Below are 72089 nucleotides of genomic sequence, written 5' to 3' on the forward strand. Positions count from 1 at the left end.
TTTAATGGATGTTTATTGCATGTTTAAATGTATAAGTAACTTAACTAAGTCTAAGTCTTTGTTTTAGTAGACCGGTTGTGGGCGTCGTCCACTTTAAGGTAACACGGTCAGTTCTAAACAAAGAAAAATAAGAATTTCACAACTTAGATAGGCCTAGACTACCTATCATGAAAGGTTGCAATGTCAGTCCGCATATTTCTAAGCCTTACTGAAATAAGATGACATTGGTGTGGTAGAGCACTGAATTGGATCTAACAGCGAGACAAGTCTTTATGCTATCTATTGAAAGACGAGGTCTTGATAATTATTTCTTAATCAATGTACGTTGGCATTGAGCATACGGTATTGATTATGCACTACTTTGACTTACAAAATGGTGCGGATTTTTCACAACCCAATAATCCTGGTATATTGGGTAATAGTGATTAATATCTAGCGGTGCTAGGATTGCTATTATATTGAATCGTACGCGAGGAGAGTCTAGTTTGATAACGTCCTCAAGAGGAGCTTGAAACAAGGCTTTATTATTCGGAACCTAGCTAGTTGGAGTTTGATTACTCTATGAATAATAAATAAACGTTTCTTGCTATGTCCACTTTTGAAATTAATAATATGTTAATTAATTAAGTTCATAGCAGACATTAATTAATTAATGCACGGGAAATGACCTACAAACAAATGGAAACCTGGATTACTTATAATTTCGGATTTGGATGGGCAGTGCAATATTACTTCTGTAGTAGCTGCTCGTAATATTCCAATATAAGCTTGTATTAAATTGTGAGTTCAATTTAATTAGTAAAAAGCTAATTGGGGGAGGCCATATCCAAAACCTTCCATAGATCCCTGACAAGGCTCAATATGTGACTTAATATAAATAGGAGAATAAAGGAGACAGAAAAGAATACATATTTTTTTTCTCTAAATTTTCATCCCCCTCTCCTTCTCTGTGAGGGACGATTTTCAGCTCTCCTCCGTGAGGGATTTCCATCTTCTTTATTTAAGTCCTAGTATTCTGGTGAGATCAGCCCACACTGATATCAACATACAGTCCGGGAACCAGTCAGAAGATCCGTGGTTTAGTACTCAAGATCTTCACGTAGAGAAGACGCTAGCTATCTTCGATTCTTTGGAGAATCTTCAAGGTAAATTGGCTAATCCGTTGTAAGCATGTTTTAAGTTTCAATTACTCTAAAGCATGAATTAATTCAAGTTGTGAACATGATACATGTGATAATTGCGCGAATAGAATTTGTCTAAATAATCTGCTAAATATATCAGAATTATTATGTGATCAATTTGATGCATGCTTCCACTGCCAACCCCTTCAATTGGTATCAGAGCCAGTGTTTGGCTCTGATTATTTGGATTTAAATTTCGTGAAATTCATGTATGCATGTGTCATTTGATTGCAAAGTATGTTCTTGTATTTAGTTGTTATATTTTATGCATGATGAACTCAAGAACTATCGAATCGATGAACTTGAATTTTTCGACCGCGCGAGGCGTGCGATCGAGAAGTGGGTCGTCAATGGAGTGGGAGCCGAGGGTTCATGATCACGGGGCGATGCACAGATGTCACGACCGCCCATACTAGGGGTACTACAAATGTGGCGATCATGACCAACAATAACGACAACATACAAGGATGACAGTTTATGAAAACTCAATTAGCTTAAAGGAAGAAAATATTTTAGTTTAAAGAAGTTTAATGTTATAAGTTTACTATTATTTAGAAACGACTTATGACAGCTATTTTTAAAAGAAGAAGCAGAGAAAACAAATTTTAAAATTCAATTAACTTCTAAAAGAAAACATTTGGTTTAATCCATGGAAAAACCATTTTAGAGTAACAAGGTAAACACAAGGTTAAAGTCTAACACAACTAAACATGCTCAAACACAGTACGAAAAAGAATAAAGTCTTGAGGCATAGTTCAAAAATATAGCAGCGAAAATAAGGTTCAAAGAGAGTCAAGGATGACGCCTATGTATGAAGACACAACGCATCCTAAGTTCTTAGGCCAACTTAACATCCTCCACAACATCTCGCTCAACCTGCACATAAAGAAAACATATGCAGGGTTGAGTACTTGTTGTACTCAATGGGCTCATGCCGAAAACATTTTATAATAGTTATGTCATCCATACCAGTGATCTCGAGTTAAGAAGATATCACGAGAACACAAAAATATTTCAAAGTCGGGCCAGACAATTTATCTCCCCACTTCACATCAATCCATCAATCACAATCATCATATCACAGTGCGATAGTGTGGCCACACTATTCGCCCACGAGACCGGCCGACTAGCAAGGACTGCTCACGATCCCACCAGTGTACATAGCCTGATAGGGTTTGCGGCCCTACTCAGACCCGAATTCGTTTTCACAACACAACCATGTAGCCTAACGGAGCAAGCTCAGACGAACTAGGCATCAGGCAACAATCTCACAAACAAAAACAACATGGCATGACATAACAAGTTAAACCACCCTTATAACACCACCTCGTATTTTCGGAAAAATAAAGAGATTTGAAAAAGAAAGCCCACCTCGATTGCTTAACAACACAAAATCCAACTTATGGCAACTCTCGTTCCTCGAGCTCACGTATACACAATCACCCTTGCCAACGACAACACAATCAGCCTTCCATCAATTTATATTATCATGCATGTCCTATCGTTCTTTTTTTTAAATCCCTTAAATTACCCGTCACAACATTCATCAACATAAGGAAAAACATGCCATAATATTTCTCAACGTGTCACACATAATCACGTCATAGGATACCTTCTCAAATCATACATGCATAATATAATTCATTAAAACTTGGCAACAAGTGATATTTCCACATAACAACAAATCTGGCAGAACTGCGCGGTTGGTTTGTAGAAATCACTAAAAATCCAACCGATCTCATATGAAGCTAAACTTTGGTCACAACACGGTAGACACATTCAAGCTCATCCAGTTAAAATTTCACACTCAAATCATGTCATTTGGTCAGTCAAAACATTAATGCAACTCTCTGGTCGGAACATAAAAATTCTGGCAGCACTGCGCAGTTCATATAAACAATTCACCAAATATTCATCCGATGCCCAATGAGGCTGAAATTTTCACACAACTCAGAAGGCCTTCAAATTTTCATCTAGTTCAAAATTCACATCAAAAGGAGGTCATTTGGTTGGTCAAATAGAAAACGGAACTTTCTGGGCGAGAACACAAGTTTCTGGTAGATTGCGCAGTCAACTTCAAACATTTATTAAAAATTCATTTTTCGACAAAAAAGGCTGAAATTCACACAGAACACAGAAAACACCTTGACGTATACTCAATAAAAATTTCTTGCCAAAATTCGGTCGTTTGTTGGGTCAAAAACACGTCGTAACCCACTGTCCGAACACCACAGTTTTCAGGCTTCACAATTTCGAAATTAGGGTTTCTTCCTCATTTATCCAAATACAATTTTTCATGCTTACAACGCACAATCGTGCTTAAAAGGTTCTCACAATCATGTTCACATATAATCTCACATCATTCACCAATGATTCAATCAAACTTCACACATATTCATTCAAAATCGCATATTCACCAATGTTCTCATACAAACACAAATTCCCACCGATTAATTATGTGATCTAAGATTCTTACACTCACTATATGCATGACTCACACTTATGAAAAGGTTCCTCCTCTAGACCTTTGATAAGATCTTATTGAACAAGAGAATGGATCCTCCTTTCATTGGCATGACCAAGTCTAAGGTGCCACAAGTACGTTTCGTTCATTGAACTTAAAGGTTCCTTTCGTTTCTTTGAAATTTTCGATGTTATATTGAGTTCTGATTTGTGATTATTAAATTGTGTAGAAGTGATTGTGTACAGATTGTTTTCCATGATACCACGACAGATATAAGAACCATCTTTCTTAATAACGCAGTTGTCATTAAAAGAAATCGAATATCCATCATAAACCAATTTAGAAACTGAAATTAAATTTCTTCTAAAAGAAGGTATCAAAAAACATTCTTCAAAATCAAAAATCTATCACTACTAAAACGCAAATAAATGTCTCCCACTGCAACGGCCGCCACTTTGGTAGCGTCGCCCAGCTGGACTTCGATTTCACGATCATGTAGCCATCTTGTCACCTGCATTAAGTCAGGATCAAAACAAATATGATCAGTGGCTCCTGTGTCAATAACCCAAGTGCAAATTGATGTCGAAGTCAAACAAGACTCGACAACTAGAGCCTGGTGCATACCTGTAGCCTTGCCCCGTTTAGGACAGTCTGGCTTCCAATGCCCCTTCTCTCCACACTTGAAACACTTCCCCGTAGGCCTCTTGTTAGCCCTCTTCTTTTTCTTTCCCTTAGCTATCTTGGCCAGTCCTGAGTTCGGTGCCTGCCTTTTTCCTTTGCTAGGCTTTAAGCCAGAGGAACGAGGCGCCGAAATCATCATGGCCGCCTTAGCTTGGACCATAAGGTCCTCTGCCGATTGAAGTTCAGTCAACAGCTCTGCCAAGGTGTAATTCCTTTTGTTCATCTCGAAGTTGACTTTGAATTGTTGGAAGCTAGGGGGAAGACTTTGAAGGATGATAGTCACCTGGGACTCGGGATCGATGGTCCCTCCCAAGACCTCAATTTGGTTGAGGTGGCCCATCATCTCGAGGACGTGATCCCTCACAGATGAGCCTTCCTTCATTGTCTTCGACATGATACTCCGAAAGGCTTGAGATTTAGCCGTTCGATTCTGAGTACCAAAAAGATTTTTGAGATTCTGCATAATCTCGGCGGCTGTTTCCATGGCTGAATGCTGATGCTTGAGTACCGAAGACATAAAAGCCAACATGTAGCACTTAGCCATCTCATTCGCCTTATGCCACCGTCTGTGTGCATCTCTGACTCCTGCCGCAGCGTTAGCTGGCGGCACTGGAGGTCGCGGGGTGGTGAGCACAAAGATGTACTCATATGCTGTGAGAACGAAGTCCAAATTTTGTTTCCATTCTATGTAATTTTGGCCCTCGAGTTATTTTCTTTGAGAATTGCGGAAAGAGGATTAAACGACATATTGACGATTTGATTTGCACTGCAAAACAGAATATTTTACTATTGTCATAAACTTATGTAAGAAGTTTGATTAGATTAACCATAAAACTTTTCAAAATCTTACAACTGTAAAATTAAAATTTTGTACCCTCCAGAGGAAGTCAATACGCATTAAAATCTTACAATTTTACTGGTCACAACACCGACGAATAGTCCAGAGACCACAGAGTGGCATGGCCGCCTAATGTTGCCTAAGCAAGACCATCTCTTTAGCATTACAAAGTCTCATTTCTACAACACACTCCCATAACAATGCTCATGTGCTGCTAACAAGATCAAGCTATCTTATAAATCCTGTGTGAACATCTGAATCTCGCAGTTTCTTAAGATTATTGTCTCCACAGTGCAGGTGGCGATAATATTGGAAACTACATTCTAGTTGATACAATTTATATTTGAGAAGTCCGCCTCATGAACTTGCTATTTCCTTAGGATTATTGTCCCCACAGAGCAGGTGGCGATAATATTAGAAAAAGGTTTCATAAATTGCAGACCAATTGATGGAGACCATATACAAACGTTGAGTTCGTAATTATAGCTTAGATATTTTGGGTTATGGTTTTACTTTAATTATCCTTAGCCTGAGGCAGTTTAAGGCTTAATTAAATTCCGTTGGTATTTAATCTACTAGATAATTAAATCTTTAGATTAATGTTGTTATCTTGTTGTAGGAAATTGTTGATCTAGAATTTTATTCTCATTCATGTCTACTATAGGGTATATCTAAAATAAACAAATTATTTAATCCTTAATAAGACATGAAAAATAAATTTAAATTATTTCCTTGTTCAAGATTAGGAAGAGATATTTTATTATTTAATGTGTTCATACATATCTATCCTTATTAGGATCTTAGATATATAAAATTTTAGGAAACTATTAAATCATTCTCATCCATATCATCTAGGAATAAAATAATCATTATTTATTTCCATAGATATAGATAATAATAAAAATATTCCTTAAATATAGATAAATATTAGGAAACTATAAAATTATTCTCATCTATATCATCTAGGAATAAAATAATATTATTTATTTCCATAGATATAGATAATAATAAAAATATTCCTAAAATCTAGACAAATCTTCCAAAAAGATTTTATTTCCATTAAATAATAATATTTTAATGATATCTTTTAATAAAATAATCAAATAATCATTAAAATAATCATTCATCGTTATCTCATCGCACGAGGTTCGCACGAACGATGAACGACGAAAATCCAATGAGTTCGTCGTCGGAACACGACGCACGTAGCGTCTCGGCCACCGGTGCACAGGTGGCGCGCCAGCGTCTCGGCCCGTCGAGCCTTCGGGTGTTGTCGCGTCTCGGCCAGCTGCGAGCGCCCGACTCGGTCGTGTCGACCGTCGGGTGCCGACGCTCCTCGGCCGTCTCGGCACGTCGGGTGACGCGGTCCTCGGCCAGGAGCTTGCGCGGTGGCGCGGCTCCTCTCGGCCAGTGGCTCGTCGCCCGTCGCGGCCTGTCCAAGCCACGATGCTCCCACTGCCTCGGCACACGGTGCGCGATACCGCGCGTCCGTCTCGGCCAGCGGCTCGGAGCCCGTCTTGGTCCTTCCACATAGGGATTAGCCTGGTGTCACGCGGTGTCTCGGTGGTTCTCGGACAAACCACCACTCCCCGTGTGGAACTACCTCGTTGATCTCGACCTGGATTGCGCCTGGGGCGTGTGGTCTCGGCCGGCGGCGCGCACGAGCCCCACTCGTCTGCGCGTCGCCCCGTGATCACGGCTCCCAGCTCCCACTGTCTCGACATTCCTACCTCGATCGCATGTGGTGTGTTCGAGCAATTCAAGTTCTTTGATTCGATAGTTCTTGAGTTCATCATGCATAAAATTAAACAAAAACACCAAGAACATGCTTCGCAATCAAATAACACATGCATACATGAATTTCGCGAAATTTAAATCCAAATAATCAGAGCCAAAGGCTGGCTCTGATACCAATTGAAGGGGTGGGCAGCGGAAGCGTGCGTTCAATATCCGATCACATGAATTTGATCTATTTAGCAGATTATTTAGACAAATTCTATTCGCGCAATTTTCACATGTATCATGCTCATAACTTGAATTAAAACATGCTTTAGCATATTAAATCCCTAAAACATGCTTACTACGGAATTAGCCAGTTTACCCTGTAGATTCAATCAAGAATCGATGATGGCTTGCTCCGTCTCCACGTGAAGATCTTCAATACAAGACCTCGGATCTTCTGACTGGTGTCCCGGACTATACGCTGATATTTGTGTGGGCAAATCTCACCAACGTACTAGGACTCGAATAATGGAAGACAAAAACTGCTCACGGAGGAAGCTCAAATTTCGAGCTCTCTCTTTCTAGAGGGGGACAAAAATTTTGTGTATTCAAAAGTGTATTTTCTGTCTCCTTTATTCTCCTATTTATATAAGTCACATATTGGGCCCAGTCAGGGATCTAAGGAAGAATTTGGATCAGGCCTCACCCAATTAGCTTTTCACTAATTAAATTGAACCCACAATTTAATATAAGCTTATATTGGAATATTACAAGCAGCCACTACAGAAGTAATATTGCACTGCCTTTCCAAATCTGAAATTACAAGTATTCCAGGTTTCCTTTATTCGCGTTCAATTTATTTCCCATGCTTAAGATAGAAACATCCATTAATTAATTATTGTCTGCTATGGACTTAATTAATTAACATATTTTATTCTCCAAGAGTGGACTCAGCAAGAAACTCTTATTTATTATTCATAGAGTAATCAAACTCCAACTAGCTAGGTTCCGAATAATAAAACTTCGTTTCGAGCTCCTCTTGTGGATGTTATCAAACGAGACTCTCCTCGCGCACGTTTCAACATAATAGCAATCCTAGCACCTCTAGATAATGATCACCACTACCCAATATACCTGGATCACTGGATTACGAAAAACCCGAACCTTTGGTAAGTCAAAGTAGTGGATACTCAATATCGTATGCTCAATGCTAACGTACATTGATTAAGAAATTAATTATCAAGACCTCGTCTTTCAGTAGATAGCATAAAGACTCGTCTTGCTGTTACATCCATTCAGTGCTATACCACAACAACGCCATCTTATTTCAATAAGGTTTAGAAATAATCGGACTGACATTGCAACCTTTCGCGATAGGTAGTCTAGGCCTATCTAGGTTGTGAAATTCTTATTTTTCTTTGTTCAGAACTGACCGTGTTACCTTAAATTGGACGACGCCCACAACCGGTCTACTAAAACAAAGACTTAGACTTTGTTACGTTTGCTCATACATTTAAATATGCAATAAACAACCATTAAATGTAAAACATAACAACATTATGACAAAAATAATCTGTTGCATTTATTGGAAAATAACCATTAGAGTTTTACAGTATACAATCACTCGAAAGGTGATTTCTAGTATACAAAACCCTAACACTAAAAACATCAGGCTTTGGCTTAACCAGGGGCTCAATTATTGCTAAAACTGAAATTCTGTTATCTCTTACCATTTTCTTGATGAAGCTCTGAGTGTTTGCGTTAGCCACACCCCGGGTATTCCAAATCAGTATATTAAATGACATAGGCAACCTCACCATATGAAGCCCCATCAAGAAGTCTTCCCTTCTTCGAGCCTTTTCCCTCCAGCAAATTTGCCAAGTCTAAGGGGGCCCCCTTTTTTTCTATCATTTGATCCTGTTGCAATCTGGAGTCATCCGCCATATCCTCTTCATCTTCCCATTCTTTCTCATCCTCATACACCTCAGCATCAAAATCTCCATTCGGAAGCATCTTTAAGTGTTGTATCTTAGACTTAGCTTCCCTTGCACGATGACCAAAAGAGATGTCCTCTGATTCTAAGGATAAAGTATTCAACACGGAGAATCTGTTCTCAGAAGCAAGGGGGCATTCCCCAGGTCCTCCTCGTTCTGTCCTAACCATCACTCCTCCAACCTGATCCCTTACATTGTCTCGCCCCCCTTCATAACTACCAGGCCAATGAGAAAAAGCCGAATTTCCAGACACAACAGCCCCACTCCTACTACCTCCCCCTCCATCCCCGAGACCACCCCGATGAACCCCTTCCCCAGGGTTCCCCCCCTTCAAGCCCGAGACTCCCCACCCTCCCTTCCCCTTCCCCTGCTTCCCACGCCTCCTCCCTTGCTGAAGAAAACCCTCATTATCCAGATCCTCCACCCCACCTTCCTCCACCTCAACCCCTTCCCCAGCACTAGAACTCACCTCCTGCCTCACAGAAGCAGCCAAGGACCCATTATCAGGAGCAGCACCTTCCTCCCCAACCTCCTGCCGAGCTTCCCTTTCAAACGCCCTCTTGTAAACCCTCCTCACCGGCTTTTCCCTCTGACCATTTGCATAACATACCTCACTAGAATGCCCAACATGCTTACATTCGTGGCAATAAAGTGGAATGCGATCCCATTTTACTGTCTGCCTAATTTCCCAGCCTTGAAAGTTTATCATGATCTCTTGTGCCGGAGTTTTAGAAACATCTATCTCGATGCATAGTCTAGCGAAAGACAGTCTAGAACGAGAAATTGTTGCATGGTCCACCTGTAATGGTTCACCCAGAAGACCCCCAATGGCAAATAAGGCAGATTTCTCAAAGAGATGTATGGGAAGGCCTATCAAGTTGCACCACACGGCCGCAATAGGGGACTCAAAAAAGGATCAATATCTGTAGACCACTTGAATACTCTCATGGGATGACGATCAACGAACCAAACCGGCATACCATTAGGTCCGCTTAGCAACTTGGCATAATCTTCAATCAGAGCAAATTGGACTAAAACATGCTTAGCATTTATATATTTCCAAGAAAACTCTCCCCTGAATTTCATACCAATGAGAGCTTTTTGGATGTGCAAAGAAGAGGGAATTGAATGAGAAAATTTACCCACTATCGCGTGTCCCAGTTTCTCAGCCAAAAAAACAGTTTCTGCACTCGAAAAATGGATCGAAGGGAGCCCACAACTCTCACTCAACATACCCATCTTCATTATCTTATCAGGCTCAAAACTCACCGGCTTATTTCTTTCTTCCATCACCCCCTCTGCCAAAGAGGCTTTATAGTTCCTTCCCCCAGCCCAGTGGTTGTTCTTAAAATTCCCATCTGCCTTGCCTTTCTTATCTCTGTTAGGTTGTTCAACCACTTTGGGCACTTCCATCCCTTCACCTCCCCTAAAATTTTCTTTTTCCTTCTTATCTTTGTTAACCACTTGCTCCCCAATAAAGACCATGTCCTGCAGAGGCTGAGATTCAATGAGATCCAATGCTAAATCAGCCGAGGACCCCGCTGGGATCAGTTCCTTCCCAATGTTGGATCCCTCACCGAGATAACAAACTGGGCTACTCAACACCTGCAAAACCCCCTGAGCCAAGCCAGAATCCCTCTCCATCTCATCCCCACCCCCCTCCAAAATCCCAACCCAAGCCATCCCCTCCCCACACCCAGCAACCTCCATCAACCCCTCTTTCCCTTCAAAGATCGATTCCATCACCTGCAACTTCCTCCCCCCTGCCTTCTTTTTTCCAGAGAACAAAACCATATCAGAATCATTGAAACCCTTCGATCCCGAATGTCGTAGCGCCTTACCCTTCAATCCCCTTCTCCTCATCTCCGCCATTCTCATCAAAGGCGATTTCGGTCTTGGACAATCGGTGCGTCCGCGAGTCGAGATAACCTGGGGTAGCTTCGTTCTCTCCGATCTCCTGACCTCAATCGACTTCACGTCACCCGGATTTCCTTTCTCCATCCTCTCCGACCGCTTGACCTCAGGCAAAACAGCTTGCCCCTCAATCTCCGGGAGAGGGTCCCCAGACACCACCCCCTCCTGCGAATCCCCCACCTGCTGATTCTCCATACCTCGCAATCACAAGCCCACCCTCAAACCGCCAACACCAGAAAAATCAGAGCTTAAACGAATCAGAAAAAAAAAACCAGCACCAAATCAGAGCTCAAACGAAATCAAAGGAACAGAAATCGCGTGAACAGTAAACGCTTGAACAATGAAATCGGAATGAACAGTGAATCAGAATTGAAAACAGACGCAGATTCAATCAGTGTGTGAAAATTGCACACACTGAAGGTGAAATCACCTCATTGCCCAAATCTAGATTGAAACGATTCAAAAAGTTTGCTTGATTGAAATGGTTTGAGTGAATTGGTTTCCTTGTTGGCCAAGTAAACCTAAATATACAGAGTTATGCTATAAATGAATCACCACGACACAACAATGATAATTATTCTATAAAATTATCTAGTCTTCAAGGCTAGTACATTAATAAATATCACACGATGCATGTTGTGGGCAATTGGATTCAAAAGGTTTACTTGTTGAGCAAGTAAACGCATATATAAAAGTTACGTTATGAAATGAGCTTATACGATATGATAATTAGTATGATGTTATAGAGGCCAAAATGATCGTATCTTAATGTTATTATCTTACAAAGATCATACAATGAATGTTTGAAGGTCATTTGGAGTGAATTGGTTTCCTGTTGGCCAAGTAAACCCAAGTATAATAGTAAGAGAAGCTCTCCCTTCTTTCTAGAATTCACCCTCTCTCCCTCCCTCCCCTTTGAGCGAGGTGAAATGTGATTGTTGCATCCGACACATGGTGAAGTCCAGTAGTGTGTTGTCGGAGGGGGATGCCACGGCCATGAAACACACGACACAGCCCCTCTCCTCGCCGGAATGGAAGTTTCTTTCGATTGCACGGTCTAAAACAAAAAGGGTTGGCACGCCTCACCCGGAGAAAGCTCGACAAGCCCTCAAACGAGCCAGTCTTGAATCTAGTTCGGAGATTAGTAGAGCTAAGAAGAAGATGATCTTTGAAATGGCTGATACATTCATCGCCGAACTCCATGGTGAAGGGTAGCGGTGGTCGAAAAACGAACAAGTCCCTATTGGGGAGATGTTGAGTTCTCTTGCTCAAATGTCCAAAGAAGGGAGCGTTCCAATGAAAATGGGGACGGCCGGATCGTCGCCGGTGCCGGCCGGTCGGAGGCTTGATGGTCCACGCTTGGAATATGAATTGGTCAACAAGATGGAAGGTGCAAGTACATCCTCCCACGAGAAGCATAGGTTTGAGGATGAGTTGGCATGTGATGGTGTGGTTGCATGTGACTCACAAAAGGAGGAAAAGACAAAGGATACTTTACATGGGAAAGAAAATGTTGCTCGATTTGGGGAAAATGTCGTTTGGAATTCAAATTTAGCACCTTGTGCTATCCATCTCCCTCTCGACAGTGATGGAGGCAAGGATGACCGTGGCCCCGGCGCCCGGCCGCCGGAGTCCCAGTCGGAAAACTTGGCGCCGCCGGCGAATGCTTGGAAGGAGGTTAAAGATCTCTTCTCACATGGGGGGACGGGGTCCATGGTGGGAGCTTCAAACCCACATAAGACCCATAAGGCCGAGCCAATCCCACTTGATGCTGGCAAGGCCACACCTATGGGGTCAGCCGGAAGCTTCGAAGGTACCCGATATCTTTCTTTTATTGATCTAGAAACGGAACATCTCTCGAAGAAACTAGGACTAGCCATTGTGGGGAAGTTCTCCCACTCGCTCCCATCTTCATTCCAAATTCAAAAAAGTTTAGGGTACATGGGGCTAGTTGGCTTTTACACTTGGAAATACTTGAATGCTAAGCACATATTACTCCAATTCCAAGAAGTGGTTGATTATGCCAGGGTGTTAAACGGTCCTAATGGAAGTCCGATTTGGTATATGGATATTCATACGATGAGGGTGTTCAAGTGGGCGCTGGACTTTGATACATTCTTCGAGTCACCGATTGTCGCCGTGTGGTGTAATATCATGGGAATCCCGGCCCACCTTTTTGAGGAATCGGCCCTCATGGCGATCGGCAAGCTCCTAGGCAAGCCACTGCAAGCGGATCATGCCACAATCAATCAAACCCGACTCTCCTTTGCTAGGATATGCGTAGAGATTGATATCTCCAATCCCCGGCGGAGGAGATCATCCTAAACATCCTAGGCAAAGAATCAAGATACAAAGTGGCATGGGATCGTATCCCATTGTTTTGCGAGAATTGTAAGTATGTTGGGCACGTCATTGATGAATGCCAAGCTTTTGGAAGGAAGGGACGAGTTGGAGGCAAGGACCACCTAGCATCAACAAAGGTGTATCATCCTAGCCATGTCCCCAAGACCACCCGCCGAGAGTGGCGCCCAAAGGCGTCGACTAGGGTTGGCACATCTCCGAACATTGATCACATGAACAAGGAGAAAGAAAGAGACAACCAAGAGGAGAACAAGGAGGGCACAATGGATGCCGATCCGTTGGGCTCAAGAGCGTCCCTTGGGAGTCATCCAAGTGTGGATGAGGATGGGTTCCAATTGGTGTCACGGAAAAGGAAAGTCAAGGCTCGTAAGGGAGAAACGCACTCCAAAGCTCAACACATCGATCATTGGCGCTCAAAAGACAATGTGGCTATGGTATCATTTGTTATAGATGATCCTAGCGTGAACGAGTCGAGCACTTGCTCAATGAGTGTCTCATGTGGGCTCCCCGACCGGGAGAAGGAAGGTTTCATCAAGGAACTTGATCCGGGAGGGACTATCCTTCGCGGGGGTATCCCTATTGCGGGTCTCAATTGAGGGACGGAGTTATGTTTTGTGATGGGAAGGCTCCGTCATTTCAATTGTAATAGGTTGCTAAGAGTACATTGATGACCACTCTAGTTGATAGAGCAGCCATCGTTGTACTCTAATTTTTTGTTGCGAGTCGTCACTTTTGGGCGATTCGGTGTTTTGGTTGTTCGTTGCAATTGGCTTTGGTAATGCACAGGTGTGGGTCCGCCTTAACCCTCCACCCTCGTGGTGTTTTGAAAAAAAAAAAAAGTAAACCCAAGTATACAGAGTTATGCTATAAATGAATTACCACCCGACAACAATGATAAGTATTCTTTAAAATGATCTAGTCTTCGAGGCCATTGCATTAATAGATAGAACACGATGCATATTTGTGGGCAATTGGATTCAAAAGGTTTACTTTTACTTTTCTTTTTATTTTTTTTTTATTTTTTTATCGAACACCTTCACGGTGGAGGGTTGAGTAGGTCCCTCATCCCCTATATATCATCAAAACGAAAAGCTTATACACCAACTATCCCAAAAGTGGACAGTCATACAAATGCAACAAACTACTTTCAACAAAAACAAAGGAAAACAGAAAATAAACTATCAAAACTGAAGCAAAAAACCATCTGGTCCAGTTGTCTGAGCCTGTGCCTGAACCAGTTGGTAAACTCCTATGCATCATCCCTCGGGCCATCGTTGCACTCCATTCCAGATCTGGAAATCATCAGCCCAAGGCAACAAAAGTAAACACGATCAGAACCTAAAATTAGGAAGACCAAGCTGGTCCAATCTGCACAAGGCCCTAACACGAGGGGGGGGGGGCAAACTTCTTGTATATTATCTCTTCTCCTCCGATAGAACTCCAATACCTACAAGGAAATCTGCAGCTTTGTTACCCTCCCTGTAAATGTGAGACATTCTCCATTCCAGCCCTTGCAACTCCTTCCTAATCCTCCTCAGCTCAGAGCAAACTTCTGTCGGGCCGAGCTGATCCTTTGACACCCATCACACAACTCTATCTGCATCAGATTCAATTCAGAGTCTGCTGGTGTGCCGCTTAGCCAGGTCACCCCTATCAGCACAGCACCAACCTCAGCTTCCAAGCCCGAGTTTCCCTCCAAGCCTGTAGAAAATGCTTCTACAATTTCCCCCTAATGATCCCTTACCACACCTCCCCCACCTGCCATCTTTGATTCTAAATAAAACACACCATCCACATTAAGTTACATTCATCTTGAGTCAGGGGGCCTCCACTTTACCCTTCCTACTTTTCCCCTCCGAACCACCTGCTCCACGCCACACATCACATCCAACCGAGGATAGCAGCCCCTCCACTGATCTGGAGAAATCACTTTAGCCAACACAAAATTTCGCAGACCAACGACAATTTCAATCCGGCGATCCCGATGAAAGTAGAGTGAGAAGCTCCTCCTTCTCTCTAAAAACCCCACCTTATTGTCTCACCGGATTTCGCCCTGCCACCCACCATCTTCTCCCTCCACCCACTCTCCCCCGCCACCCTCCTCCTCCCCCCTTCGCCTCTCACTTCCCTTCACAACCTCCGCCGGTCCAAGGAGCACCATCTTGAGTGAGAAGGTGGAGGTTGCGCCCTCGCTCGGGGATGTCGGATCCGCCGCCGAGGAGACCACCCGACCCCGAGGAGGCTCGAACGCTCTCGGATCACCAAATGGTTTTTAATTCCTCAGGGAAGAGCTCGCCAACAAAACCAGCCATGCTAATGAAGGTAAAAGCCTTGAAAGTCAAGCTCAGGCTTCGGAAGAGTACTCTGGCTCCTCCTTTGAAAGGTCATGGACGTAAACGCCTTGATATCTCCCCTCTCCCGGAGGACAAGCCTCTTCGCAAAAAGCTCTCGTTCGGAGGGAAAGATAGCCCCACCGCCAGAAGCCCCACGTGCAAATCGGCCATACTCTCGGCAAGCTTCACTCATGTTGAAGAGGAGAATACGGCGTTGGAAGCTTCCGGCTCACTACACATCTTGAAGGACGACGAAATGAGCCATAATGTACCTGCCGGTGCCAACTCCGTCGCCGTAATCCCGATCGCCGGCCATGTGACCGGCGACGATGCCAGATCCCTTGGTGAAGAAAAGGACACCACCCTACACAAGGATCGAGCGTTGGTTGTTGGCCCTAACATGGGACAAGTGTCCTTGGAGAGTGTGGGAGTCAACTTTCCTAAAATGGTAGAAACAACAAATCCACTTTTTGAACCATTCCACCCCGGACCCTGACGTGATGCCCTAGCCGTTACACCCCCAATGCATCCAAAATTGAACCCCATTTTGCAGCTAGCATCCCTAGAGTCGTCCGAGATGCTCGATACTATGGCGGCGCAACCTTTACTCGCCGGCAAACATCCGATGGACTAACAACCAAAGGACAACCACCTCCTTCGACTCCCTTGGACGACCGATGCACCAACAGGACCTCCTATGGTTGACAATGGCCCATCCTTAGCCGACTTCCCCCCTCTTGAGTGTGGTCGTACTCGGAAAATTCGGGAATCCTTCGAGAATGGTCCGGTGCGCACTAACCTGAGAGCAAGGCCCCAAGCCAGCCGTAACGAGCAAGGTGCTGTGCCTACGAACCCGCCTTTGTTGATCACTTCTAACCATGCTAAGGACGGTGAGGGTGGGCCGCGAGACGTTGATGTGCTGATGGCCGAGGCAAGCTCGGACCCGAGGGACAAAGGGTGCTGGAGGGCCGAGTCATCTGGCACGATAACCGGGGATAAACAAGATGACTCGCCTAGCAACGTTAGGCCCGGCGGGACCGGAGCCGCTGAGGGGCACACGACCAACCCAAGGTCCATGGCGGATATGGTTCGGGAAGGTCCGAGCTCCGAGGGTCACCAAGCCTTTGTCCCGGAAAATATTCTAAATATTGGCTATGCTACCACATCAAATGGGCTCCCGGCGATTTATTTCTCATCATCGCAGACACAAAAATTAGCAACGAGTCTCGGCCATGCTATCGTCGGTAAGTTCTCCCATTCTATTCTGGCTTCGCACCAAATACAAAAAGCACTTCATAACATCAAATTTAGTCGAGTCTTTACATGGACGTATATTAATGCAAAACATGTTCTTGTTCAATTTGAGGATATTGCGGACTATGCTAGGCTGCTTGGTGGCCCCAAGGGGACCCCGGTGTGGTATGTTGATCGACATCCTATGCGAGTCTTCAAATGGGCACCGGACTTTGATGCATATTGTGAATCCCTGATAGCGGCAATTTGGTGTAACCTAATTGGCCTCCCCATCCACCTGTTTGACCAATCGGCCCTTTTTGCCATCGGAAAACTCCTTGGGACCCCTATCTAAGTGGATCGAGCTACAGCCAACAAGACACGACAATCCTTTGCCCGAATTTGCATCGAGATCGACATAACGAAGCCACCGCCCGAGGAGATCGACATTTGTGGGTGTGAAACCGTGCAACAAGTGAGGTGGGATAAGATCCCGACATATTGTAGTGAGTGTAGGCACGTGGGGCATAAAAGTGAGGCTTGTTATGCGGCGGGTAAAGCGGTCCGACCCCCGAAGAGGAACTATAATATTACCACGCCGAGACAGCCACACCAAGGTGCCCAAGGTTCGAAGGGAGGATATGACCAACCGAAGGAAAACTTGAACAACAAGGAGGGGAAACAACATTGGAGACCCAAAGAAACGGAAGCTCAACCGATCATAACAACAAGCAATAGAGATACGAATTATGGAGTTTGGCAAGGACCGGATGTCATGGGCGCTTTGCATGAGGATGGCCACGTGGATTTGGCCCTCCGAGCCGACGAGGGTGACAAGGGCTGGAGTGCAACCCGTTCGCATTATAGGGGCTCGGCTTTCACACCCTTTCATCATGGGAAAGGCCGAGGGAACAAGGCCAAAGGAGATACACGTAACCACCGGGTCACACCCTCGTCTAGGGTTGGAGGACGGCGCAACGAAGACTCAGCCTTGGGTGATCTAGTGAGGCCGAAAGGCTCGTTCAAACCTTTCGATCTAAAAGGGTCCGAAGCACAAGAGGTGAAGAACCACATGAGCACCAATCGATATTTCTCCCTAATGACGCGGGAGAATTTCGTGGATAATGACTAGGAAGACACGGATGAAGGGGAGGAGAACATTCCTCTCAAGGATGACGAAGGTGGAGACACTCGCATGCTTATGGAGGTGAAGACATGCCAAGAGAGAAATGACCTTCAAATCATCGAATTTCAAGGGGGGCCTTCACACCCGCCGGGTACGGACTCCTTTTGTTAATCATGTCAATACATCTTCTGTTTTGGAACATTAGGGGGATCGCGAACGCGTCAATCCAAAACGTCCTAAAAAGACTAATTAAATCTCATAATATTTGCTTTCTTGCAATAATGGAGCCGCTTACAACCCCTAACCCGGACAAATTCTCAAAGAAATTGGGGCTGATCTACAAGGGGTCAAATATCAACGGGAAGATTTGGATTTTTGTAGAGGAAGGAGCTAACTTCGAAGTTGGGGATGACTCGGAACAGTTGCTCCATGGGCGGCTCACTTGCCCGCGGCTACCAACACCTATTGAGATCTCGGCTGTATATGCTAAGTTTACGTGAGGGGAACGGCTTGCACTGTGGGACAAGATTAGAGACATCACCCAAATGTCGGAAGGGAGGCCTTGGTTCATTAGAGAGGACTTCAACACCATCCTCTCCACTCGCGATAGGACGGGAAGCGACACCAATCGGCAAGTGGAGATGGTTAACTTCGCCGAGGCAATAGAGGATTGCCGATTCTTGGATCCAGGCTTTGATGGCTCGGACTACACCTGGGCAAAGAATGTCCTCATGAAAAGATTGGATAGAGTGCTAGTCAGCGAAATGTCAACCCATCTTTTTGACGCAATTAGAGTCACTAATCTTCCCCGGGTAGCCTCGGATCATGGGCCAATACTCGTCCGGTGCAGAATGCCGAACAACCTGGGGGTGGAAGAGCGTTCCGGTTCCAAAACATGTGGGTGCGGCATGAGGGGTTTGCTGATATGGTGCGAGGAGATTGGATGGCTCCCTCGGAGGCTACAGGCCTACTCAACTTGAAGATCAAATTAGCAAGGATTAAACAGACATTCAAATGGTGGAACAGAGAGGTTTTCGGGAATATCCATGCCAACCTCAAAGCCTGTGAAAAGAATATTGTCGTGGCTCAATCTGAGTTCGAGGGAGACCCTTCGGCCCAGAACAGAATGGAGATCAACAAACAAATAGCTGAGTACGTCCTTCTTCTCAAGATGGAAGAAGACTTCTGGCGCCAGAAAGCGGCTCTCCGTTGGTTGGAAGAGGGTGATAAAAACACTAGGTTCTACCAAAGTTGGGTGAAGCAAAAGAGAATTCGGTTGCGAATCCACAAGATTAATGCTAATGGGAAGGAGCTCACGGATGACCTTGAAATCAGAGACTCGGCGGTCGAGTTCTATCAAAACCTCCTTGCGCCAACTTACCCGGAGTAGGCTGCCCCGGACCTAGACCTCCTGCAACAACTTCCCCCCTCGGAGCAATTGGAGGATCTCCCCAAGCCACCAGATGCGGATGAAGTGAAAAGGGCGGTTTTTGACATCTCAGGAAATAGTGCCCCTGGGCCGGATGGGTTCTCGGCCTTGTTCTACCAAGCTTGTTGGGGAATCGTGGGGCCAGATGTAGTGGATGTGGTTAGGCAATTTTTCTGTGGGGCCTTCCTCCCCTGAAGTTTCACGACAACAAGTATTGTTCTCATCCCTAAGAAGTCGTCCCCCGACACTTGGGGAGACTACCGGCCCATCAGCTTGTGCAACGTCATCAATAAGGTGATTACAAAAGTCCTCACGAAGAGACTCACACCCTTTCTACCACGTGTCGTCTCACCAAACCAGAGCGGGTTCGTAAAGGGGAGGCTGCTAAATGACAATGTGCTCCTCGCACAGGAAATGTTCCATGAACTTGGCCGATCCACCCGGCCCCGAACGTTGCAATCAAGATTGACATGGCTAAGACCTATGATCGGGTGCAATGGCCCTTTTTGCTCAAGGTCCTTAAGAAAATGGGATTCACGGGCCCTTGGATTGCGCTTATTGAAAGATGCATTGGAACTTGCTGGTTCTCAATCCTCATTAATGGCTCCCCAGCAGGTTTCTTCAAATCCACCCGCGGGCTCAGGCAAGGTGATCCCATCTCCCCTGCCCTCTTTGTTTTAGCAGCAGATTATCTCTCACGCACCCTCGACTGGCTTATTCTTGGGCACAAAGAGATGACTTTCGAAGCCAGTCGTGGAAGCTTAGAGATCAGCCACCTTGCATATGCCGACGGCATCCCTCAGGAGGCTTAGAGCGTACCTTGACCACTATGGAGAGGTGTCGGGCCAACAAATCAATCTGGCCAAGAGCAACTTCTACATTGCGGAAGCGCATGAAGGATGGTCGAACTCTATCCAAATGGAAGGGGGCTTCTCTAGAGGTATTTTCCCGTACCTTTATTTAGGGGTTCCAATTTATCGAGGTGTGAAGCGCTCGGATATGTTTATGTTCCTACGGGAAAAGATAGCGGCTAGGATCTCAGGGTGGGCCCATCGACATCTTTTTTTCGGGGGGAGACTCACACTGATCAAGAGCACGCTTGAGGCTGTCCCACTGCATATCTTTCAAGCAATCGAGCCTACGAGTGGAGCCCTCAAGCAGCTGGACCAGCAAATGGCTCGCTTCTTCTGGGGATCGACTAGTGATAAGAAAAGGACACACTGGATTGGCTGGGACAAAATCTGCCTCCCCACGGTCGAAGGGGGCCTTGGTATCCGTAACCTTAAAGAGGTACTTCATGCTTTCAATATTAAACTTTGGTGGAGGTTTCGTGAATAGAATTCCTTGTGGGCACAATACCTGATGGCCAAATATTGCCACAAAGCATCCCCTCTAAAATCTAGAGCGTCCGGAAGGCATAGCCCGACGTGGAAAAGGTTGCTAAAGGTGCGACATCAAGCTCATCCCCACGTTAGATGGGTGGTGGGACAGGGGAAGATTTATTTCTGGGATGACATTTGGATTGAGGATGTTGCGCTAAGGGAGCTATGCATTGAAGTCCGGGGCTCCCCCTTGACTATGGTTTCGGATTTCATCCGGGATGGGACATGTGACGAGGCCAAGTTACACATGCTCCAGGACCAAGCCGGCCTCCCTCAACAAGCTATAGCACACATATCCTTGATACTATAATTGTCCCGAGGGAGCCGGACACCCCGGGATGGGTCCTCTCCCGGATGGGCGAATTCTCTTTGGCCACGACATGGGAAACCATTCGCTCACAAAGGCCAATCATCCCGGGGCTTGATGATATTTGGAAAGCCGGACTCACCAAGTCAATTGCAATTTTCAATTGGCGCCTCTTGTTGAATCGGATCCCGGTTGACACAAAACTCCAATGGAGAGGGATTGAGATGGCATCCAAATGCCAATGCTGCCCTATTGGACCGAACGTTGAATCCTTGCAACACCTTTTTATTCAAGGCCGTGGAGCAACTAGCATATGGAGGTAATTTGATGGGTGGTTCGTGGGATCTTCTCCGCCGATCAGAATCAATGATACTATCCCGGAGAGAGTCGACGTGTGGTCACGAAGGACACAACAACAAGATAAGAAACACTTGTGCCATGCCTTGCCATTCCTCATCATGTGGTTCATTTGGGCGGAACGAAATAGGAGCCGACATGACCAAGTCCCCTTCAAACCTTACAATGTGATATGGCAAGTGAAAACCTTCATCCGGAATAGTATGACTATTGGTACCATCAAGCCGAAGCATTGGAGAGGCATGCTCTTGAAGATGAATGTCCCAAGCCAAGTCGAGTCGCGAAGGCCTAGACCGCTTGCCATGCAAGTCAAGTGGCACCCCCCGGACCAGCCCTGGATAAAGATAAACACGGATGGTGCAAGTTCGTTGGTGACGGGCAAGGCCGGAGGAGGAGGGGTAGTCCGAGACGATACCGGGAAAGTCCTTGCCGCATTCGCTACCCCACTCGACGATCAATCAGCCCTTGAGGCTGAACTTATGGCCATCCACCACGGCCTCGTCATAGCCAAGGAGTTCAATCGGCCTATTTGGATAGAATTAGACTCCGAACAAGCCATCAAGTTCTTCAATGGTACAACCTGGGGGCCAGTGCATATCTGCCGGACCATGGCGCGCCTCACCATCCTCAAACAAAAACACCACATCCGAGCCACCTTCATCCACCGGGAGGGAAACAAAGCGGTTGATTGGTTAGCCAAGATGGGACTGGACCTTTCAAGCTTCCGTCACATGTCCGAACAAACGATCCCTAGAATGCTCAAAGCCATCATCCGTATGGACGAGATGGGCCTCCCCAACATTCGAGTCCGGAATGAAGATCACGAGTAAACAAGGGGCCGAGGAGGGACGGTTTGATCATGAGCTCAACGGACGCTGGAGAGTATGGTGGTGTCGCGCTACCCATGGCATGTCCCCCTCTTACTCTTATAGCATAATTGTTCTAGTGGTTCTTTGTAATTATTTTTGGTTTCCCTAGACTTAGATGGTTCGTCCTTCATGTATCCCCTCGAATGTAACATCTTTCGCTTTGCAATATAGGGATGAGGGACCCATGAACCCTCATGTGAAGGTGTTTAATTGAAAAAAAAACACCAAATTTCGCAGCTGGGAATTTACTTTCTTGATCACACTCTCTGTCTCGAACTTCTTCTCCCAATGCACGCAATCATTTCTTTCCGTACATATATACCAGAGAATTAGGCAAGGTATGATGGTACAAAGATGATGACCAGAGCGAGCACCCAGCTGCCTCTGCCACCACCTAAACCTCTCTTCCAAATTCTCCCCCACCTCCCCAAACTCCGAAGCATGAGGAAACCATCGTGCAAAGTGAAGCCATATTCTCCTTGCCGCCTTCCCATTAACAAATAAGTGCAGCCTAGATTCCACTTGGGGGTTTTTACAGCATCTACACATGGAAGCAAGGGCAATTCCCGTCCATTGCATTTTTGTATCCATTGCATTTTTGTATCCACAGGGATTCTATTGGCTAGTAATCGCCAAAGAAAAAAGGAGATAGACAAACCAATACATTTTCCCAAGATTAATTCAAAAATCAGTCGTTTACCTGCTCTGTTCCTCACAAGCTCCCAAGCCGAGGCTGTTGAGAACTCACCATTCCCTGACAACTTCCATCTACCCCTATCTCTAACTCCAGTGTCAATGGGAATCTGTAAGATCCTCTCAACTACCTCCTCAGGCAGCCCCTCTTCCTCTGACATCATCCAGAGCTTCACTTCATTCCACTGCTCCCCCATCCATATATCCTTGACCTTCAAAGAAGTACGAACAGGTCTGGCATTAGAAATGCTAGCCAAAGGAAAATTTGTCACACAAGAATCAAACCAAAAACTGATGCCCTCTCCCACCACCCATCTGACATGTTCCTTGCAAAGATCCCTAACCTTAAACAATCTTCTCCACATCGGGCTGAATCGATTTGATCTATAGGTCACCAAGGGAATAGACATCGAGCAATATTTATGCATCATATACCTTGCCCACAGGGAGTCTTATTCCCTAAACCTCCACCATATTTTGAGACTAAAGGCCTCCACCGAATCTGCCAAGCTACGTATGCCCAAGCCCCCCTCATCTGTAGGAAGACACACTCTTTGCAAATTAATCCAATGAGTCTTTTTTGAAGTATTGCAAGATCCCCATAAAAATCGAGCCATCACTTGCTCAATCTGTTTAAGTGCCCCCTTTGTTGGTTCAAACACCTGAAAAATATGGATTGGTAGGGCTCCCAGGACATTTCTTATCAGGGTTAGCCGACCTCCAAACGACAGATGCCTGTGACCCCAACTATGAATGCTTGAGGAAATTTTATCTCTGATAAAAAGGAACATACTTGTTTTTTTTCAGCCCTTAAAAACTGGGGATCCTAGATAAGTAAAAGGAAGGCTCCCCTGTTAAAACCCACTAACTTCCCTCACATCCCTTACCCATGCAACATGTTTTTTATCCAAGTAGAAGCAGCTCTTTCCTACATTGACTTTTTGACCAGAAACCTTCATATAATGACTGAAACATTCAGTAAGCAGCCGGAGTGAAGAAGTTTTGGCCTGCGAGAAAACCGTAATATCATCTGCATACACCAAATGAGATATTCCCATAGTATATCTTGTCGTGCGATACATCATCTCCTTACGGCCAATGATGAGACGATCAAGCAGCCTTGACAAATAATCCGCTGCTAAGATAAATAATGAGGGTGAAATCGGATCCCCTTGTCTGAGCCACACTCCCATTTATTAAAATAGAGAACCAACAAGAAGATATACAGTTTCCAATCAGCCTTAACCATTTATCCGAGAACCCCATCTTCCCAAGGACTTTGATCAAGAACGGCCACTGAACGCGATCATAGGCTTTTTCCATATCAAGCTTAAGCACCATGTTCGGGGACGACACACTTTTCCAAATTTCATGGAATAACTCCTTCGCCAAGAGCACATTGTCACTAAGCAATCGCCCCTTAATAAATCCGCTTTGGTTTGGAACAGTAAGCAAAGGAAGGAGAAGAGCCAATCTTAAAGTAAGAATCTTAGAGATAATCTTGTTCATTACATTACATAAACTGATAGGCCTAAACTCAGCCCATCTCGTCGGATCCTTCTTCTTTGGAACCAAAACAATTAGGGTTGCCGCAATACCACGCGGTATATGGGCTCCAGCAAAGAAATTAAGAACAGCCTCAACCACGTCACCCCCAATGATATCCCAGCAACTTTGAAAAAATAAGGCTGAATAACCATCTGGTCCTGTAGCACTCTCTACATTGATGCTAAAAACCGTCTGCTTTATTTCTTCAACCGAAGGTGCCTTCTCCAGCAGTTCCATGTTCACCTGAGGAGGTAGGGCTGAGAGAATTTCCGGGCTAGGGTTCTGCTCATATCTTTCAGAGGCTTCCTTAGCCTCCATTTCAGCTTTTTTTAATCTTTCAAAGATATTGCCAAAGACCACCCGATTCCAGATTTTCAAACTACGCTTTAGCCGGCTCAGTTTGAGCTGCACATTAATCATGCCCTTAGTCCCCGTGTCATCCTTCCAGCACATTTCCGACTCTTTAAGAAACAAGTGGTGCCGAACCCACATATTTTAAAATCAAAAGGAAGGTTTGATCTGAGGCCCCAGAACTCTACAAGTTACCAAAAGTTGGCATTGGTCAGAAAGGATCCTAGGAAGATTAGTTACTCTAGTTGACTCAAAGATATTCGCCCAGCCTTCCCCAAGGAGCACCCTATCCAACCTTTCAAAGGTATTTCCCCTTGCCCAAGTGAATTTCAGGCCATCCGCACCCACATCCAACAATTGACAATCACTAATCGCCTTAGCAAACTCCATCATTTCTCTGGTCTTCCTACCCTGCCTCTTCATACTGCCCTGCCTTTCCTCCTCAGAAACATAAATATTAAAGTCACCTCCTACTAACCAAGGGCAACCATCCAACCTTGCTGCAAGCTCGCGAAGTTTATTCCACATATCTACCCTTCCCTCCCTAGAACATTTAGCATAGGTCACTGAGATAAACAAAGGAGCTGGTATTGTTGGAGTCTTATACCTGCCATGCAACACCTGATCAGAATCATCCCACCCATCCACTTCAATACCCTCCGCAACAAAAATCCAAATCTGTCTATTCCTTTTTTTCCTTTAAACCGCAATCCAAAGATTCTACTAAAACAATCTGGTCTCGGTTGGATAAGTGGTTCAATAATCGCCAATATGCAAAATCCTATCATCTTTTACTAATCTTTTTATCATATTCTGGGTGTTCGCATTTGCCACACCCCGAGCATTCCAAATCAGAATATTAAGCGACATTAGGAACTATTTCAGACAAGACCTCCATGCTCAATCTCCCTTTCCTCTGTGCATTTTCCTCCACCAAACTCTCTGACCCCAGGATCGCCCCCCTCTTCTCCACCAAGTGCTCCTGCTGAGGCATGCTTTCATTCTCCCCATCCTCCTCATCATCCCAATCTTTCTCGTCCTCATACACCTCAGTATCAAAATCTCCATTAGGAAGCATCTTTTGTTAATGTATCTTGGGCTTAGCCTCCTTAGCTCGCTTTCCAAAGGAGATGCCCTTTGACTCTAAAGATAGAGAACTCAACACCGAGAATCTGTTCCCAGAAGCATGGCCAGATCCTCCTATATCTGCCATATCCATTTCCCCTCCTGCATGGTCCCTTACACAGCCTTGACTCCCTTCCTGACGACCAGGCCAAGGGGAGAAGGCCGAGGGTCCAGAAACAATGGCCAGACCTGCAGCCCCGATCCTACTTCCACCCCCTCCGTCCCCGAAACCACCACCCCCCTGACCACCTTCCCCAGAAGAACCCCCTTTCAGACCCCTAAACCCCTTTCCCTGTTTACCACGTCTCCTTCCTTGTTGTTGGAAACCCCCACTTTCCTGCACCAAACCCTCCCCTCCCTCCACCCCAGGAGTCGACTCCCCAGCAACCTCCTTACTGACATTAAAAACTGAACCTCCCAACCCGAACCACCATCCTCCCCTTATTCTGGTCAACTGGCCTCTTGTACTCACTTCGCCTCGGTCGTTCTCCTTTACCATTCGCATAGCAAACTTCACTAGAATGCCCAACATGCTTACATTCCTGACAATACATCGGAATTAGATCCCATTTCACAGACTGTCTGATCTCCCTCCCCTGAAAATCAATCATTATTTCTTGTACCGGGGCCTTAGAGATGTCTATTTCTATACAAAGTCTGGCGAAGGACAGCCTAGACCTTGTCACAGTAGCATGATCCATCTGCAAAGGCTCACCAAGAAGTCCCCCAATTGCAAACAACGCAGATTTCTCAAACAAATGAATGGGAAGACCTATTAAATTGTACCAAACCGCCGCAATAGGGGACTCAAAAAAATGATCAAAGTCAGTCGACCACTTAAAAACTCGCATTGGATGATTCAAAAGGTTTACTTGTTGGCCAAGTAAGCACATATATAAAAGTTACGTTATGAAATGAGCTTATAGATACGACAATTACTATGATGTTGTATTGACCAAAATGATCTTATCTTAATGCCATTTATTACGTACCAAAGATCATATAAGAGTTAGACTTCAAATTAGCTTTTAAAATATGACAATTTATATGATGTTATATCGACTAAAATGATCATATCTTTATGCCATTACCTTACAGAGATCATACAATTAGTGTTTGAAGGTCCATTTGGAGTAAAGTGGTTTCCTATATGAAGGAGGAAATTACAAATAAACTCCTATACTATAGAAAGGAGGAAATTACAACTGATGTCAAGAGGGCTCGAACTCGGCACCTGATACAATAATGTCTAAGCTCCTTGCCGCTAGGATAAAGGCTCTAGACGGATGAAGTGGTTTCCTCTTTTTTTAATTAAACACCTTCACGGTGGAGGGTTGAGTAGGACCCTCATCCCCTATATATCATCAAAACCGAAAAGTTTACATAAAGACTATTCCAAAAGAGAATCGTCTTGAAAAGAACAGCAAGCTAAACTCAAAACTATTACATAAACAAAAAGAACCCCTATCATCGGAGCCACAGGTCTATCCATCTCCTCTAAACCGGACCTCAAACTAGCCTTGCTCTCACTGCACACCTGCCTCCAGATTCTCTAGCTCCATCAGAAGCGAAAATTTGGCAACCCCAACTGATCCAGCCTGAAGAGAGCCTTCACTCGAGCAGGCGCTGACTCTCTTGTGTACTTGATCTCTGTTCCCGTTTGCAGTCCAACTTCGCCAAGAAATCCACAGCTTTGTTACCTTCTCTAAAGATATGAGAGATTTTCCAGCTAACTCCCTCTAGCTCCCTCCTAATCCTCCCTACTTCCACACACGTCTCGGCTGATCCCAGATGGTCCGAGGTCAGCCATCATACAACCACCTCAGCATCAGATTCGATCCATATCCGACAACCATGCTGCTTGGCCAGGGAGATTCCTACCAGAACTGCTGCCACCTCAGCTTCTAGCCCAGACTCACTCTTTAGGCATGTTGAAAACGCAGAAAGGATTTCGCCACGGCTATCCCTCACCACTCCCCCTCCTCCAGCATCATGCGTAGAAGATTGGAAAGCACCATCCACATTGAGCTTAATCCAACCAGAGTCAGGCGGTCTTCATTCTACCCTGCCAACTTTCCTCTTATTTCTCGCTTGTGCCGGGCCACTCATCTCCTCCAATCTCGGCTGGCAATCCCTCCAATGTCCTGGACCTATCATTTTAGCCAGCACCAGGTTCCTCAAGCGCGTCACTACTCTCTTAATCACATTTTTAGCTTCTAAGGGCTTCTCCCTATGGACATTTTCATTTCTCTCTGTCCATATAACCACATAATAAGACACAGGATGATTACACAAAGGTGCATGCTAGATCCGGTTCCTAGGTGCCGTTGCCACCACCTGAACCTAAGGTCATGATTTGTCCCTAATCCCTCATATAGCGGAACCTGGGGAAACCATCTCTCAAAATGATTCCAAACCTTCCTTGCCACCTCCCCATTCACAAACAGATGAAGCCGAGATTCCACATTGGGTTTCTCACAGCACCTACACTTAGAAGCCAAGTGAATTCCTCTCCATTGCAACTTCAAGTCTACCGGAAGTCTATTAGCTAAGAGGCGCCAGAGGAACATGGAAATTGAGGGGCTGATGCATTTCCCCCAAATCAGTTCATATATGATTCGTTTCTCAGATTTCTCTCTCACCAAGTCCCAGGCTGACCTACTTGTAAAATTTCCATTGCCAGTTAGCTTCCACGTTTCTCTATCCTTACTTCTTCTATCAAACGGGACTAAGAGAATTTCCTCAATAATCTCGTCCTCAAGACCTACTTCTTCCCCTAACAGCCATAATTCCATTTCATTCCATTGGTTCCCCTCCCACAGATTAGACACTTTCAGATTGCGAAGAGATACACCTGGACTGCATAAGTTTGCCAGTGGGCCAGGTCTAACCCACGAATCATGCCAAAAAGTAATATTCCCTTCCCCCAACACCCATCTGGTTTGAGCCCTACACTGATCCCCTACCTTAAACATCCTCCTCCATACGGGCTAAATCGCTGAGATCTGTATGCCACCATGGGAAAGGAAACAGAACAATATTTCAGGAACATATACTGAGCCCATAAAGACTCTTGTTCCAGGAATCTCCACCACATTTTGATGCTAAAAGACTCCACCAATTCAGATAGGTTTCGGATCCCCAGACCTCCCTCATCCATCATCCTACAAACCCGCTGCCATTTTATCCACTGAGTCTTTTTCGTGGAGTTACAAGATCCCCACAGGAAACAAGCCATCACCTGCTCAATCTGTCTCAAAGCTCCTTTTGTAGGATCAAGGACCTGAAAAATATGAATAGGAATAGCCCCAGCACGCTTTTCAGGAGAGTTAGACGGCCCCCAAAGGATAGATGTCTGTGGCTCCAGGAGTGTATCCTCGCAGAAATTTTATCGAGTAGAAACATAAAAAGGTTCGTATTCTTTCGGCCACGAAAAATAGGGACACCAAGATAGGTAACCGGGAAACTTCCTTGCTGAAATCCACTGACTTCAGATATCTCCTGAGCCCATGCAGAGTGCTTTTTATCAATGAAAAAACAACTTTTCCCGATATTGACTTTCTGCCCCGAAACCCCCATATAATGATCAAGGCATTCAATGATATTAAGAACAGCCGCCCTCTGAGCCTGCGAGAAGACAATAATGTCATCTGCATAAGCCAAATGAGACACCCCCATAGTATATCTCCCAGTTCTGTACATCATCTCCGTCCGGCCTAAAATAAACCGGTCAAGCAGCCTTGACAAATAATCCGCTGCAAGAATGAAAAGCGAGGGAGATATTGGATCCCCTTGTCTAAGTCCTCGGGATGATTTAAAAAACCTGCAGGGCTCCCATTAACTAGCACCGAAAACCAACAAGGAGAGATGCAATTCTCAATCAATTTCACCCATTTATCAGAAAAACCTATGTGTTGCAACACCTTGAGTAAGAACGGCCATTGTACCCGATCGTAGGCTTTCTCCATGTCCAGCTTAAGTACCATGTTCGGAGAGGCCACTCCCTTCCATAATTCATGAAATAATTCCTTAGCAAGTAGTACATTATCACTAATCAATCGCCCTTTAATGAAGCCACTCTGATTAGGAGCTGCTAGCAATGGTAGAAGGGGAGCAAGTCTCGATGTAATGATCTTAGATATGATCTTATTTATCACATTACATAAGCTAATAGGCCTCAATTCTGCCCACTTTGTAGGATTTCTCTTCTTCGGGACAAGAACATATAAAGTGGCTGCGATACCCCTTGGAATTTGTAAGCCCGTGAAGAAGTGCAACACAGCTTCCACCACATCTTTCCCAATAATATCCCAACATACTTGGAAGAAGAGTGCAGAGTACCCATCAGCACCCGCTGCACTTTCTGAGTTAATGTCAAAAACTACTTGTCTTACTTCCTCAGCTGATGGGGCTTCCACTAACTGCTCCATATTTTTATGTGAAGGTAAGGTGGGGATAATTTTCAGAATAGGCTCTCCCAGGAGACCCACATCATCAGAGAGTAAGTTTTTAAAGAAAGTTTTCGCTGAGTTCCTGATTTCCATGTCATCAGTTAAAATCCGATCCCCATCCTCAATCATATGAATTATGGACTTGATTCTTTTTTGTTTAACCCAACCATGAAAAAACCTCGTGTTCCTCTCTCCCTCTGCTACCCAATTTAGAGCCGCCTTTTGTCGCTAGAAATCTTCTTCCATTTTCAGCCTTAACAAGTATTCAGCCGTGGTTCTATTCATATCAGATCGCAAATCAGGGGATGGTTCCTGCTCATATTTTTCCTGTGCCTCCCTAGCCTCTGCTTCAGCTTTCCTCAACTTCTCAAAGATATTTCCAAAAACAACACGATTCCATATTTTCAGACTTCGTTTAAGTCGGCTCAATTTAAGCTGCACATTGATCATCCCCCTCGTGCCGGTTTCCTCCCTCTAGGATCAATCAACCTCTTGTAAGAATAAATGATGACGACCCACATGTGTTGGAAACGGGAGGAAGGTCTCACTCTTGGTCCCGCACCCCTGCATACTATCAGAAGTGGGCAGTGATCAGATAAGACTCTGGGGAGATTTGTAACTCTCGTGGATTCAAAGATGTTTGCCCAGCCTTCCCCCAAGAGTACTCTATCCAACCTTTCAAAAGTATCCCCTCTTGCCCAAGTAAACTTAGGGCCATCAGCCCCTACATCTAGGAATTGGCAATCACTAATTGTCTCTGCAAACTCCATCATTTCCCTTGTTCTCTTCTTCTTACCTCCCTGCCTTTCCTCCTCAGAAACAAAGGTGTTAAAATCACCTCCCACAAGCCAAGGCAATCCATCTAACTTACCAGCCAACTCTCTAAGCTTGCTCCACATCCCAGCCCTTCCTTTTCTGGTACATTTTCCATAAGCTACCGAGATAAAGACAGGAGCCGACAGCATTAGAGTAGTAAATCTAGCATGTAGAATCTGTTCAGAATCATCCCAATCATCCACCTCTATTCCATCTGCAGCAAACATCCAAATTTGACCATTACAATTACACCCCTTAAATTGCAGTCCAAAAATCCTACTAAAGAAATCCGGCCTAGGCTTAATCAATGGTTCAATAACAGCCAAAACCATAATCTTATTTTCCTTCACCAAACGTTTGATAATGCTCTGAGTGTTCACGTTTGCCACACCCCTAGCATTCCAGATCAAAATATTAAGTGACATATCAACCAAGTGCAGGTGTACCCGAAGCAATAAGCTTCCCCTTCTTCCCCTTATTCTCTTCTTCCCCCTCCTTCAGTAGGACCTGAGAGGATCCTCTTTTTTCTGCTCCACAACTAGGCTGAGGCATATTTTCATCCTCAAGGTCCTCTTCATAGTCCCAATCCTTTTCATCTTCATACTTTTCATCCTCATTGTCACCATTTGGTAAGAGCTTTAAAAATGGAGTGAAGGCAGAAGGCCCAGTACACATCCCACCAGATGATTCCACAGAAAAGGGAATCTAGCATCGAGAACCTGTTAGAGAGTCATCTGGGTGATTCTCCATCCTCTGAGGTTCCCATTTTCAATCCCTCAAACTTCCTAAAGCCACCCCCCTTTTTCCCTTTTCTCCTACCTTGGATCTGGAAATCTCTCCCCTGATCCTAGGCATTTAAATCAGCTGCCTGCAAATCTTCCCCCAGATCAGTGAACTCCACTTCTCCATGACCATCCCCCACCCCCTGCACCACACCCATCCCAAAAAGATCCCCATTAACCCCCTTAACCTGTCTCCCCTCCCCAAGAGCTCCCTCAGGTTCCTTCTCTCCTCCATTTCCTTCAACCTCCATCCTCTGATCAAGCTCCCTCTCTCCCTGCCCTCCTGTTCCCATAGTACCATTCGTCTCTTGCATATGCTTGTAGTTTCTTCTAGCTGGCCTCTCCCTCTGTCCATTAGCATAACAGATGTCCCTTGAATGACCACATGTTTACAATCAAGGCAGTACGTAGGTATGCGATCCCATTTCACCACCTGTCTGATCTCCCTCCCCTGCATATTTAGGACAATCTCCTGCACAGGAGTCTTAGATATATATCTCAATACATAATCTAGCAAATGATAATCTGGACCGAGATATTGTATCATGATCTGCTTGGAGGGGCTCACCAAGTAGACCACCAATGGCAAATAAAGCCGATTTTTCAAAAAATGAATTGGTAGCCCAATCAGATTACACTAGACCGCCGCAATAGGAGACTCAAAAAAAGGATCAAACTCCGGAGTCCATTTAAATACTCTCATTGGGTGTCTATCTACAAACCAAACCGGCATACCATTTGGGCCACTCAACAGTTTTGCATAATCCTCAATAAGATGAAACTGGACTAAAACGTGTTTAGCATTAATATATTTCCACGAAAATTCCCCCACAAATTTCATGCCAATGAAAGCCTTTTGTAAATGGAGAGACGGAGGATTGGAGTGTGAGAATTTACCCACCACAGCATAGCCCATTTTCTCTGCAAGAAACGAGGTTTCTGCCCCCGAGAAGTGGATTGAAGGAAGCCCTGCAGTTTCTCCTGGTACCCCCATCTGCTTGACCTTCCCTGACTCAAAGCTAAAGTGAGAATTGGCCCTCTGATTACTCCCCCCTGCCAAGGAATTTTTGTAGTTTTTACCCCAGACCATCTGTTGCCAATACCCTGTACAGATGGTCCTCCTTTCAAACCCTCTTTGCTCAAATTCCCTCTCTCCTTAGGCAACTGCTCTGCTACTCTCACAACTACCTTTTCTCCCCCTCCTCTATTCTTCTCATTCTCCCTCGCATTTCTCAATCATTCCTTACTCAGAGGAGGAAAATCCTCATCTGCACCTAACTTGAAATCATTCATAAGCCTTCTTTTATCATCCCCTACTTCCTGAGCCATCTCCTCCATTGGACTATCCTTTCCACTAGTAGCCATTTCTAGCATCAGTGGAGCCTGCTCACCAACAAATGCCATATCCTGCAATGGCTGTGCCACTATCATGATGAATTGTGGCATGATCGGCTTGTAGTGGCTTGCCTAGGAGTTTACCGATTGCAATGACGGCTGATTCCTCAAAAAGATGTGCCGAGATTCCCATGATGTTACACAAAACAGCAACAAGCTGTGACTCGAAGAATGTATCAAAGTCCGGGGCCCATTTGAACACCCTCATCGAGTGGATATCAACATACCAATTCGGGCTCCCATTGGGACCATTTAAAACCTTAGCATAGTCGGCCATCTCTTGGAATTGGATTAGGATGTCCTTAGCATTCAAGTATTTCCAAGAGAATGAGCCTACTAACCCCAAACCTCTTAGGCTTTTTTGAATTTAGAAGGTAGATGGGAGTGAATGGGAGAACTTTCCAACGACGGCCAGCCCAAGCTTCTCCGAGAGGTATTCCGTTTCTAAATCGGAGAAGGAAAGGGATGGGGTACCTTCAAAATAACAGGCTTTCCCCAAAGCTTTGATCTTGGTAGCATCCAACGAGATTGGCTCGGGCTTTTGGAGTTTGTGCGCGGCTGATGCTTCTTCCACGGGCCCCATCCCCCCACGGGAGAGGAATTCTTTCACCGCCTTCCAGGCTCCCGCCGGCGCCACCGGCTTTTCCGACGAGGTTTCTGGTGGCTGTGCATCGGGAGGTCGGTCCCCCTTGCGTTCACCATATCCGAGAGATAGGAGAGGAGGGTGTGTAGCACATGGTACTGAATTTGAATTCAAATTATCTCTTTCCAAAAATGGACCAACATTTCCTTCCCCATGCAAAGTAGACTTTGGCATTTCCTTCATTTGTGAGTCACATGCATCCACGTCCTCACATGTCACCCTCACACCTAGCCTAGGATTCACGTGAATCCTTGTACCATCACCATTCGGTTGGTTGACCAGCTCCATCTCCTTACCTGGTACAGCATGATTCCGGTGATATAGATTGGTGTACGACGAAGGACCCGTTGGATATATTGATCTAAGAACCCCACGTATAAGGTTTGGCATCGGACTCCCTTGACTGATAATCTGGTTTGATCCACTTCCAGAGCTTGGAAAGCCTTGACCCGTTGGCTATATGATCAGCCAAGAACCTCGGTATGGTTGAACACCACAAGAACTTGCTCAAAGTATCTTGATAAGTCACAATTCCTCAAAACGCTCTCCCTTCTCTCTAACTTCTCTCTCTAGATTCTCCAACTTCTCTCTCTAGATTCTCCAATGCCGACGGTAACCTAGGAGGCTTCCCCGCCGACGGGTCAGCCGAGGGAACGTGCGCGGTCTCTCGGCCAAGGCTTACTTTGCTTGGTCGGTGGTGATATGCGCTCACACCCACCTACATGGTGAAGGCCGGTGGTGAGTTGCCGGGGGGAGGGGGCCACGGTCGTAAGCCATGAGTCGCAATCCCTCTCTATGCCGGAATGGACCTTCTCAACGATGGATCGGCCAAAAACGAAGAGGATAGGAACCCCATACCCGGTTAAATCACGGCGAGCCCTCAAGCGCACCAGCTTTGAAATGGGTTCGGAGGTGAGTAGGGCTAAGAAGATGATGATGTTTGAAATGGCGGACAACCTTGTCGCCGAACGCCATGGTGAAGGGAGGAGGTCGCCGATGGTTGAACAAGCTTGTGTTGGGGATATGTTGAACGCATTAGCTCAAATAGCTAAGGAGGGGAGCATGCCAACATGTGATTTGGAGGAACTCGATTGTGAGGAGGTGGCCGGAACTTCGCCGTCGCCGGTCAGCCGGAACGATGATGTACCATCCAAGGAGATGGTGCTGGTCAACCATCAACAAGTGGAAGGTACAAGGGACCATGTGAATCCTTGTCTTGATGTGGGGGTGACATGTGAGAAGTTGGATGGATGTGACTCACCAATGAGGGAAAGGACAAAGCTTACTTTGCATGGGGAAGGAAGTGTTGGCTCTTTTTTGGTAAGTGGCAATTTGAATTCAAATTCTACTCCATGTGCCACACACCCTCCTCCCCTACCAATCGGTCATGGTGAACACAAGGGGGACCGGCCTCCCGATGCTCGGCTACCGGAAAACTCACCGGAAAACCTGGTGCCGCCGGCGGGAGCTTGGAAGGTAGCGAAAGTACTCCACCCCCAAAAGGGGTCGGGGAGCGTGGGAGGAGAATCAGCCACGCACAAGCCCTTTAAGGCCGAGCCAATACCTTTGGATGACACCAAGATTAAAGTCGTGGGGAAGGCCAGATGCTTTGAAGGCACACCATCCCTTACCTTCTCCGATTCTGAAATGGACGACCTCTCGGAGAAGCTAGGGCTAACCATCATTGGAAAGTTCTCACACTCGCTCCCATCTCCCTCCCAAATCCAAAAAAGCCTTGGAGGTTTGGGATTAGTGGGTTCTTTCACTTGGAAATACTTGAATGCGAAGCACATCTTAATTCAATTCCAAGCGATGGCCGACTACGCTAAGGTCTTAAATGGCCCCATTGGGAACCCCAATTGGTATGTTGATATCCACCCGATGAGGGTGTTCAAGTGGGCGTCGGACTTTGATACATTGTTTGAGTCGCCGGTTGTCGCCGTTTGGTGCAACATCATGGGAATCCCGGCGCATCTCTTTGAGGAATCGGCTCTCATGGCAATCGGTAAACTACTAGGCAAGCCACAACAAGCTGATCATGCCACAATCGGTAAACTACTCCCCCGACGGAAGAGATCATCCTTAATATCCGAGGCAAAGATTCAAGGTACAAAGTGGCATGGGACCGTATCCCATTGTTTTGTGCTAATTGTAAACATGTTGGGCATGAGAAAGAGGATTGCCATGCAGCGTTAAGAAAGGCTCGGGGCAGAGACAAGGATCGCCGAGCATCATTCAAGGAGAACCACTCGAGCCATGCCGCCGTGAGTGGCGCCCAAAGGCTGATGCTTGGGTCGGCACTCCATCGTCCATTGGACACTTGGAGAAGGCCAAAGATAGTAACAACCACGCGGAGAACATTGAGGGTACATCGGGTGCGGGATCATCGAAGTCAAGAGTGGCTATTAGGAGTCACCCAAGTGTGGATGAGAATGGCTTCCAATTGGTGTCGAGGAAGAGGAAGGGAAAGGTGCATGAGGGCGATATGTACACCAAGGCTCCACACATTGAGGATTGGCATTTGAAGGGGAATGTTGCTACGGTGACATTCAGGAGTGTTCCATCGGGTGCGAATGACTTGAGATTTAGCTCCATGAGTGTCGCATGTGGGCCCCCAACCGGGAGATAGAGGGCCTCATCGAGGACCTTGATCCAGGAGGGCATGTCCCTAGCGGATGTATCCCGATTGCGGGCCTTAGCTAGGTGATGGACAAGATTTTAGGGGATGCAAAGGCTGCATCAAATGGTAATTGGATTTTGAGAGTATATAGATGACCATCCTAGTTGTTAGGGAGGCCCTCGTTGTACTCTAATTGTCATGTCTTGGCGAGTCGTCACTTTTGGGCGACTCGGTGTATGTTTGGCTGTAGCAAATGGTCCGGGTAATGCACAGGTGTGGGTCCGCCTCAACCCTCCGCCCCTTAGGGTGTTTAAAAAAAAATTATCTTGATAAGTTCCAAACAAGTGAAAAACTCTACAAAGAGAATTCAACTCACAAGACAAAGTCTATTTTCGTATTTGATCAATGGTGTCTTCAAATGACATGCTTACAAGCCTATTTATAGGCTAAAATGGACTCTTGAAAGTCTCACATCATTAGTACAACTTAAGACACTTAAAATGACTCATAATAAAAGAAAAGTAACTCCTAAACCTTTGGTTTAACTCTAGGACATCTAAAGTCACTTATTTAACATAAAATGTAACTAAAAAAATACCCTTCATTTTGACTACTCCAACTTGGATGAAAATGCATCATGTATCATCAATTTGGGCCTCCAAAATGTGATATGTAGTGCCTCCAAACTTCATGCCTTGGGCTGCCCACTAACTTGAATAATATTCACCACTTGGCCCAACGTAGAATGGTCTTGGAATTGGGTTTTTATTTCAGCAACTAAAAGCAACATGGACTCCTTTATCTTCTTAGCTCTAGCTCTTGTAATTGGCCCATTTTGAATGATCAATGGATCCATCTTCTTGTCCTTGTAGATCAGCTTGGGTGTGTCTCCATCATTCCTTTCTTCTTCAAGAGGATTCGTCCTCGAATCTAATTCACCAACATAAGGAGATAAATCAGAAACATTGAAAGTAGCAGTTACATTAAACTCACCAGGTAAGTCTAGTTTGTAAGCATTATCATTAACTTTTGCAATCACTTGGAATGGTCCATCTCCTCTTGGCTGCAACTTGGACTTTCTTTTCGAAGGAAATCTCTCCTTTCTCATATGCAACCAAACCCAATCTCCCGGCTCAAAGATGACTTGTTTCCGACCCTTGTTGGCTTGCTTTGCATATTGTTCTGTCCTCTTTTCAATGTTGAGTCTTACCCTTTCATGCAAATTCTTCACCATTTCAGCCATAGCTTTTCCATCAAGACTTGCACGTTCTTCAATAGATATTGGAATCAAATCTAGTGGACTCAATGGATTAAAACCATACACAACTTCAAATGGAGAAAAGTTAGTAGCAGAATGAACACTTCGATTATAAGCAAATTCAGCAAAAGGTAAGCATTCCTCCCAACTTTTCAAGTTCTTTTTAACTAAAGTTCGTAGTAATTGAGACTAAGTCCTATTAACTACTTCAGTTTGTCCATCAGTTTGTGGATGACAAGTAGTAGAAAACAAGAGTTTAGTTCCCAACTTATTCCACAACACACACCAAAAATGACTCACAAATTTAGCATCTAGATGACTCACAATTGATCTAGGAACACCATGCAGACGGACAATTTCTTTAAAGAACAAATCAGCAATATGAGATGCATCATCAGTTTTGTGACATGGAATAAAATGTGCCATTTTTGAAAACCTATCAACAACTACAAAAACTGAATCTCTACCTCTTTTTGTTCTTGGCAAACCAATGACAAAGTCCATTAAAATATCCTCCCAAGGTGCACTAGGAATTGGTAACGGTTTGTACAAACCATGTGGGTGTGATTTAGACTTGGCTTGCATGCAAGTTATGCATCTTTTACAAATTCTTTCAATATCCACACGCATTTTAGGCCAAAAGAAATGTTCATGCAAAACATCCATTGTCTTATGGACTCCAAAATTCCCCATTAAACCACCTCCATGAGCTTCACGCACAAGCAATTCACGCATAGAACCTTTAGGAATGCACAGTTTATTTTCTCTAAACAAATAGCCATCATGCCTATAGAACTTGTCAAATGCAGCATGCTCACAAGCTAAATAGATAGAAGAAAAGTCTGGGTCATTATCATACATTTCCTTAATCAACTCAAAACCAAGCAACTTAAAACTCAAAGTAGTGATCAAAATGTACCTCCGAGACAATGCATCAGCCACAAGTACTTGAGAGATTCATGATCCGTATGAATTACAAACTCTCTAGGCCACAAGTAATGCTGCCATGTTTCCAAAGCTCTAACCAAAGCATATAACTCCTTGTCATACGTTAGATAGTTCAATTGAGCTCATTTCAACTTTTCGCTAAAGTAAGCGATTGGCTTTCCATCCTGCAACAAAACAGCTCCTATGCCTACTCCAGATGCATCACATTCAAGCTCAAACATGTTACCAAAGTTAGGCAAAGAAAGAATTGGTGCAGTTGTAAGTTTTTCTTTAAGGAGATTAAAAGCATGCTCTTGTTTTTCTCACCAATAAAAACAAACATCCTTTTTCACAATTTCATTCAAAGGTGCAACAATTGTACTAAATCCTTGACAAACCTCCTATAAAAACTTGCAAGACAATGAAAACTTCTAACTTGTGCTACATTTTGAGGAATTGGCCATTCTAAAATAGTTTCACCTTCTCCTTTTCCATTTCAATCCCATTACCACTTATAACAAAACCCAGAAAAACAACTTTATCCGTGCAAAAAGAACACTTTTTGAGATTTGCATACAATGATTCTTTTCGTAAGGTATCCAAAACTGCACGCACATGGTTAAGATGTTCATCCACATTTTTGCTATAGACAAGAATATCATAAAAATAAACAACCACAAATTTTCCAATGAATTTTCTCAAAACATGGTGCATCAATCTCATGAAAGTACTTGGTGCATTAGTTAAACCAAAAGGCATTACTAACCACTCATATAGACCAAATTTTGTTTTAAAGGCTGTTTTCCATTCGTCTCCTTCTCTAATTCGAATTTGATGATAACCACTTTTCAAATCGATCTTACTAAACACAACAGATCCTTGCAATTCATCAAGCATATCATCTAGCCTAGGAATAGGATAGCGATACTTTACCGTGATTTTGTTGATTGCTCGGCAGTCGATGCACATCCTCCATGATCCATCTTTCTTAGAAACAACAATTACCGGAACAGCACATGGACTCATGCTCTCACGGATTTTTCCTTTGTCCAACAACTCTTGCACTTGCCTTTGAATTTCCTTGGTCTCTTCGGGATTGGCTCTATAGGCTGGTCGGTTTGGTAGAACTGCCCCGGGAACAAGGTCAATTTGGTGTTCAATACCTCTTAATGGAGGTAATCCACTTGATTCTTCCACGGGAAAAACATCTTCAAATTCCTGTTAAAGAGACACAAAAGTACTTGGCAAAGAAGTGGTTAATTCGTTAGTGGTAAACAAGGACTGTTTGTACACTAAGATGAAAACACTCTCTTTTTCAACTATTGCACTCTTTATTTCTTTTGCTCCCACATAAAAATTCTTTTTTTCATTCAGACTCTTTTCACTTGACTCTTTTTCAATGCCCTCACTTTTTTTTCTCTCAACGTCACGAGCTCTCCTTGATTGTGACAATTTCTGTTGGTCCTCTTGATCTTGTTGAGGTGTCAATGAGACAAGCATAATAGACTTGTTGTTGTGCTTGAAGGTGTAGTGGCTATGAAATCCATCATAAGTCACCCTACGATCAAACTGCCATGGCCTCCCCAAAAGAATGTGACTTGCATGCATTGGCACAACATCACAAAGAACATCATCTTTATAATTGCCAATTGAAAACGAAATTAGAACTCTCTTAGTCACTTGAATTTCTCCACATTCATTAAGCCATTGTAGCTTGTACGGATTAGGATGTTTTTCCGTTGTTAAGCTCAACTTTTCCACCATTTCAGAACTTGCAACATTTGCACAACTACCACCATCAATAATCATTATGCAAAGTTTACCTTGGACCAAACACCTTGTGTGGAAGATGTTCTCCCTTTTTTAATCATCGTTTCTGTTTTGCATATTTAGAACCCTTCGAACCACCAAAAGTTCTCCATGTTCTGGTCCAATCTCCTCCAATTGTTTATCTTTCTCTTCATCATCATCTTCATGTTCACTTTCAGATTCTATCTCTCTATTTGGCTTCACTATATGATCAGCCAAGAACCTCGGTATGGTTGAACGCCACAAGAACTTGCTCAAAGTATCTTGATAAGTTCCAAACAAGTGAAAAACTCTACAAAGAGAATTCAACTCACAAGACAAAGTCTATTTTCGTATTTGATCAATGGTGTCTTCAAATGACATGCTTACAAGCCTATTTATAGGCTAGAATGGACTCTTGAAAGTCTCACATCATTAGTACAACTTAAGACATTTAAAATGACTCATAATAAAAGAAAAGTAACTCCTAAACCTTTGGTGTAACTCTAGGACATCTAAAGACACTTATTTGACATAAAATGTAACTAAAAAAAAGACCCTTCATTTTGACTACTCCAACTTGGAAAAAAATGCATCATGTATCATCGATTTGGGCCTCCAAAATGTGATATGTTGTCACGACCGCCCCTAGGGTTAATAAAAGCGGGCGATCGCGACTTAAAGGGGCTTAATGGACAGGCATAGAAGACTAGGGTTTTCAACAAGAGTTTGACCAAGAATTTAAGTTTAATAAATAAAACAACCAAAAGTATTTATGTTCAACAAGTAAATGACTAAGGGTTTAGCATTTATTCAAAATAAGTAACGAGTTTGCAAATATCCCAAATGAAACAGTTTTTGAATTTAAATAAAAAGTATGTAAAGCAAACTTCACAGCAGAAGCATCCAAGAGAAGAGTGACGTCATGTGTGAAGACACGACGAAACTCGGAGTTTCAAAATGACCATAGTTTATTATTAATTCCTGCTCAACACCACCAACCGCTCGTCGCAGCTCAACCTGCACATAGAGAAAACATATGCAGGGCTGAGTACTTTTGAAAATACTCAGTGGCTCATGCCGAAAACATTTTAAATAAGAGTACATATTATCATGTCATTCGTAGGTAACCATCGGGGTTTGAGCTTTATAAAGGCCCGAGGCACCAAAATATTTTCCATTGTTCAAAATAGCGACTGCGCAGTCATTTTTCCCCATCGTCATCAACCATATCTGCCAATACATGACAAGAAATGCGGCCGCAAACCAGGTCACTAGACCGGCCAGCCCATACGCTAGCACACAGTCTACCATAGGTGTACACTAATCCAAGTAGGGTTTGCGGCCCTACGAGGACCCGAATTCGATTTATATAACAGTGGCAACAGCCACATCAGATAGGCACGTTAAAACAAATCACGGCATGATAATCGCTTTAAACCACCCTTATAGCTCCACAGTCATACGTAAAAGATTTTAGTAAAAGAAAACCCACAAAAATGTAGGGTAGAAAAGAAGCCCACCTCGACCGTTTAGATTTCGACTACTGCTTTCCCTTTGTTATCACGCTTCGTGCACGAGTTATTACCTTTAGATAATATATATATCTTATCAGTCACAACCGTCGACTTAATATTATGCATGTCTCTATCGTTTTCCCTTTTCCCCCCCTTTGAACAGCGCATCATGTCATCACATATATCAATCATGTAATTCACTTATAACAACATAGTGTTTTTGTCAAGATAGAGATCTGGCAGCACTGCGCAACCATTTTATAAAAATTATTAAAATTTCACCCGACTTCCGTTGGGGCTAAAACTTTACCACAATGCAGTAGACTCATCAACTAACTTCCAGTTTAAATTTCATATCAAAATACCCCTCTTTGGTCGGTCAAAAAGGACAACATAACCTACTGGTCGAGAAAACATTTTCTGCCAGAAATGCGCAGTCAACTTTAAAAATTCACCAAAAATCCATCTTTTATCTAAATGAGTTGAAATTAACATACAACATAGAAGACATCAAGAAATTTACTAAGGAAAAATAATCGATCAAATCGGAGTTCATTTGGTTGGTAAAATACGTGTCGGAACATACTGTCCGAACTTACAGCTTTTCATGCCTTTAAAAATTCGAATTAGGGTTTATCCCTATTTATTCAAAATCAAACTTTTCATGGGTTTAACACACAAACATGCTCAAAAGGGTCCTTATACTCATGCTCTCATAACATCATACATCATTCACCATAGATTCATTAATTCATCAAACAAATTCATTCAAAGCGCAATCAAACATACGCACACAAATTCCCACCGATTGAATCCCTTAGATTTGAAATCCCTACACTCTCTACATGCATGAGGGAGTCAAAGAATGTTTAGATGGGGAGGAATGAAGAATAGGGTCTGATTTTTACCTCTCTTGGACGAAACAAACGGTAGGAACGAATAAAAATCTTGCTTCTTCAACAATCTCTTGGAAACTTCGAAAGGATCTTGAGTAGAGTAGAAGAACAAGTGTGGGAGAGTGGAGAAGAGGGAGGGGGCGTGTGATTGAGGTGGGAGGCGTGTGATTTGAGGTAGGGTTTAGGAGTCTTTTATTTATAAAGTTTAGGGAATAGAATATCTCCCAATTAATTAGAGAATAATTGGAGAATAATCACAATAAAGATGGGAGAGATTTGGGGAGATTTGATGGAGGTAATTGGCGTGTAATTGATGGAGAAATAAGGAGGATATTTCGAAAATCATGGCTATTTAATTAGCCTTTGATTTAAATTTGATGTTTTCACGGAGCAGAATAAAATAATACGGAGCAGGAAAATTAATAAAAATCCTCCCAAATAATATGATAGTAGGCGTGTGAAATATTCCTCCCACAAGGAATAATTTCCAAATCTTTAATAAAATAGAGTAGGGAAAGATTTGCTAGGACATTCCAATTAAAACATGGAAAGAAATAATTAAGGGATCAAAATAAATAATGAATAATTTCCTTCTCCTACAAATTAGGAGATTTCGAATCCCCCTAAGAAAATAATAGGGGCCGATTTTTATCAAGAAGGAAGTAAGGTAATTAGGCTTTAGGATTTAATTTGGATAATTATCCCAAAACAAATAATTAAATCCAAGAAATATAATTTCTCTCCAATAATTTGGTAGTGGCCAATATTTCCACAATAAAAAGACAAGGTAATTATTTATGATTCTATCGTAAATCTCACTCCCCTTAAAAATATAATTCACCGCAATATATTTCATTCCACATCAATTAATTTAAGCCACGCCATAAAATCAACGAAATTGACTAGGTCAAATCAAAATTAGGTCATCGAATCAATCACATAACAATTCATCATTAGATTCGTGACAATCAAAGCAATAAATGCAACGTCTTAGGGTTCCAAAATTAGGGTTCGAAAAGTGGGGTGTTATATCCTACCACTCTTAAAAGAAATTTCATCCCAAAATTTGGTACTCTCATGAGAAGAGTTCTGGGTATAGATCCATCATCTTGTCCTCAAGCTCCCACGTGGCTTTTCGTGCCCGTGGTTTCTCCACTGCACTTTCACGTACGTAACTGGTCTATTCCTCACGTTCTCGACCCTTTGGTCTAGAATCGTTTGGGGTCTCTCCTCGTAGCTCAAGTCTGGGTTCAACGCAACTTCATGGTAGTGAATCACGTGCTTTGGGTCAAACACGTATCTCCGTAACTGCGACACATGAAAGACGTTGTGCACGTTCCCAAGGCTCGTGGGTAGCGCCAAACGGTAAGCAACAGGACCCACTCCTTCGAGGATTTCATAAGGTCCAATAAATCGCGGTTTCAACTTTCCCTTAACACCAAAACGCGTTATCTCTTTCGACGGGGATACTTTGAGAAAAACCGTGTCGCCAGCTTGAAATTGTAAGTCGGTTCGTCGTACATCCGCGTATGACTTTTTTCTGTCTTGAGCTTCTTTTATCCTCGCACGAATTTTTCGAACGATTCTAACCATTTCTTCGACTGCGTCGGGCTCGAGTACCCTTCTCTCACCAACTTCGTCCCAGTAGAGTGGGGATCTACACTTTCTCCCGTACAAGGCTTCGTACGGAGCCATGTTTATCGTTGCCTGGAAACTGTTGTTGTAGGCGAATTCGATCAATGGGAGTGCGGACTCCCAACTCCCTCCTCGGCCCAACACCACGGCTCTTAACATATCCTCGAGGGTTTGGATCGTTCTTTCGGATTGCCCGTCCGTCTGTGGGTGAAAAGCGGTGCTGAAGTTCAGTCGAGTGCCTAGCTCACGTTGTAGGCTGATCCAGAACCTCGATGTGAATTTCGGGTCACGGTCAGACGTGATCGTCACGGGCATTTCTTTTATATACACTTGAGCTAGCTTGTTTGATCCATAGGTTATGGGTATCGGTATGAAGTGTGCACTCTTGGTGAGTCGGTCTATAACTACCCATATGGCAGTATTCCCTCTTTGCGTCTTTGGCAAGGCTGTCACAAAGTCCATGGCAATGTGCTCCCATTTCCACTTGGGGATTTCTAGTGGTTGCAACTTCCCGTAAGGTCGTTGATGTAGAGCCTCCACCTATTGGCAGGCTAAGCAGCGGTCCACAAATGCCGCTATATCCCTCTTCATACCATTCCACCAGAAGGACTTCTTCAAGTCTTGATACATCTTCGTACTTCCTGGGTGGGCGGTGTAAGGAGTCTCATGTGCTTCACACATCACTTCGTTTTTGAGTTCTTCGTCACTTGGTACGCAAAGTCTCCCTTTGAAGGTAAGGGCGTTGTCGGATTCCTCGTGAAAATCCCCCGATTCGCCAGTTCTTACTTCGACTCGAATTTCCTCAAATTTCGCATCCTTCCGCTGAGCTTCTATAATTCTCGACCTTAGGTCAGGTTCAACAACTAAAGTGGCGATTTGCGCTTCCACTGTTTCTGGTGCTCTCACCACTTCCAAACGCATCTTACTAAACTCGCGGACCAGGCTTTTTCTTTGGTAAGCAAAGTGGCTAATTGGGAATGACTCTTCCGGCTCAAGGCATCTGCCACTACATTTGCCTTGCCAGGGTGGTAGTTGATGCCACAATCGTAGTCCTTCACCAATTCGAGCCACCTTCGTTGATGCATGTTTAAATCCTTTTGCTCGAAGAAATATTTCAGGCTTTTGTGGTCCGTAAAGATCTCATATCAAACTCCGTAGAGATTATGTCTCCAAATCTTTAAGGCGTGTACCACTGCTGCTAACTCTAAATCGTGGGTTGGATAGTTCAACTCGTGCGGTCTCAATTGTCGGGATGCATAAGCAATCACCTTGTTGTTTTGCATCAACACACATCCAAGTCTAACCTTCGAAGCGTCCGTGTATACCACGTAGTTCACTCCAGGTTCTGGTACAGCTAAGATGGGTGCACTAGTTAGTTTTTCCTTCAAAAGTTGAAAACTAGCCTCGCACTCGGGAGTCCAATTGACTTTCACTCCCTTCTTGAGTTGTTGTGTCATGGGCCTCGCTATCTTGGAGAACCCTTCTATAAACCTTCGGTAGTACCCCGCCAAACCTAGGAAACTCCGAATCTCGTTTGGTGTTGAAGGTGCTTTCCACTGTTGCACCGCCTCAACCTTAGCGGGATCTACTCGAATTCCTTCTTTCGACACGATGTGACCAAGGAAATTTACTTCCTTAAGCCAAAACTCACACTTGCTGAATTTGGCGTACAACTTCTCGCTCCTCAAGGTCTCCAAGGTGATTCGCAGATGTTCCTCGTGCTCCTTCTCATTCTTCGAGTAAACTAGCACGTCATCAATGAACACCAAGACAAACTTATCCAAGTAGGGATGAAACACTTGGTTCATCAAGTCCATGAATACCGCAGGTGCATTCGTCAAATCGAACGGCATTATGACAAATTTATAGTGACCATATCTCGTTCGAAAGGCCGTCTTTGGTATATCTTCTCGTCGGACTCTCAACTGATGATATCCGGACCTTAAGTCCATCTTCGAGAATACACCGGCTCCTCGAAGTTGATCGAATAGGTCATCTATCCTTGGCAGTGGTTATTTGTTCTTGAGAGTCATCTTGTTCAGCTCCCGATAATCGATACACATTCTCATTGATCCGTCCTTCTTCTTTACAAAAAGCACAGGCGCGCCCCATGGTGAAACACTGGGTCTAATAAAACCCAGGTCCATAAGCTCTTGGAGCTGTATCTTAAGTTCTTCTAACTCCTTAGGCGCCATTCTGTATGGTGCCTTAGACACAGGTGCCGACCCTGGTGCTAGATCGATGGTGAACTCCAATTGTCGATCTGGCGGTGGTCCAGGCAAGGCTTCGGGAAAAACGTCTGGAAATTCCCGTACGATGGCTACGTCTTCCAATGAATCGTTGCAAAATTCGAGGTCAACCAATCCATTCCTAAAATTACGTCAAAGTCCCCAATCGCCATAACTTGCAGATCATGAGCGACTATCTTAAGGCTTCCCATCATAATTTCTACGTTCAGGCATGTTCGTGAGATTTCTAATGTCCCACCCACTGGTGAAGGCACTATCATCTTATGTTCAGATTTGTTAACAGGCAAGCTCAAAGTATCCACACATAAGTCAGATATGAAGGAATGCGATGCGCCCGTATCAAACAACACAATGATAGAAGTGTCGAGGATTTTACCCATACCCGCCAGGTTTCCGTTCTCCTGGTTCCCTTGTTCGATCTTGGGTTGTTTCCGACTCAAGGCATATGCTCTAGCCTGAGGAGGAAGTCTTGGGCGGTAGGGTTGTTGCTGTCGCGGAGGTTGATCGCGATTTCCCCTTGACTCTGTTTGTGGTGCTCTTGGTTGCATGCGGGGGTCCTTGAGTGTTCTGTCTCGACTCCATTGTTACCATCTTACTCGGACACTCTCTAGAGAAGTGACCGTTTCCTCCACAGTTAAAGCATTTAGGGGTGCTCTGGATTCTACACTCTCCAAAGTGGTACTAGGAGCACACGTTGCATTGGGGTGGCTTGGGTCGGAAGTCGCCTCTCTGGTTAGATGAGTTTTGCCCTCCCCCATATTGCAGTTGGTTCTGGGTGTGCTGATACCTCTTGTTGTCATATGGGATTCTGTTTCCCTCCCACTTCCGCTTCTCTCGGGAGTGGTGTGGTGGAGGTGGTGCCAAAGTAGTGTTTTCCTTCGCTTTCTCCTTGGGCATAGCTGCCTCAATGTCTAGCGCAAGGGCCAGTGCTTCCACATAGGGAAGTCTCCCACGACTAGCCAACGATATCCTTATCTCTGGCCGTAGTCCCTCACGGAACTTCTCGGCCAGCTTCTCGTCGGTATTAACTTGTTCAGGTGCGTACCGGGTCATGTTGTTGAGTGCACGGTCGTACTCGGTCACAGTCATGCGTCCTTGGGTCAAATTGTAGAATTCTGCCGCCTTTGCTTTCCGATAGCTCTTGGGCACATACTTATTATACATCTCGGCCTTGAAACCTTCCCATGTCATCCCCGTTACTTGCTCTCGGGGCATTGTCTTCATCCGTGTGTCCCACCAGAAGTCAGCAGACTCGGTTAGTTGGTAGGTCACACAACTCAACCGTTCTTTGTCATTGCACCCCAAGATTGCGAAAATGCGTTCCAATGAGCGTATCCATGATTCGGCCTTGGCCGGCTCTCCCATTCCATCAAAGACGGGAGGTTTCTGACCTAAGAACAACTTCACGATCTCACGGTCAACCGGAGGTGGAGAAGGTGGTGGTGGAGGGATGGGTTGCGTCACACTCTCCTCCATCGCCTGAGGGGTAGGTTCGGGTTCCCACGCCTTATGTTACGTCTTGTATTTATTCGAAATCCCAAGAACAGTTGTGTGGTATAGTTGAAAGGTGGAAATCAAAGGAAAATTACATCATAGAATAATAAGGAGCTTTTGCAAGACACTGTATCGAATATAACTGCATAAAATGATAGCAAGAGAGCAATCACCGAATGGTGTAGCAAGAGGCAATTGCGTCGCGAGGTAGCAAATGAGTGATTGCTCAACAAGATAGTAAAGGATAGGAGACAATTTGTACAATAGAGTGGCAATCATAGGCTTTCAATAGAATGGTAAAAGACAACGATAGTAGGATATGATTGTGCAATATAGGACAACAAAAGACAGTTGTATAATGAGATGGTTAGGATGGTTTCAAATTATGGAAAGAAACAATTGTACCATCGAGTAGCAAAGATAGTATGTCACAAATAATTGTGCAATTAGGAAAAGGACGATTACAATGTAGTATAGCAAAAGGTAATTGCACAGTTGAATAATAAGAAATGGTATCAAGTTATTGCACAATATAATAGCAAAAGACAAAAATTTCCATAGAATTATCAAACGTTGCCTCCAAGAGGTCTTAGTTCCATCATCACGAAAACAAAAGGGTAAAACAACGTGGAAAGAGAAAAACTAGAGTCAAGCAAAAAGGTAAAGTATCAAAAATGTGGGAAATCGAAATAAAATATTCCAGAATTATTATGTTTAATCTTTTCCATCCTTATCCTCCTTCGCCCCGGTCTCTCCAACGCTCTCTCTATTTGGGTCCTCCTCCTCCTCGGGTTCCTCCTCCTCGGGATCCTCCTCTGGATCCTCTTCCTCACTTTCTTCCTCGACACCTACGGGTGGAGGTACTATCCCGAGCATCCCATCGACCTCTCTGTCGATTCTTAGAGGGGATGAAACGCGCATCCCGAGTCTCATTCTCTTAGGAACACGGGAGACATGTGGCTCCCTGTCGCAGCGATTCCTTCGCATGCGGGCTTGAATAGGCGGATAGATGTGTGGAGGTGGAGCACGTGGCGGTCCGTCAAAAGCAGTTGTCATAGCCGGAAGTAGCACCTCTATAAGGCCAACCAAATCACCCCGCACGGTGTAGTCAGGCGGGCTATACCATATGAAAAACCGAGATGCCTGAGCGGTCCACTCGTCCCAAGGCGGTGGTAAAGTGTGGATGAGCTTTTGGATCCCCTCGTGATGGGTGGCTCCCCCACACGCATAGGCGTTCATCCACTTATCATTAAATCCGGTGACATAGGACATAAGGAAAAGCTTCCCATCCCACTCGTAGTCTTGGTAGCGCTCAACTGGGTGGTCCCTATTGCTGGAGTAACGATTTCGCATCGGGGCATAATACTGATGGTGAAGGGGCTGGCAGCGGAAGCGTGCGTTCAAAACGGATCACATGAATTTGAAATATTTAGCAGATTATTTAGACAAAATCTATTCGTGTAATTATCACATGTATCATGCTCATAATTTAAATTAAAACATGTTTTAGCACATAAAATCCCTAAAACATGCTTACTACGGAATTAGCCAATTTACCTTGTTGATTCAATCAAGAATCGATGATGGCTTGCTCCGTCTCCACGTGTAGATCTTCAATACAAGACCTCGGATCTTCTGACTGGTGTCCTGGACCATACGCTGATATTTGTGTGGGCAAATCTCACCAACGTACTAGGACTCGAATAATGGAAGACAGAACTCAGCTCACGGAGGAGGCACAAATTTCGAGCTCTCTCTTTAGAGGGGGACGAAAATTTTGATAATAAATTGTTATATTTTTTTGTCTCCTTTATTCTCCTATTTATATAAGTCACATATTGGGCCCAGTCAGGGATCTAAGGAAGAATTTGTAACAGGCCTCACCCAATTAGCTTTTTACTAATTAAATTGAACCCACAATTTAATATAAGCTTATATTGGAATATTACGAGCAGCCACTATAGAAGTAATATTGAACTGCCTTCCAAATCCGAAATTACAAGTATTCCGGGTTTCCTTTAATTGCATTTGATTCATTTCCCGCGCTTAAGATGGAAACATCCATTAATTAATTAATGTCTGCTATAGACTTAATTAATTAACATATTTCGAATTCCAAGAGTGGACTTAGCAAGAAACTCTTATTTATTATTCATAGAGTAATCAAACTCCAACTAGCTAGGTTCCGAATAATAAAACCTCGTTTCGAGCTCCTCTTGTGGATATTATCAAACGAGACTCTCCCCGCGCACGTTTCAACATAATAGCAATCCTAGCACCTCTAGATAATGATCACCACTACCCAATATACCTGGATCGTTGGGTTACGAAAAACCCGCACCTTTGGTAAGTCAAAGTAGTGGATCCTCAATATCGTATGCTCAATGCTAACGTACATTGATTAAGAAATTAATTTTCAAGACCTCGTCTTTCAGTAGATAGCATAAAGACTCGTCTTGCTGTTAGATCCATTCAGTGCTATACCACACCAACGTCATCTTATTTCAATAAGTTTTAGAAATAATCGGACTGACATTGCAACCTTTCGCGATAGGTAGTCTAGGCCTATCTAGGTTGTGAAATTCTTATTTTTCTTTGTTTAGAACTGACCGTGTTACCTTAAATTGGACGACGCCCACAACCAGTCTACTAAAACAAAGACTTAGACTTTGTTACGTTTGCTCATACATTTAAATATGTAATAAACAACCATTAAATGTATAACATAACAACATTATGACAAAAATAATCTGTTGCATTTATTGGAAAATAACCATTAGAGTTTTACAGTATCCAATCACTCAAAAGGTGATTTCTAGTGTACAAAACCCTAACAGATGGAGTTTTAGGTACGGATTTTGATGGTAAATTGTCTAAAATGTGATTTGCGGAAAGCAAGGCATGTCCCCAAAACGAAATAGGCAGACGTGCATAACTCATCATCGATCGAACCATGTTTAATAAGGTCCTATTCCTTCTTTAAGCCACGCCGTTCTGCTGGGGCGTGCCCGGCACAGTCAGTTGGGATTGAATTCCCACTTCCGATAAGTAGTCCAAAAATTCGGCACTGAGGTATTCGCCTCCACGATCAGATCGTAGGCATTTGATATTCTTCCCATGATACTTCTCCACAAGAGTCTTAAAGTCTTTAAACTTGTCAAAAGACTCTGACTTGTGACGCATCAAGTAGACATATCCAATTTTCGAGAAGTCATCAATAAATGTGATGAAGTATCGAAAAACACCTCTTGCCTCAGTTGACATTGGTCTACATACATCGGAATGAACGAGCTCAAGTACTTCCTTGGTCCTCTGCCGACTGAAGTTCAGTCAACAGCTCTGCCAAGGTGTAATTCCTTTTGTTCATCTCGAAGTTGAGCTTGAACTGTTGGAAGCTAGGGGGAAGACTTTGAAGGATGATAGTCACCTGGGACTCGGGATCGATCGTCCCTCCCAAGACCTCAATTTGGTTGAGGTGGCCCATCATCTCGAGGACGTGGTCCCTCACAGACGAGCCTTCCTTCATTGTCTTTGACATGATACTCCGAAAGGCTTGAGACTTAGCCGTTCGATTTTGAGTACCAAAAAGATTCTTGAGATTCTGCATAATCTCGGCGGCAGTTTCCATAGCAGAATGTTGATGCTTGAGTACTGATGACATAGATGCCAACATGTAGCACTTAGCCATCTCATTCGCCTTATGCCACCGTCTATGTGCATCTCTGACTCTGGTCCTCGGATTTTGACGCCTACTGCGAGTCCCCCATCGCGGTAATTTGGTGCAACCTAATCGGCCTCCCTATACACTTGTATGATCAAGCGGCACTCTTCGCCATCGGCAAACTCGTTAGCACGCCCATCCAAATTGACCGAGCAACCGCCAATAGGACACGACTCTCATTCGCTCGCCTTTGCATCGAGATTGACATATCCAAACCGCCACCCGAAGAAATCATCCTTGATATTTGTGGACGTGAAACGGTGCAACAAGTTAAGTGGGATAAAATCCCATCATACTGTCGGGAGTGCAAGCATGTTGGGCACAAGAGCGAGGTATGCTATGTGATGGGGAAGACGGAGAGGCCGGCCAAAAGAAACTACAACTATCCCGCCCAAGAACAATCAAACCGTGGATCCCAAGGAGGCAAAGACAAGCAAGATCAATCGAAGCAAACATCAAATTCCAATGAATGGAGATATCAAGGGAAACCGAAAGGACCTAAGGATCAGCCAAATGGAGGGAAAGGACCAAAAGAACCTGGACCGACGGAGTGGCATTGGCCAGATATCATGGGTGAGCTACAAAACACATTCAACGAGAATCCATGCACCCAACCCGAGGGTGAGGGCATCCCCTCACATGTAAGATTTGACCGAAGCTTTGGTAAAGCTGGGGGATATACCTCTCATGAGGAGGTAGATGGTGACAAGTCGAAGGAGTTTTCATTTCCACGACGAGGTGCGTTCACAAATTTGCGCCGAGGCTCGCATAGCGCATCAAGGGGGTCTTCGACGAAAGGCCAAAATATCCAAGGGACGATGGGTCTCCTTAGCACCAATCAATACTACTCCCTCATGGAAAATGAAGACTTCTCAATGGATGATGGTGACTATGGCGGGAGAGGGGAAGATGCTCGGGACCCCCGGCCCAACATCGAGGACTCTGATGAAATCCTCATGATCATGAACGAGGAACCTTGTCAAGTACCGGACAATCTCCAAATGGTGGAATTCCAAGGGGACCTTTCACGGTCACCGGGTACGTCTCCCCATTGTTAATTATGTCTCTCAATCTCTTATTTTAGAACGTTAGGGGCATCGCGAATGCGCCAACCCAAAACGTCCTTAAAAGATTAATTAAATCTCATAATACGGACCAGGTTCTACATGGTCGGTTCGTATCGCCTCGCTTGGCGAATCACATAAACTTGTACGCGGTCTATGCAAAATGCATGAGGGGCGAGAGGCTTCAACTTTGGGATAAAATGAGGGCGATCTCGATAATCACGGAGGACACTCCTTGGATGATCGGTGGCGATTTCAACACCATCCTCTTGCCCCATGATAGAGCCGGAAGCGAGACTAATCGCCAAGTCGAGATGGTGGACTTCGCGGAGACCATTGAAGACTGTAGGGTGCTTGACCCGGGCTTTGACGGCTTGGATTTCACGTGGGCTAAGAATGGCCTTTTCCAAAGGCTAGACATGGTGTTAGTGAATGAACCATGGGCACAAAACTTCGAAGTTACGAGGGTGACCAACCTTCCTCGGGTTTCTTCGGATCATGGGCCCGTGCGGGTAAGGTGTCGAATCCCAAGTAACCATTCGGGGGGCTGACCATTCCGGTTCCAAAATATGTGGGTTAGACATGAAGGGTTCGCCGACCTGGTTCGAGAGGATTGGATTCAACCGACCGGGGCTGAGGGATTACTTAATTTTCAGATCAAGTTGGCAAGAATAAAGAGGGCCTTCAAGGAGTAGAACAAGGAAGTCTTTGGGAATATTCACGAAAACCTTAGAGATATGGAGTAGAAAATAGCGGCTGCCCGAGACGACTTTGAGGAGAGACCATCGCCGGACAATAGGGCCGAAGTTAACAAATGCATTGCCATGTACATTCGACTTCTCAAGATGGAGGAAGATTTCTGGAGGCAAAAGGCTACTTTAAGATGGCTGGCGGAGGGTGACAAGAACACGAAATTCTACCAAAGTTGGGTCAAACAAAAGAGAATCCGGATGCGCATACACACGATCAACGTTGAGGGTAGGGAAGTATCGGATGACACGGAGATTAGGAGCTCGGCGGTCGAGTTTTTTCAAAATCTCCTAGCCCCGGGCCCCCTCTCGCTCATGGAGCCGGACCTGAGCCTAATTCAACGACTTCTGACCTCGGCCGAGGTGGACGCCCTCCCGGATCCGCCTAATGCAGAGGAAGTCAAAAAAGCCGTATTCGCTATCTTCGGAGATAGTGCGCGGGGCCCGAATGGATTCACAGCCACTTTTTACCAAGTTTGTTGGGAAACGGTTGGGGCGGATGTGGTGGCGGCAGTCAGACAGTTTTTTGGGGGAGCGTTCCTACCATGAAGCATCACGGCCACAAGCATTGTGCTCATCCCAAAAAAGCTGGCTCCCGTCTCGTGGAGCGACTAACGACCCATCAGTCTTTGTAATGTTTCTAATAAGATAATCACTAAAGTCCTCACAAAACAGCTAACTCCCCTCCTTCCACAGGTTATCTCACCAAATCAGAATAGCTTTGTGAAGGGGCGCCTATTACATGATAGTGTCCTCTTGGCGCAAGAGATGTTCCATGAACTACCTAGAAGTAATCTGGCCCCCAACGTGGCGGTCAAGATTGATATGGCTAAAGCTTATGACCGTGTACAATGGCCCCTCTTGATCAAGGTGCTGGACCAAATGGGTTTCCCGGCCGGGTGGATATCCATGATTGAGAGGTGCGTGGGATCGTGTTGGTTTTCGGTCTTGATTAATGGAGTCCCGTCCAGTTTTTTTAAATCCTCTCGTGGCCTTAGACAAGGCGACCCAATCTCACCGGCCTTATTTGTGACTGCAGCAGAATATCTCTCGAGGGCATTGGATAGACTCATCTTAGGGAGAAAAGAGATGACCTTCAAGGCCAGCCGAGGTTGCATGGAGATTAGCCACTTGGCCTACGCCGATGACATTGTTATTTTCACACAAGCGGAAGAGGTGCCCCTTAGGCGACTGAGAGCTTGTCTCGACGAATATGCGGGTGTTTCCGGACAGCAGATCAATCTTGCAAAAAGCAACTTCCACATTGCAGAAAAACATGAGAGGAATGCAGATCTAATCCAGACCGAGGGCGGCTTCTCACGAGGTACCTTCCCCTTCCTATACCTTGGAGTCCCCATCTATCGTGGTGTTAAGGGGACAGATATGTTCATGTTCCTACGGGAAAAGATTGCCGCGAGAGTCTCGGGCTGGGCTCACCGCCACTTATCCTTTGGAGAAAGGCTTACCCTTATCAAAAGCACCCTTGAAGCAGTCCCGCTCCATATCTTCCAAGCCATTGAGCTAACTTTCGGGGCGCTTAAACAACTGGACCAACATATGGCTCATTTCTTTTGGGGGTCGACAACTGAGAAGAAAAAGACACACTGGATTGGCTGGGATCAGATTTGTCTCCCAACCTCTGAAGGGGGGCTCGGCATTCGAAAATCCAAGGAAGTTCTCCGCGCCTTCAACATCAAATTATGGTGGAGATTCAGAGAGCAAAGCTCGCTCTAGGCAAGGTATATGAAGATGAAGTATTGCAAGAGAACCTCCCCCATGCGGCCAACCCGTGTGGGCAACATAGTGCGACATGGAAGAGGCTGTTGCGGGCGAGGAGCCATGCAAACCCTTACATCAGATGGGTGATTGGAAAAGGAGATATCTATTTTTGGGATGACTAATGGGCGGGAGATGTCACTCTAAGGGAACTCAGCCTCGACGATAGAGGCGCCAACACCACTTTGGTCGTGGACTTCATCACGGAAGACACTTGGAATGAGGCTAAACATCAGCAGCTACATGAACAAGCCGGTCTTCCACAATCGGCAATCCACCGAATCCTTGACACTCCGATCTTTACTGGGGAGCCGGACGTCCTGAGCTGGACTCTCTCCGGACGCGGGGAATTCTCAATAGAAACAACATGGGATACCATACGTGCACTTGGGCCAAGGATACAGGGTCTTGAAGATATTTGGAGAGCTGGCCTATCTAATTCTATGGCAATCTTTAACTTGCGTCTTTTGTCGAATCACATCCCGGTCGATACAAAACTTCAGTGGGGAAAGATCGAGCTGGCCACAAAATGCCAATGCTTCCCCTGGAGCCCTAATATCGAATCCCTCCAACATTTATTCATCTAGGGCCGAGGAGCATGTAGCGTGTGGACAGAATTTGACAAGTGGTTTGGGGGCTCGGCCCCTTCCCTCCGAATTAATGACACGATCCCGGAGAGATTAGAAGTGTGGGCGATAAGGACCCAACAAGAAGGTAGGAAGCACCTCTGCCGAGTGATACCTTACCTTATTTTGTGGTTCATTTGGGCTGAGCGAAATCGGAGCCAGCATGAGCAAATCCAATTCAAGCCGTACAATGTGGTGTGGCAAGTTCAAATGTTTACTCATAATAACATGGCCAATGGGAGCATCAAGCCAAAGCATTGGCTCGGGGTGAGATTGTCAATGAATATACCGAATCAGGCCGGCATTAGGAACCTGAGACCACTTGTCATGCCGGTTAAGTGGCATCCTCCGGAAGAGACGTGGATAAAAGTTATCACAGATGGAGCATACATGGTAACACAGGATAGAGCGGGAGGGGGGGCATTTGCGGGACCATTCCAGGAAAATGCTTGTAGCCTTCGCAACCCCTTTAGAGGCTCATTCGGCCTTGGAGGCCGAGCTCATGGCCCTCCACCATGGAATGGAGATGGCTAAGGAATTCAACCAACCCATTTGGATTGAGTCCGACGCGGAACAAGCTATCGCCCTCTTCAATGGTACCGCATGGGGCCCGGCTCAGGTTCGGCGAGCCATGGCATGCCTTTTGATGTTCAAGAGGCATCACAGTGTCCGCGCCACTTTCATCCACCGGGAGGGCAACAAAGCGGCAGATTTGCTTGCTAAGATGGGCCTTGAACAAGAATCCTGGACCCGTATCACCATTCACAATGCCCCAAGAATGCTTAAAGCAATAGTGCGATTGGATGTAATGGGAGTCCCCAATATTCGGGTTAGAGATAACAATCATGAGTAGGTTTGGTACCGGGATAGGGCTGTGGCGTCGTTTCCCCGCGAGTTAATTGTTCCCCTTTGTAGTGTTTTCTGTTTTTCTGGCCTAAATGTAATTCTGACGGGAGTAGGGTGAGGTCCGGAACCTTTGGTACCGAACCGTGCAATACTCCCTTGTTGTTTCCCTTTTGGCACATCACTCTCGGGTGTGGCCGCGTATTGTATTTTGAACGTTTTGGAATATAGGGATGAGGGACCCACGAACCCTCCACCGAGATGGTGTTTAATTAAAAAAAAAAGGTCCTCGATGAAGCCCTCAATCTCCTGGTTGGGGGGCCCACATGCTACACTCATTGAGCTAATGCTCGACTCATTCGTACCCGGTTTATCACTCCCAAATGTTACCGTAGCAACATTCTCCTTCAAATGCCAATTATCGATGTGTGGAGCTTTGGTGTGCATATCGTCCTCATGAACCTTACCTTTCCTCTTTCTCGACACCAATTGGAACCCATCCTCGTCCACACTTGGTTAACTCCTACTAGCCACTCTTGGCTTCGACGGTTCTGCACCCGATGTACCCTCAATGTTCTTCGCTTGGTTGTTACAATCTTTAGCCTTCTCCGAATGTCTAATGATCGATGAAATATCAGACCAATTATCCGCCTTTGGGCACCACTCACGGCGGTTGATCCTGGGGGTAAGGCTCGAGTAGTTCTCTATGGTTGGTGCTCGGCGATCCTTGTCTCCACCCGATGCATGAAAATCTTCTTTCACAGGCCCAACATGTTTACAATTGGCACACAACAAGGGGATACGGTCCCATGCCACTTTGTACCTTGAATCTTTACCTCGGATAGTGAGGATGATCTCTTCCGGTGGGGGGAATTGAGATGTCAATCTCTACACATATCCTAGCAAAGGAGAGCCGACTTTGATGAATTGTGGCATGATCGGCTTGTAGTGGCTTGCCAAGGAGCTTACCGATTGCCGTGAGGGCCGATTCCTCATAAAGATGAGCCGGGATTCCCATGATGTTACACCAAACGGCAACAATTGGCGACTCAAAGAACGTGTCAAAATCCGCCGCCCACTTGAACACCCTTATCGGATGGATATCAACATACCAATTTGGACTTCCATTAGGGCCATTTAGTACCCTAGCATAATCGACCACCTCTTGAAATAGGAGTAAAATATGCTTAGCATTCAAGTATTTCCATGTGAATGCACCAATTAGCCCCATGCCACTTAGGCTTTTTTGAATTTGGGTTGTGGACGGGAGCGAATGGGAAAAATTCCAGACAATGGCTAGCCCTAGTTTCTCCGAGAGATAATCCGTTTCTAAATCAGAAAATGCGAGCGATGGCGTACCTTCATAAAAGCCGGTTGTCCCCAAAGGCTTGGTCTTGCCGGCGTCCAAAGGGATTGGCTTGGGCTTTTGATTTGAGACCGATGTACCCTCCACGGCCCCAGTCCCCCCACGGTTGAATGGATCCCTTGCCGCCTTCCAAATGCTCGCCGGCGGTGCCAGCTTTTTCGGCGAAGATTCCGGTGGTGCCAGCTTTTCCGGCAAAGACTCCGGCGGCTGTGCCACGGGGTGCGGTTTCCCTTGTATGCATCATTGCCAAGATGGAGAGAGGTAGCACATGGTGTTGCTTTTGAGTACAAATTGTCATTATCCACAATTGGACCATTATTGTCATCCCCATGCAAAGTGACCTTTGTCTTTACCTCTTTTTGTAAGTCACATGCTTCCAACACACCACATGCCACCCCATCATCTAGCTTAGACCCCATGTGATGCATTGTACTTGCAAAGGTCGGTTGTTGGACCAGCTCACTCCGGCACGCCGGCGCCGGCGACTCCGGCCACCTCCTCGGAGTTGAGCTTTTCCATTCCAATAGTGGGAGGTCTCCCGTCATTTGCCATTTGAGCTAACGAGCTCAACATCTCCGTAATATGGGCTTGCCCAAGTTCTGGCGTTCCCTTCCCTTCACCATGTGCCTCGGCGGCTAGATTCTCGGCCATTTCAAATACCATCTTCTTTTTGGCCCTACTAACTTCCGATCCAAATTTAGAACCGGCGCAAATGAGGGCTCGTCGTGGCTTCTCCGGATGCGGCGTACCTGCCCGCTTTGTTTTGGGTCTTGAAATCGAGGGTAAGTTCTATTCCGTCAAGGAGAGGGGTTGCGTTGTGAAGCTTACATCCGTGACATCCCCCTCCGGCAGCTCACCACCGGATTTCACCATGAAATCAGGTGTAAACACATGTCACCTCCAGCCGAACAAGAGATACCTTGACCGAGAGACCGTGCGTGCCCCTCGGCTGTCCCGACGGGGAAGACGCCTAGGTTACCGTCGACGTCGAGGATTTTTGGAGAGAGAAGTTAGAGAGAAGGGAGAGTGTTTTTTCTGGCCGGGGCTGGTCCCTCGAACCACTCATCAAACTCTTTCCAAATTCGGAGTGCGCCATGTCCTTGGATGAAGAGATGTTGAAGCGATTCAGTGCTTGGCCTATGGGGGCAGCATTCGCACTTCGGGGCCAACTCAATTTTACGCCATTGGAGTTTCGAATCCACCGGTATCCGATTTGAGAGAAGGCGTCAGTTAAAAATGACTATGGAAAGAGTAAGATCTGCCTTCCAGATATCATCAAGGCCTTGAATAATCGGCCTATGTGTTATCAAAGTCTCCCACGTTGTGGCCAATGTGAAGTCCCCATGCCGGGATAGGGTCCATCTAGGGATGTCCGGTTCCCCAGGGATGATCGGTGATTCCCGGATCCATTTTACAATGTGCTATGGTATTCCTGCTTTAGCTTGGAGTAATTGTAGCTTCGGCTCGTCCCACACTCCATCTCTAATCAAATCTGAGACCAAAGTCGAGTCGGCGCCCCTCTCATCCATGCAGTGCTCTCGGAGACCCGAATCACCGAGCCAGATATCATCCAAAAAATAGATCTTACCCTCCCCTAGCAACCACCGAATATAAGGTTGGGCTTGAGCCCTTGCTTTCAATAACCGTTTCCATGTTGGGTTATGTCTCCCGGACGGCCTAGCCGTGAGCTAGGAGGAATTGCGGCAATACTTGATCATCATATACCTAGCCCACAAAGAGTTTTGTTCCCGGAAGCGCCACCAAAGTTTGATGTTAAAGGCACGAAGGACTTCCTTGGATATACAAACGCCGAGCCCTCCTTTGTTGTTCGGTAGGAAAATTTGATCCCACCCGATCCAGTGTGTCTTTTTTTCTTTCATTTGTAGAACCCCAAAAGAAGCGAGCCAACTGTTGATCAATTTGCTTGAGCGTCCCAGCTGTTGGTTGAATTGCTTGGAAGATATGGATTGGGACCGCCTCATGTGTACTCTTGATGAGCGTCAGTCTCCCCCCAAAGGATAGGTGTCGATGTGCCCAGCCGGATATTCTTGCCGCGATCTTCTCCCGTAGGAACATGAACATGTCGATGCGTTTAACTCCTCGGTACATAGGGACACCCAGGTACATAAAGGGAACAGTACCTCGAGAGAAACCGCCCTCGGATTGGAATGAGCCTGCCCAAGCCTCATGCTCCTCGGCGACATAGAAGTTACTCTTCGAGAGGTTGATTTGCTGGCCCGAGACATCCTCATACTCCTCCAAGCACGCCCTAAGCTTTAAAAGAGATTCTGTGGCCGCTTGCAAGAAAATGATGATATCGTCCGCGTAGACTAAGTGACTAATTTCCATGCACCTGCGGGTGGCTTTGAATGTCATATCTCTATGTCCCAAGATAAGTTTGTCGAGGGCCCTAGAGAGGTAATTTGCGGCAATAACAAACAAGGCCGGGGAGATGGGATCTCCTTGCCTTAGCCCTCGGGTGGACTTAAAGAAGCCCGAAGGTGCACCATTGACAAGTACCGAGAACCAACAAGAGCCAATGCATCTCTCGATCACGGAGATCCAATTTTTGGGGAAGCCGTGCCGTAACACCTTGAAGAGAAAGGGCCACTGGACCCGGTCATATGCCTTAGCCATATCGATTTTGACCGCAACGTTCGGGGCTGGTGCACATTGTGATAATTCATGGAACATCTCCTGAGCGAGGAGAACATTATCATTAAGCAGACGACCCTTGACGAAGCCGCTTTGGTTTTGCGCGATAACGTTCGGTAGAAGGGGCGCAAATCGCTTCGTGAGGATCTTGGTGATAGCCTTGTTAATGACGTTGCAGAGGCTAATATGCCTAAGTCACCCCATGTGTCCGGTGATGGATTTTTGGGGATGAGGACAATACTAGTGGCTGTGATGCTTCGGGGAAGGTAGGCCCCAAGGAAGAACTGCTTGATCGCCTCCACTACATCCGATCCTACAATTTCCCAACATGCTTGATAGAAGGTTGCCATGAAACCATCCGGGCCTGGTGTACTGTTACCGGATATATCAAAGATGGCTCGTTTTACCTCACCCGCATCAGGTGGCTTGGCTAGGTCCTCATTTTGCTCCAAGGCCGGGAGTTGTTGGATCAAGCTGAGGTCTGGCTCGGCCAACACCAGAGGCTCGGGGGCGAGAAGGTTGTGGAAGAACTCAACCGCCGAGTTTTTGATCTCCGCCTCGTCCGTGATTTCGCGGCCATTAACCTTGATTTTGTGAATATGCATCCGGATCCTCTTTTGCTTCACCCAACTTTGGTAGAACCTTGTATTCTTATCTCCCTTCACGAGCCACCTGAGGGATGCTTTCTGCCTCCAGAAGTCCTCTTCCATCGTAAGGAGAAGGATGTAGTTGGCGACGAGTTTGTTTATCACCACTCTGTTCCCGGGCGTCGGCCTTTCTTCAAACTCAAGTTGTGCCACAGCCATTTGTTCTTCCATATCCCAGAGATTATTGTGGATGTTCCCGAACGTTTCCTTATTCCACCGTTTCAGGGCTTTTTTAACCCTAGCTAGATTGATCTGCAAGTTGAGGAGTCCCACGGCCTCCGTTGGAACCCCCCAATCATTTCGCACGAGGTCGCTGAAACCCTCATGCCGAGCCCACATATTCTGGCATCGGAAGGCTCGACCTCCGTAATGGGTGTTTGGGAGTTTGCATCTAACCAAGACCGGTCCATGATCCGAGGCAACTCGGGGAAGGTTCATTACCCTCGTAGCCTCAAAAGATTGAGCCCACGGTATGCTCAAACAGGCCGGTTTTAGCCCAAGTGTAACCTGAGCCATCAACTCCCACGTCCAGCAGCTTGCAATCTTCAATGGTTTCGGAAAAATCAATCATCTCAGCTTGTCTGTTGGTCGCACTACCGGACCGGTCGCTCGGAGAGAGAATGGTATTGAAATCTCCTCCAATTAGCCACGGCACACCAGCCGTGCCGTGTGTAAGCTCCTGCATGCTGTCCTAAAGTGGGTACCTCTCCGCTCGCGTACATTTTGCATATACCGCCGATATTGCGATGTTGCTAGGTAGGCGGGGTGAAGACAGGATCCCATGCAAAACTTGTTCCGAGTCCATCTCGCTCTCAAACTCCGCCCCTTTTTCTACCAAGATTCATATCTTCCCGTTGGTGTTTGAGCCTTTGAAGACCAGCCCCAATGCCTTGGAGTACTTCACCGGGTTGGGTGTCGTAAACGGCTCCATTATTGCAAGGATATTGACATTGTAGGTTACTATTAGTCTTTTTAGAACGTTTTGGGTTGACGCATTCGCGATCCCCCAAACGTTCCAAAACATGCAATTGAAAAACATAATTAACAAGTAGGTGTCGTACCTGGTGGGCATGGAGGGCCCCCTTGAAAATTGATGATTTGGCAATCATTTCCATTTTGGTTCTGGACTTCCTTCTTGCCCCGGGGTTTGTCGGCATGCCGATCAAGGCTAGGGTGTAAGACAACCTCAACATCCTCAGCGTCCTGATACTCATCTGTCTTGAATTCTCCCTCGGCCATGAGGGCGTAATATTGGTTGGAACTAAGAACCGTCCTTTGCGCCAGGGCCCCGTCCCCCATGGCCGAAGAGCAAAAGATAACCGTGACTTATTGGTTGTGGCACGATCCACTTGGATCGGTGTTCCTAGGAGCTTACCAATGGCAAATAGAGTCGATTGATCAAAGTGATGGATAAGGAGACCAATTAGGTTGCACCAAATCGCCGCGATCGGAGACTCACAAAAAGAGTCAAAATCCGGGGACCATTTGAAGACTCTCATGGGGTTTCGATCAACAAACCACACCGAGGTGCCTTTCGGGCCACTAAGCAGCCGAGCATAATCCCCCAAGTCCTCGAATTGAACAAGAATATGTTTAGCATTAATGTACTTCCACGTATAATCTCGGTTATATCTGATATTATCAAGGGCCTTTTGAATTTAAATGAGATGCCAGAATAGAATGAGAGAACTTACCCATGATGGCGTGCCCAAGACTCGTTGCTAGCTTTTGAATTTCCATTGATGAAAAGTAGATAGCCGGCCGACCATTCGAGGTGGAGGCATAGCCGATGTTTTGAATGTTTTCCGGAATGAACACTTGCGGTCCCTCGATGCTTGGAGTCTTTCGGACCATGTCCGCCATAGACCTCAGATTTTGCATGTGTCTCTCGGCATGGTCACCCTCGTCGGGCCGGATGGTGCTAGTCGAGCCCCCCGAGAGGTTGTGTATCATGTGGTCCATGTTAGAGGGCCTCCCATGTTCCCGGTCCCTTTCTGTCGCAGTTACCTCGGACATGGGTGTGTCGGCGTGGTGTGGGCCCGTCTCCCCGGCCCTAACTTGAGGGAAATTGCCCGTCGGGTTCGGGTTTGAAGACAAATGGCCCATCATGTCTTGGTCTAGCTGGTCGGCCGGCCTTGCTCTCGGGGTTGGCTTCACCGAGCTATTCTCAAAGGACTCTCGGATCTTCCGAGTCCTACCTCGCTCAAGGGGTGGAAAATCATCTAAAGAAAGGGCATTGGGCATGACAAATGCTGGTTCAGGTGCCGACGTGAGAAGGGGATGAGGCTCCGCCACCAAATGCACTTCCTCCGGCTGGGTCACGGCGAGGAGGGGTTGCGCCGCCATAGTGTCCATCTCCTCCGTCGCATCAAATGAGAGAAGGTGCAAGATATTGTCATGATTTGGCTGACTTAGCTGCCTAGGGATGGCAACGAGTGAGGCACTTTCTAAAAGAGATTTTGTTCCTTTTTCCATTTAAGGAATGTTGACTTTCACTTCCCCCAAGGACATTTGCACATCCCATAGGACTTCCTTGTCCGCTTGGAAAGAGTGTGGGAGTTTGTCCTCATCTTGGTTGACAGAAGTCACATGGCCGTCGAGCACTGGATGGAATCCGGTGGTGGCCCGGTGATGCCGTTGCCGTCGTGGACGCTAGAATCCGGTATCTCCTTCACATAATCGATGGGGTGTGCTACACTATCCAAATTCGAATTTGCATCATCAACTAGGTCTGAGAGAACCGAGGAGAGGCTCGCCTTGCATTTTGAATTCTTGGGGCCGAGGCTGTCGTCGCCACCAAAGGAGAGCTTCTTCAGTAGCTGTTTGTCTTCCGGGAGGGGTGAGGGGACGAATCTTTTCCGACCATTTTCTTTAGAGGGGGAGCCGAGGTACCTTTTCGGATTTTGCACCGAAGTTTAGTGGCTTATAACTTCAACTTCATGCTAGGTGATTTAGGGAGAGGGTCCTCGGCCGTCCGGAAGACCATTTGTTGGTCCGTGATGGAGCGAGGGACCTCGGATCCCGGAGAGGGGTTCGGCGAGTGTTCCGGCATGACCGAACGTGTGCAAGTCACCAGCCGCACCGGGGGGTGTACGAAGGTTGGCGGTGCGAGGCTAGGCAACAAACGTGCGAAGGTCGTCGGCTGTCGGGGTCGTAATAGGAGCCTGGAGGTGGTGTGTTGTGGTTGGGGCAGAGGTGGATGGAGAAGGGGGTTGGGGTGGGCGGCGAAGAGTAAGCCGTGGGGAACCGTGAGGGTGCGGAGGAGGATGACCGGCGGTGGGAGGCAAAGGGTGAGACAATAGGGTGGAGTTTTTTCTAGAGAGAAGGGAGAGCTTCTACGTTATGAAATGAGCTTATACGATATGACAATTACAATAATGTTATAGCGACCAAAATGATCGTATCTTGATGTTATTATTACCTTACAGAGATCTTACAATTTATGTTTGCTAGTCATTTGGAGTGAATTGGTTTCCTTTTTTTTCCGAACACCTTCACGGTGGAGGGTTGAGTAGGACCCTCATCCCCTATATATCATCAAAACCGAAGAGTTTTACCAAAGACCATCCCAAAAGTGGATTGTCTTGCAAGAAGCAACAAACAAACAAAACAACTATTACAAAGGGAAACAAAAAGTAAGTACATATCAGATGAAACTGCATATTCATCGAACCAACAACAATCCCCAGCGCCACCCCAGGCCAGCACCGCGCCTCCTACCCCTACCTCCCCATCTCTCGCGGGGACTTCTCAATAGCAACATCATGGGATACCATACGTACACTTGGGCCAAGGATACATGGTCTTCAAGATATTTGGAGAGCTGGCCTATCTAATTCTATGGCAATCTTTAACTGGCGTCTTCTGTCGAATCGCATCCCGGTAGATACAAAACTTCAGTGGAGAAAGATCGAGCTGGCCTCAAAATGCCAATGCTGCCCCGGGAGCCCTAATATCGAATCCCTCCAACATTTATTCATCCGGGGCCGAGGAGCATGTAGCGTGTGGACAGAATTTGACAAGTGGTTTGGGGGCTCGGCCCCTTCCCTCCGAATTAATGACACGATCCCGGAGAGATTAGAAGTGTGGGAGATAAGGACCCAACAAGAAGGTAGGAGGTACCTCTGCCGAGTGATGCTTGTTAGGGTTTTGTATACTAGAAATCACCTTTCGAGTGATTGCATACTGTAAAACTCTAATGGTTATTTTCCAATAAATGCAACAGATTATTTTTGTCATAATGTTGTTATGTTTTACATTTAATGGTTGTTTATTGCATATTTAAATGTATGAGCAAACGTAACAAAGTCTAAGTCTTTGTTTTAGTAGACCGGTTGTGGGCGTCGTCCAATTTAAGGTAACATGGTCAGTTCTAAACAAAGAAAAATAAGAATTTCACAACCTAGATAGGCCTAGACTACCTATCGCGAAAGGTTGCAATGTCAGTCCGATTATTTCTAAACCTTATTGAAATAAGATGACGTTGGCGTGGTATAACACTGAATGGATCTAACAGCAAGATGAGTCTTTATGCTATCTACTGAAAGACGAGGTCTTGATAATTAATTTCTTAATCAATGTACGTTAGCATTGAGCATACGATATTGAGTATCCACTACTTTGACTTACCAAAGGTGCGGGTTTTTCGTAACCCAACGACCAGGTATATTGGGTAGTGGTGATCATTATCTAGAGGTGCTAGGATTGCTACTATGTTGAAACATGCGCGATGAGAGTCTCGTTTGATAACATCCACAAGAGGAGCTCGAAACGAGGTTTTATTATTCGGAACCTAGCTAGTTGGAGTTTGATTACTCTATGAATAATAAATAAGAGTTTCTTGTTGAGTCCACTCTTGGAGAATAAAATATGTTAATTAATTAAGTCCATAAAAGATAATAATTAATTAATGGATGTTTCTATCTTAAGCACGGGAAATAAATTGAATGCGAATAAAGGAAACCTGGAATACTTGTAATTTCGGATTTGGAAAGGCAGTGCAATATTACTTCTGTAGTGGCTGCTTGTAATATTCCAATATAAGCTTATATTAAATTGTGGGTTCAATTTAATTAGTAAAAAGCTAATTGGGTGAGGCCTGATCCAAATTCTTCCTTAGATCCCTGACTGGGCCCAATATGTGACTTATATAAATAGGAGAATAAAGGAGACAGAAGATATACACTTTTGAATACACAAAATTTTCGTCCCCCTCTAGAAAGAGAGAGCTCGAAATTTGAGCTTCCTCCGTGAGCAGTTTCTGTCTTCCATTATTCGAGTCCTAGTACGTTAGTGAGATTTGCCCACACAAATATCAGCGTATAGTCCGGGACACCAGTCAGAAGATCCGAGGTCTTGTATTGAAGATCTTCACGTGGAGACGGAGCAAGCCATCATCGATTCTTGATTGAATCTACGAGGTAAACTGGCTAATTCCGTAGTAAGCATGTTTTAGGGATTTTATATGCTAAAGCATGTTTTAATTCAAGTTATGAGCATGATACATGTGAAAATTGCGTGAATAGAATTTGTCTAAATAATCTGCTAAATAGATCAAATTCATGTGATCGGATATTGAACGTACGCTTCCGCTGCCCACCCCTTCATACCTTACCTTATTTTGTGGTTCATTTGGGCTGAGCAAAATCGGAGCCGGCATGAGCAAATCCAATTCAAGCCGTACAATGTGGTGTGGCAAGTTCAAATGTTTATCCATAATAACATGGCCAATGGGAGCATCAAGCCGAAGCATTGGCTCGGGGTGAGATTGTCAATGAATATACCGAATCAGGCCGACATTAGGAACCCGAGACCACTTGTCATGCCGGTTAAGTGGCATCCTCCGGAAGAGACGTGGATAAAAGTTAACACAGATGGAGCATACATGGTAACACGGGATAGAGCGGGAGGGGGGGCATTGTGCGGGACCATTCCGGGAAAATGCTTGTAGCCTTCGCAACCCCTTTAGAGGCTCATTCGGCCTTGGAGGCCGAGCTCATGGCCCTCCACCATGGACTGGAGATGGGTAAGGAATTCAACCAACCCATTTGGATTGAGTCCGACGCGGAACAAGCTATCGCCCTCTTCAATGGTACCGCATGGGGCCTGGCTCAGGTTCGGCGATCCATGGCATGCCTTTTCATGTTCAAGAGGCATCACACTGTCCGCGCAACTTTCATCCACCGGGAGGGCAACAAAGCGGCAGATTTGCTTGCTAAGATAGTCCTTGAACAAGAATCCTGGACGCGTATCACCATTCCCAACGCCCCAAGAATGCTTAAAGCAATAGTGTGATTGGATGTAATGGGAGTCCCCAATATTCGGGTTAGAGATAACAATCATGAGTAGGTTTGGTACCGGGATAGGGCTGTGGCGCCGTTTTCCCGCGAGTTAATTGTTCCCCTTTGTAGTGTTTTCTGTTTTTCTGGCCTAAATGTAATTCTGACGGGAGTAGGGTGAGGTCCGGAACCTTTGATACTGGACCGTGCAATACTCCCTTGTTGTTTCCCTTTCGGCACATCACACTCGGGTGTGGCCGCGTATTGTATTTTGAACATTTTGGAATATAGGGATGAGGGACCCACGAACCCTCCACCGAGATGGTGTTTAATTAAAAAAAAGGTCCTCGATGAAGCCCTCAATCTCCCGATTGGGGGGGCCACATGCTACACTCATTGAGCTAATGCTCGACTCATTCGAACCCTGTTTATCACTCCCAAATGTTACCGTAGCAACATTCTCCTTCAAATGCCAATTATCGATGTGTGGAGCTTTGCTTTGCATATCGCCCTCATGAACCTTACCTTTCCTCTTTCTCGACACCAATTGGAACCCATCCTCATCCACACTTGGTTAACTCCTACTAGCCACTCTTGGCTTTGACGATTCCGCACCCATGTACCCTCAATGTTCTTCGCTTGGTTGTTACAATCTTTAGCCTTCTCCGAATGTCCAATGATCGATGAAATGCCGGACCAATTATCCGCCTTTGGGCGCCACTCACGGCGGTTGATCCTGGGGGCAAGGCTCGAGTAGTTCTCCTTGGTTGGTGCTCGGCGATCCTTGTCTCCACCCCGAGCCTTTCTTCCCGATGCATGAAAATCTTATTTCACATGCCCAACATGTTTACAATTGGCACACAACAAGGGGATACGGTCCCATGCCACTTTGTACCTTGAATCTTTACCTCGGATAGTGAGGATGATTTGAGATGTCAATCTCTACACATATCCTAGCAAATGAGAGCCGACTTTGATGAATTGTGGCATGATCGGCTTGTAGTGGCTTGCCAAGGAGCTTACCGATTGCCGTGAGGGCCGATTCCTCATAAAGATGAGCTGGGATTCCCATGATGTTACACCAAACGGCAACAATTGGTGACTCAAAGAACGTGTCAAAATCCGGCGCCCACTTGAACACCCTCATCGGATGGATATCAACATCTGAATTTGGACTTCCATTAGGGCCATTTAGTACCCTAGCATAATCGGCCACCTCTTGAAATAGGAGTAAAATATGCTTAGCATTCATGTATTTCCATGTGAATGCACCAATTAGCCCCATGCCACTTAGGCTTTTTTGAATTTAGGTTGTGGACGGGAGCGAATGGGAAAACTTCCCGACAATGGCTAGCCCTAGTTTCTCCGAGAGATAATCCGTTTCTAAATCGGAAAATGCGAGCGATGGCGTACCTTCATAAAAGCCGGATGTCCCCGAAGGCTTGGTTTTGCCGGCGTCCAAAGGGATTGGCTCGGGGCTTTCGGTTTGAGGCCGATGTACCCTCCACGGCCCCAGTCCCCCCACGGTTGAATGGATCCCTTGCCGTCTTAATGCTCGCCGGTGGTGCCAGCTTTTCCGGTGTTGACTCCGGCGGCTGTGCCACGGGGCGCGGTCTCCCTTGTATGCATCAATGCCAAGATGGAGAGAGGTAGAAAATGGTGTTGCTTTTGAGTACAAATTGTCATTATCCACAATTAGACCATCATTTTCTTCCCCATGCAAAGTGACCTTTGTCTTACCTCTTTTTGTAAGTCACATGCTTCCAACACATCACATGTCACCCCATCATCTAGCTTAGACCCCATGTGATGCATTGTACTTGCAAAGGTCGGTTGTTGGACCAGCTCACTCTGGCACGCCGGCGTCGGCGACAATCCAGCCACTTCCTCGGAGTTGAGATTTTACATTCCAATCGTGGGAGGTCGCCCGTCATTTGCCATTTGAGCTAACGAGCTCAACATCTCCGTAATATGGGCTTGCCCAAGTTCTGGCGTTCCCTTCCCTTCATCATGTGCCTCGGCGGCTAGATTCTCGGCCATTTCAAATACCATCTTCTTTTTGGCCCTACTAACTTCCGATCTAAATTCAGAACCGGCGCAAATGAGGGCTCGTCGTGGCTTCTCCAGATGCGGCTTACCTGCCCGCTTTGTTTTGGGTCTTGAAATCGAGGGGAAGTTCCATTCCGTGACATCCGTGACATCCGTGACATCCCCCTCCGGCATCTGTGAAGCTTACATCCGTGACATCCCCCTCCGGTAGCTCACCTCCGGATTTCACCATGAAATCAGGTGTAAACACATGTCACCTCCAGCCGAACAAGAGATACCTTGACCGAGAGACCGTGCGTGCCCCTCGGCTGTCCCGGCGGGGAAGACGCCTAGGTTACCGTCGACGTCGAGGATTTTTGGAGAGAGAAGTTAGAGAGAATGGAGAGCATTTTTTCTGGCCGGGGCTGGTCCCTCGAACCACTCATCAAACTCTTTCCAAATTCGGAGTGCGCCATGTCCTTGGATGAAGAGATGTTGAAGAGATTCGGTGCTTGGCCTATGGGGGCAGCATTCGCACTTCGAGGCCAACTCAATTTTACACCATTGGAGTTTCAAATCCACCGGTATCCGATTTGAGAGAATGTGCCAGTTAAAAATGACTAAGTAAAGAGTAAGAGCGGCCTTCCAGATATCATCAAGGCCTTGAATAATCGGCCTATGTGTTATCAAAGTCTCCCACGTTGTGGCCAATGTGAAGTCCCCATGCCGGGATAGAGTCCATCTCGGGATGTCCGGTTCCCCGGGGATGATCGGTGATTCCCGGATCTGTTTTACAATGTGCTATGGGATTCCGGCTTTAGCTTGGAGTAATCGTAGCTTCGGCTCGTCCCACACTCCATCTCTAATCAAATCTGAGATGAAAGTCGAGTCGGCGCCCCTCTCATCCATGCAGTGCTCTCGGAGACCCGAATCACCGAGCCAGATATCATCCCAAAAATAGATCTTACCCTCCCCTAGCAACCACCGAATATAGGTTGTGCTTGAGCCCTTGCTTTCAATAACTGTTTCCATGTTGGGCTATGTCTCCCGGACGGCATAGCTGTGAGCGGGGAGGAATTGCGGCAATACTTGATCATCATATACCTAGCCCACAAAGAGTTTTGTTCCCGGAAGCGCCACCAAAGTTTGATGTTAAAGGCACGAAGGACTTCCTTGGATCTACGAATGTCGAGCCCTCCTTCGTTGTTCGGTAGGCAAATTTGATCCCACCCGATCCAGTGTGTCTTTTTTTCTTTCATTTGTAGAACCCCAAAAAAAGCGAGCCAACTGTTGATCAATTTGCTTGAGCGTCCCTGCTGTTGGTTGAAATGCTTGGAAGATATGGATTGAGACCGCCTCAAGTGTACTCTTGATGAGCGTCAGTCTCCCCCCAAAGAATAGGTGTCGATGTGCCCAGCCGGATATTCTTGCCACGATCTTCTCCCATAGGAACATGAACATGTCGGTGCGTTTAACTCCTCGGTACATAGGGACACCCAGGTACATAAAGGGAAGAGTACCTCGAGAGAAACCGCCCTCAGATTGGATTGAGCCTGCCCAAGCCACATGCTCCTCGGCGACATAGAAGTTACTCTTCGAGAGGTTGATTTGCTGGCCTGAGACGTCCGCATACTCCTCCAAGCACGCCCTAAGCTTGCGAAGAGATTCCGTGGCCGCTTGCGAGAAAATGATGATATCGTCCACGTAGACTAAGTGATTAATTTCCATGCACCTGCGGGTGGCTTTGAATGTCATATCTCTATGTCCCAAGATAAGTTTGTCGAGGGCCCTAGAGAGGTAATTTGCAGCAATAACAAACAAGGCAGGGGAGATGGGATCTCCTTGCCTTAGACCTCGGGTGGACTTAAAGAAGCCCGAAGGTGCACCATTGACAAGTACCGAGAACCAACAAGAGCCAATGCATCTCTCGATCACGGAGATCCAATTTTTGGGGAAG

At 45.5% G+C, this 72089-nt stretch overlaps 2 protein-coding genes across 2 annotated transcripts; one reads left to right on the plus strand and one right to left on the minus strand.

The window, feature by feature from the left end:
- The first annotated feature begins 18392 nt into the window (after window positions 1-18392).
- LOC121800872 lies at window positions 18393-19237 on the plus strand. The gene is made up of 2 exons (XM_042200364.1): window positions 18393-18602; window positions 18698-19237. The coding sequence occupies exons 1-2, from the start codon at window positions 18393-18395 to the stop codon at window positions 19235-19237; spliced, it is 750 nt and encodes a 249-aa protein (XP_042056298.1).
- An 11350-nt stretch (window positions 19238-30587) lies between these two features.
- LOC121800873 lies at window positions 30588-31600 on the minus strand. Its single transcript, XM_042200365.1, has 2 exons — window positions 30932-31600; window positions 30588-30833 (listed from the first exon to the last, which is right to left on the minus strand). The coding sequence occupies exons 1-2, from the start codon at window positions 31598-31600 to the stop codon at window positions 30588-30590; spliced, it is 915 nt and encodes a 304-aa protein (XP_042056299.1).
- Between the last annotated feature and the right edge of the window lie 40489 nt (window positions 31601-72089).

Source organism: Salvia splendens, chromosome 4, assembly GCF_004379255.2.
Source record: "Salvia splendens isolate huo1 chromosome 4, SspV2, whole genome shotgun sequence".
NCBI lineage: Eukaryota > Viridiplantae > Streptophyta > Magnoliopsida > Lamiales > Lamiaceae > Salvia > Salvia splendens.

Excerpts from the sequence above, each read along its gene's own strand:
- LOC121800872 (XM_042200364.1), top strand. The coding sequence starts at position 18,393 with ATGTCGGAAGGGAGGCCTTGGTTCATTAGAGAGGACTTCAACACCATC. Across the intron at positions 18,603-18,697 it reads AAAGATTGGATAGAGTGCTA|AATGCCGAACAACCTGGGGG; the intron begins GTCAGCGAAATG and ends CGTCCGGTGCAG.
- LOC121800873 (XM_042200365.1), bottom strand. The coding sequence starts at position 31,600 with ATGTCACTTAATATTTTGATCTGGAATGCTAGGGGTGTGGCAAACGTG. Across the intron at positions 30,834-30,931 it reads ATCACTGCCCACTTCTGATA|AGGGAGGAAACCGGCACGAG; the intron begins GTATGCAGGGGT and ends GATTGATCCTAG.